The sequence below is a fragment of the Streptopelia decaocto genome (genome assembly GCF_964273445.1).
Source record: "Streptopelia decaocto genome assembly, chromosome: 2".
NCBI lineage: Eukaryota > Metazoa > Chordata > Aves > Columbiformes > Columbidae > Streptopelia > Streptopelia decaocto.
The window spans coordinates 150,254,433-150,326,521 of NC_138655.1; the positions used below are offsets into that span (position 1 = coordinate 150,254,433).

Genomic DNA, 72,089 nt, shown 5'->3' on the forward strand with positions numbered 1-72,089 from the left:
CAAATCAGTTCATTCATTGGAATACTAAAGGTTTTTTTTTTTTTTTAAGTTAATGATGCAACTCTTTTCCCTCATTTTCTCCGTTTCAAGTAAACCTCAAAAACTGATAACTGCAGAACAAGGAGCAATTGTGTGCAAAGAGGCCACAGTTCAATGTAGGGAATGCCAAATGTGTTGACAGAATGAGAAAAAGAACATTTATATAGTTTGCACAATGAAATAGAGGCTTTAAACCAGAAAAATCTGAAGGCACCTCTATGTACACTTGGACTTAACTTCTAAATAACATCTGCATCTTGTACAAAATATTTTTAAATGTGATGTTAAAATGGTCAATTGGCTGGAAGATAAGAGATTTGTCAGACATTTCTAGGAAACAGGAACTATTTGTGTAAATGTTTTCATTTTCTTTTTTATTTATAGTCATAGAATCATAGAATCCTTTAGGTTGGAAAAGACCTTTAAGATCATCAACTGCAACCATTAACCGAACACTGCCAAGTCCACCACTAAACCATGTCTTCAAGCACCACATCTACATGCCTTTTATTTGAACTATCATCTACCTCACATTTGATAATACTATCAAAAAATGGCCCCAGATGTACTACAATTGACAAATTTTAAAAAGGAGAAAGTAATCTTAGAATACAGAAAGAATTGTTCCTTTAAGACCCATGTGTTTGTTGACTCTGAAGTTCACATTTCTCTAATGCTCTCTCTCTTTCTGCTTTTAAATTTTTTATTAATGGTCCGACTTCAGGGACACTAAATAGTTATTTATCTCCATTTCTCATCTATAATTTCGTACGAAAGGAGAAAAAAGAAAAAAAGAAAAAATATGGATGAAGTAGAAAGATAAAAAAGGAGCAACACCCTATGTGTTCTCAGGACATTTACATTTTAGTCAGTTATCCTTTTATTTTCTAATAAAGGCCTTTTCACTGGAATAGCTGTTGTGTGTCTTTTACCAGGCAAATGGCCTTACAGCAAACACAAAATCACGTTTCTCTTCCTGTTCTTTAGTTAGGTCTTAAGCTGAGATAAATATGATCTGTGGCAGATGGCGGTACAGCTAACGAAGCCCAGGTCAGTGTGGGACCAAGTGAGAATTGCCACCAGACAAGGTCAGTGAGCCTGGCCCCAATTCAGCTAATAGCAGTGTTGAGCTCTGCTGCTGTTCTGGCACAGCGGCAAAACTTCGCCTTCAGCTCAGCCCCATATGTTGGGAAGAGCTTTCTTCACCTGAGCTCTTTTAATAACCCTCCATCACTATGAAATATCTGACCACTGGGGACTTGCCTGGCAAGTCTAACAAATTAGGGCTGCCGTTACGAGTAAACAGCTATGCCTGCCAGTTATCTCCATCTGCCCGGCACTGCCAGGTTCATTATGAGCATCAGGAGATGGAGTTAAACAGATGGCAGGAAATGTGCTTGGCCCTTGCACTCAGGAAAGGAGGACAAGAGGCAATTGCTTTGCATAACATCCCTTTCCCTTCATTACTTCACATTATAATATGTAAATAGAGTCACCCCAGGAGCAATTTAAAAATCACTTAGCATTGAAATATAAGGGTGCTACATGGAGGGAGAGAGAAAGGAAGGGATGAAGTTTCAGCTGTTTGCAAACCAGTGTTTGCTCCCCCGCCCTGCATCCCCGAAGAGATTTCAAGGGCTGCTTTTATTTCTGACACACTAAATGAAACTCTTTCTGAACATGTCTCTCCCATTCTCTTTCCCTGGCTGTCTCCAAAGATTGCAGGAACCTGTCAGTCAGACAGCTTGCAAGAGGGCCTGTGGTGTGCATATGGGAGCATGAGGGGTGCACAGCATTAAACAGCCAGGCTTTGCTCAAAGACCACCCCCTGCCCTTTTATTTTTTTGGGGTTGACATTGGAAATGCAGCAAATCTGCAAGCTGGTAGGGAGACATCATTAAACACTGCCCCACAGGGGACTAAAGAATATCATATGATTTTCATACAGAAATTATAACATCCTTGGAATAAAGCGAGGACACAAATAACACTGCATAGGACTAAAGTCTCAAAGTAGGAAACTTATTTCTATGTTGTGCCCTGACACTGACCTGTCAGAAGATGCTGGGTATTTCACTTTCTGCTGCTGAGCCTAAATAAAGACAAATATAACTTAAAACCAAACACATTAAATCACTGGACATGAGGACTTTCATGGGATTTAGGCTGTGTGAAGATGGATCCAAACTTTCTGGAAGAGTGGCAGTCTTTTTCATGCATTTCTGTTATGCATAACATACTGAAAGTGTCAGCTGAAGACTGCAATTGCTGCTGTAAAACAAGGAACAAAAAGAAAGAGGTGAGAGGAGAAGGCTGACACATAGGAGAGGTGAGACAGCCTGGCTTCAGTGGACTGATACCAGTCTGAATCTGATGATCTGACCCTTTAAGTTATATCTCTTCATTACATATTAAGGGAAAAGATTACACAACAAAAAAACAACCAGTAAGGCAAGATACAGTGGCAATAGACTGTCAAACCAGATTTTCCTCTTCATTGAAACATCTGGAGTTTGCATAACAACTGGAAAACACATGATATTCAGTAGGATTTAGCCAGCTAGAAATGAAGTCTGGGCAGCTTGTCAGAGGCAGGGCACTGCAGAGTCTAATCACACTGGGCCCAGAACAAGTCTAAGTCATATTTTGAATCTTGGACAGATACTGGAGGATAAAGAAGTCTGTGAATATGATGCATGTAAACACACAAGTCAAGAGGCTACCAAGGAACAGCTGGCAGTACACTTTCTCCGAAAGGGAATTATATACCTCCATTATGTGCCCAGTAGTAGCAGTCTGGTGTCCCCTCTGCTCCAGCTGAGAGCAGCTGTTCAGAAGTCAGCAATGAGTGCTGTGTTTTAAAATAATTGTGAGAAAAACTCTCACATACAGAAGAAAAGAAAAAAAATGTTTCACACTTGCCAGCTTTCTGGGTCTTGACAGTAGAGTGCTAGATTTTGGGATGGCTAGCAGCCTGCGCTACCAGATATTCAAAAATCCCAGACAAATGACCATGGTGCCCATAAAGAGCAGTTCTGCTGCTCACCAAGGGGAAAGCTGTTCTGCTTTGCACAGTCCAGACTTGCCTGTGATACTGCAGGCTTGTCACGTAGGTGCAGATCTACTGAGTGTGTGTGACAGGTCCAAAAATGAGACACATAAAACCTACTGCCTGTGGACTTGCCAGCTTTGACAGGTCTGAGTCTGGAAGCAGCACACGGAGTGAAAAGCCTCCTCTGTGCTGGTAGTCGCAGACGGTGGTACATCCAAACTTTGAGTCTCAAACCTTCCATGACTTCTTGCTAACAAAATTCAGAAAACAGGAGTTTTTCCTCTTGATCATCTTTATCACCTTAAATAAAACCAAACTCCACATCCTGTCATGAAAACATGGTGTCAGTGTATTTTCCATAAACATTTTCTCCCCTCTGTCTCAGTTACCACCCTCATTAACCAATTCCCTACGTATGGGTCAAATAATTAATCAAAATGAACTTCTGTATTTAACAAATATGATTTTTTTTTCTTTCTGATGGCCTAATTATTTTCTTCTACTTTTTTTTTTTTTAAAGGATTTAACTTGTTTTCTACTATATTTTACCAAACCACATTTTGAGCTTTTGAAGCATTTCTGCCCAATGGCTCAGGCACCCTGCACATCATTGCTATTAAGAACAGCAGTGAATTCTTTCACAGTTTCCTCCTTCCAGGGTTAGATGTGGTTTTTGAGGGTCTCTTATTCCTGTACAGGAATTGCCTCCAAACAAAATACAAGGATCAGCTGATATTCTTGCTTCTAATTAGAGTAAGTTTTCTCTGGACCTTCTAGGACATTCTCTTTTACACAGTCTAATATCATGATTAATTTTGGCATATACTGCTCTCATTGTCAAATTCAATTATACTGTGGCCACTATTACTTAGGGATTTGATGGCAGTTCATAAAGCAATTTTTTATTTGGGACTAGCTTGATCTGAGATTACACTCTTCTGCTCTAGTTTGGAGCTGGTGATTGCTTTCCTGCAGCTGTTTTTTTTTGTGCATTTTTTCTTATCCTTCTGGCAACACACTGGTGCATGGAGTTATTGGATTTCAGGCTCAAGTGGAAAGGAGTATCCAGATTCATTCTCCAGCCATCCTGAGGGTGTGCTCCGGATACGTGATCCTAGATAGGGGGGCTGGGAAGGTGAAATGCCACCAAATAAACTACTCTTGCTCTTAGTACATTGCATTAGTGTTTACTCCTTGCCATAAAGAGCTTTACAGGCATATTTAGCTCAGTCAGGCTAAAAAAGGGTCTGTGCCTACAGTTTCAAAATGAGATCTATCTGAAATGATCCCGTGGTTACTATTTGCTTTCTCTTCCAGTGCCCTGTGCACCTTTGCTCATTGCCTGTCTCTGATGCAACCTTATATCTTAACAACATCTCACGTTAGGGACATGTCTGCATGCCTGTTTAAAGATATACAGATAAACACCTTGAAAGATACAGACAGATACATGTAAAGCAGACTATTAAATCTGTGATACGTATGTGAAGAGATTGCTTAAAAACCTTATAGTGCACCAACCAGATATGCAAATACCATGCGAATTTTAAACCACATATAATGCCTAATGAAACACCATTCAGTCAGGCTCTATGAAAAACAATATATATAATATTTTCTCCAACTGTCTCTTTTATAGACAAATGGCAAGAGTTCCCCCAAGTGCGTAATATCATCCAGGCACTTTGGACTAGTGAATAATCCAATACCTTTTTTCCAGTTGGAAGGGAGCTGTTTGCTTCTCGGTCCTTGACAGATCACAGATTACTGATTTGGCTTTACCAAGTAACCTGTGGGATCACCTGAGTCGTCTTTGCTCTGCTATTGTCTCTACAATATCTACAATCACAGCATCTTCAGCAAAATCCTTCATCTGTATTGTCTCTCACTACAGATAGTTTCACACTTTATTTCACATTAGGAACTCAATGAGGAAAGTGAAGGAAATGAGGATTTGAAGCAGGGATCAGAGCATATGTCCACTGTTTCCTGAAATGTAGAAAACTTTTGCAAGCTCCACCATGTTTTTAAATTCTGATTCCACCCTTGACTTCCTAGTTAAAAAAATACTTGCATTTAATCAATGGTTAAACTGATCTGATGTGATTGATCTCATGTAGCTGGAAGTGGCAATATTTATTCACATGAAGCAATTTGGTAAAGGCAGAAGTCAAGAACATTGAAAATACAGTTTCTACATATTTTATATTAACTCTGGGCATTGCAGTTTGTTTGTATAGAAATTTTTAAAAGTATAGATCATGGTTCTTTAGTAGTCATAAAGAGGCAGCAGACTTTTTTTTTTTTTTTTTTCCCATTTTGACTACTTCTGCAGGTTTATGGAGCATGTCAACCTTGTCTGCCATGCCTCATCATCAGCAAGCTGAAACACCTTCTGTTTACAGGAGCTTAGCCACTCTGGACAGAGAAGGTTTTGCTGTATCCCCCTCTGTCTGCTGAGACAGCTGTAATGGCTACGTGCACCTGTGGCACAATCACCACCAGCAGCCAGCTAATATTGTTTCTTGCTAATGAGGCATGTAATTACTGCAGTTAATCCAGCTTCTGTGGTTACGAGGTAGATGGAAGAAAACAGCAGTGAAACTGGATAGGGTAACAGAGTGAGCAGGGTGTCTCCAGCATTTAATTTAGCTCTAACAAGGCAGTTAGTGTTAGATCTCAACTGATTGTTAAAGAGCACTTGCTGATGTTAATAAGCATAATAATCAACTATAACTAGCATAAATTAATTCAACATTACAATACAGAAGTAATAAAATGGGTAATCATTATGCTCTTATAATTATATTAATGTGCACATTCAACCATATCAAATGGTTTAACTGTTCACCAATATAGCAATAGTAAATTAATTTGAAAGAAATGCAATACAGCAAACAAACCCTAATTGCCATTTAATAAGTATGGTAATTTCTATTTAATTTGTCTCCACTGTCCTGTTGAAAGGCAAAAAAAAAAAATATTATATAGAGTTAGGAAAAAATATTCTTAAGTAGTTCAACATGACTAATTGAAAAAACCTCTGCAGTTCTGCAGGCTCATTTCTCTAGGTTTGGTTCTCTCCATACTACAGACTCCTTCAGCCCTTCGAAGTCTGTCTTGCTCCAGATTTGCCTTTGATATTGATCCAGCCAACAAGCAGCTGGTTGTGAGTCCCCAAATGTCTCAAGACAATATTTACTGAATGTGCCCAAGTGTTTCATTAATAGATGAAGGGACAGGAAAAAACACAGACATACCCTATACATCCCCTCCACCAATGAGTCTCGAAACAGCAATACAAATCTTTTTAAGAAACTACTTTGGAAGGAAGTTAAAATTTTTATGTATCTAAAGTACGCAGTACTCCCAGCCAAACAAAGGTCAAGGTAAGCAGAAAATAGATTTCTGCCTTCATTTAATGCTGAAGTTGCAACACAATTATTTTAAAGCTGGGAGATATTAATTAAAAAGCCAAAGTAAAGAATCTACAGCTGCTCCTGCTGCAGTCCCAGAAGAAGTCTGGATGCTGCTAATTTTTTGTATCAATAAATACAAGGTTTCCTTATGCTAATACATGTACCTCAGATAAGGTTTATTTCCTTACTTGTGTGTTTCATTCAAGATGTAGGTGGCAATTATTTGTCTGTAATTTTGTTCTATTTTGTTTCCAAAGTGTCACACATTTCACGTGTCACTGTAATGCTTTCCTGGCCCTCTCCACATTTCGGTGCTTGAATCAATGCAGGATCTGTTGTTATTATAGAGAAGAAAGATGTTTAAGGTAAATGGTATACAGGAACAAAACAGGTGAGAGGTTGGAGCACTGATCTGTTCATGGGGAGAGAGTGGCAAAACCCTGAACTTTCTGTCTCTGTAATCTATTCCTGCCATCAATATAAAGCCTGGGATCCAGTTGAACTGTGAACTTGTTGTTGCAATAAATGCAAACTCTTTGAAATAATTTGGCATCAGCCAATTAAAAAGACATGAAGGAAACAAGAGACCTGCCATGTAAATCTTCAAAAAGAACGGACTACACCATCTCTTATTTGCATCTACTGTTTTCAACTGACTGGACAACAATTTTTGAGAAGTCTGTGCACAGAAAACTTGAAATTTCTTCTTGATTGCAGCTGTGCTTGTTTCTGCTGCTAACCCACAAGATGCTTATGAGATTTGAAGCTGCTGATTTTAAGTGGTTTAGGGGAAACTGCTAAATACCAGCCATTTGGCAAAATGCTTTAACAGTCAGGCAGTTGTCCCTCTAAGCTTTCTCCAAACAGCCCCCAGGAACAAAAATCAGAGGGGATTCTCTTTCCGTCAACAGGACTAGCTGAACTCAGCTATATCTCTTGGGAGAGAGGTGGAGGGAAATGTGTATAAAATCAGTCAGTTTTGGAGGCAGTTAATCTGCCTCTTCTCTACGTGGGACTTAGGAAGCTGGAATTGTCATTATGTTGTCATTTTATATATTTGGTAAAATATGTCTTAATTCCCAGTGCAAGAATCAGTATTCTCAACAGATTCTTTTGATAAGAAGACCTGCCTTTTATGAGTTGAATGAGATTTTTCTTCAGAAAGATGGCAGCATGTAAACATTTCAGAATTAGAATGAGTTCATATTACTTCTGGCAGGAAAAATAAGCTTAATATTATAATTTAGTATCTCCCATAGCTACTTTACCTGATGTCAAAGCAAAGCACAGCTGCACTGGGGTCTACTTGCTTCTCTTCCTGTTTGTCTGAGTCTGTCCATAAATACCAGACCATGACACACTTATGTATGTGATATAGTTGGTGTAGTAAATCTGTTTCACCTTGTGAAACCATTTTGTTTAATTTATGTGGAGCTCTTTCTGTTATTGGCACCTTGTGCTGGGTCATAGGAAAGGAACTGTGGCCTTCACACTGTGATCCATCATGGGAACGTTCTCACACACCTGGCAAAAACCACTTGCCAGGGCTGTCTCCTTAAGAGCTCTTCTATTTACCCTGAGAGAAACCAACACATTGTTCTATATTTTCACATGAATTTCTCCTTCCAAATCATCCTTAAGGAGTGATCACACCAAGCTGTATCAGAAGGTTCAGGAAACAAAAATTTGGAGAGATTCATAGTTACGTTTGCTCAGAAATAATTTCTTCTTTATTAGCCAGGGCGGAAGAAGCTGCTATTTCCAAGAAGTGCCTTTTAGTTATAATCACTTTCCTCCTAGTTTACATGTAGGTTGGAGTATTAGCCTTGTGTGTATCATATACTAATTTCTTTATATAACAGTACATTCTGACAAAGGGTTTCTTGAAGTTTGATCAGTTTGAAACTGCTGAACTTCATTAATCTCAGTGAGGCAAGATTGAAAGGAAAGAAATAATAAATGAGAACATCACTGTGACAGAAGACTATTTCATACCAACATCACAAACAACTTCAGTCCTTTCTCCAGAGGAAGGAGAGTATGAGCAGATGCTTGTTGCACAGCTGGCTGTATTGATAGGTATTTTGTGCCATCTAGTGGTTTTCGAAATGTAGAGTTTCTAAATGTATAGTTTCTACAATCAGTAATTGTAGCTGTATGTGAAGGGTAAAGTATCATGGGATCTTTACAATAAGAATCATAAAAATATGTTCCTTATCACTTTGAATGCTTCTTTTGAGTATAGCACTTGATTCTGCCTTATCAACACACTTTGAAATGTGATAATGTTCAGAAAGCTGTTTATCTTGGTATGTGACTTTGCACAACTCCTGAAAAATAATACCTTTCAGGCCCTATACTCTTTATTTATGGTGAAGTAATAGCTTCAAAAGTAAACCTGTTAATTTTAGAAATTACTAAAGAGAACATGAGAGTTTGACCAGTGTTTGAATCAATCATCAAAACCAAAAAGTATTTCGCCACTTGTTTTTATTTTTGCTACACCTAATGTAATCACCACCATTTCATCCACACCAAACAAGTCTGCTTCTGTTTGTCACCATTATCCCACTAATTCTGAATTAAGTTGACATATTGCCTAGATAATATTTTTGTCCCACTATTAGTGTGGCTGCTTTCCTCAGAAAATATTCCTTATTTATATGAAAGCTGATTAAGGAACTTCAGAGGAACAGGAACTAGTCACAGAGACCACTTGAGTTAAAACCTTCTTTCTGTGACAAACTGTGATAGAGGCAAGATAGCGCCTGTATACACTGGATACCTCCCAAAGAGGTTTTTGTGACTAATTATCTGTTGGTCACCATTTGCACTTGGATAGTACAAGCATTTTCCCAGCTGCCTGGGGTGCACTCCCATTAAGATCTGACTAAATCTATGACGCAAGTAAGTAAATGGTTTGTGGATACAGCAGATTTTGCTGTTTTGCCTGCCTCTTCCTAAAATATGAGATACACTGGACAAAACCTTATGGCTAGGAATCAGTGATAGGGAGCAATACACATATTTATGGACTATTGCAATTAAGTATGTTTGAAATCTAGAGGCTGAGAGATGACCAATCCTTCATAGTAGAAGATTATCACTATTTTATCCCTCGTCATTTGTGCATGGTCACAGATGCTGATTCAGAGCACTTGTAACATCTCAATAAACAGTGAACACTATTAGCAGTGTATCGAGTTGTTTTCTGTGTTATTTGCTGAAAAAATTTGTTCCCTACAGTTAATTCCCTGTAGCAGTTGGGTTATGGCTATCTTGACTAAGTTTTTGGAACTTTGATATAGTAACTCTAATTCATACTACACAAAAATAAGCAAACAAGGTAAAAATGTAGAACTATTTCACTTCATATATCTGGCTTAGAATTAAAGTCCTTCACATCCTACAGAAGCAGAAGAGAGAGGATGATCAGAGTTTGGCAACTGGACTTTTTCTTATGAAGTTTCAAGATTTTTTCCCTTCTGTGTACCAGATAGTGTTTTTCTCATTTCAGTGTCAGTGAAAATAGTTCTACTTTTGGACCAAAACATCTATTTTCAGTTTTTCTCTCTATTTCTCACAGAAAATCAAAAATCCCAGTGGAAATGTTTGTAAGGAATATTTTGTATTATTCAATCATACTGGCCTAGCCTTATTTTTAAAGGCACTTAGATAATTCTTCTGCTTACCATATTACAATGTCTAAGTCTTATAGCAGTAAAAAGCCTCATTAGCCCTTTCTCAAAGCTTAAAACACTTCTATATGACCTCTTATACTAACAAAAAATGCTAGAATTCATAACAGTACCTATGTCCTAATATGTTCTCTGTGGCAAAATAAAATAAGAACTAGACAATACTGAGCATATTAGGCCCTTTTTACATCACTTGGAGACTCAGGAAATTTCCTACATTTAATTTTAAACCATCTATCGTTCCCCCTTCCCCCTCTCCCTCCAACCTTCACACACTATTAAAGCAGAATGAAGCCTGTGGCAAATCCCAGAAGTCTGTGTTTTAGGATCATGTATACAACACTGAATTATAAATAAATATGATGTTTTTTAAAAGACAATGCTCCAAGCACTGTATTTAAATTCTGCAGGCACTCATGGAATGAAAAACTACATCAAAATTATTTCAATTATTTCCACTTAGTGTACTATCAAATGTCAACTGGAAAACCAACAAAAGTAAAAATAAAGTGAACTCCTGCTTTTCATGGAAATAAACATCTTTTTATTGCATGTGTAGATTCTTTTTATTTTTTTTTTTTTTAGTGTTTATTTCTGATTACACAACAGAAAAGCATGTAAGTAGATTATCTGCAAAAATAGTGCAATATATGAATTTCTTTATACTAATTTCTACTTACCATAACCTGATTTCCTACATGGCAAGCCCTAGAATCTCCCTATGATCTTCATGAATTCTTTAAATTCATTGTTTTATAACTGACCCTATAAAGAATTTATCCTATCCTTTCTAATCTATAAGCCAACCTTTTACAAGTCTATTGATCTTGGGTTTAGAGGCGGAAATCCTACATTTCCACAATCTTTCTTATGTAATATAAAGCTGAAGCTCTAAAGCCAATAGTTCTACTTATGTTAAAAAGGAGAGGGAATGCTGCAAAGTTACACCTAGGGATATTTCTGTTAAATACATTAGATATTAACTTTCAGATAACTAATGTGAAACCTTGTCTGACTGTTCCCTGGACTTCCTTCCTCTCTTCCATAAACAATTTAAGTACTCTAGAAATAAAGTGCTCTGTTCAGGTACAAAGAATAAGGGAACAGGCTTTGCAAGTCAGCCTCTTCCCTGTAAATGCACAGATACCCACAGAGCAGTAAAGCCCAAAACAACAGCAGTAACATGAATGTAGATGTCTGAGGAAGAGCAGGAATGGCCGTACTTGGAAACATTAAACATGTGGCCTGCCACTTCAGATTATTTCCCCTCTGCCAACTAAAGCAATTAGGATAAAGGAAAATATTATACACTTTATAGGTGAGAGGCAAAATGTAAAAGAGGCAGGTCTACCTTCAGACTTCATCAAAGTAGGCTTGTATGAAATTAGGTCTCTCCTGAGAGGTGTCACTCTCAGGTTCAAGAGTTCTCCCAAGAGAGTCCATTAGCTCTCACAACAGCATCTTCAGCTTTTCCACTGACCTCCATTATTACAGTACTTCCAGTCTGAGACTCATGAATCTGATTCCTTTGTCATCTCATATGATTGGCATGATGAGTTAACTGCAGAACAATGATCCTAGACCATCTTTACAGGACAGGGGGAAAAACAGAAACCTTCCCCACTATTCATTAATTTACTGTCTTGAACATAGTACTCTGCAGGCCAAGGCAAAATTCGCATGTCTTTGTCATCTCCTCCAGCACTTAGGTCTGTCTGTAAGCTACCTACCAAAGGAAGACATTATCTGGTGGAGAAAACTGATCTTGGTCACTTTGCCAAGATAGATCCATCTTACTTGTCTTAGAAAAAAAGTGGTATGCCTTATATACCTGCTGCTTAGGTGATACTCTATACTAGCCACATTCCAGTTTACGTGCTTCTTTCCTGGGCTGGTTTTCTGCCCCTGCTCACTCATACTCTTGTGAGTAGCTTTAATGGTCTGGGCTGTAGATATAGGACACCTTTATCTCACACGCATGCTGAAAAAGTATTTTAAGAATTAGCAGATTTTAAGACAAGTTCTGAGAGCTGAGAAATTTAATATGGAGATATCCAGCTTTCATTAAGTCTCAAGAAAATGTCTCTGTGTTTGCTTAGTCTGATGTTGTTCCCAACATTATTATGTACAGAAGAGTCTCTCTGGGAAGCCATCTGGTATGTTATAGCACAGTATGTACTAACTTTCCTTGTTGCCAAATACATGCATTCAATTAATGATAATCATCTGCTACTTCTAGGCAGTGATACTTTTTTTTTTTTCCCTTTCCTGAGTAGTGTTAGCCAAGCTTCGCATAATCACCTTAGGAAACCTTGGTGCTGAAAATTTGATTTCCTTCCCAGATAGCAGCATACCAGTGGGGTCTGACACAGCCCTCGCTTGTTGATGGGGAGGAAGTGGAAACACAATAGCATTGCTTTCTCTCACACGTTCACAGCTGGGCTCCCAGACCCAGTCAGCAAAAAAAGAAATATTACATAGCCTGCAGAAATGTCATCAGCACTTGAGAGGTGCTGATCTAGGAGTAACAATTGCTCTAAGAACAGCTGTTGTCATCCGTAGAGATTTAGCAGTTCCACCAGAGAAAGACTTTAGCCAGTTTTCTTCACTATCATGGAAAAACTCATTTTAGATGTGGTTGTGGATGAAGGCAGAAACAACTACCCCAGTGCTAAAGAAGATGCACAGAAAAACAAAATTCCATTCAGGACTGCACAAAGATGGAAACAATCCCTCGTTCATGATTATATTACATCTCAAATAAAAAATCGAACAGAATAAATTTAAAAGGGAGAAAATTTAACTAAGCACACTTGATACATGTTTATCTTTGTCAGCACCTTTTCTTTCATATTTTATAATAAAGAGAAATTTTGACCTAAGTGGGTCTGTATTGGAAACTGCATCTAAATTCCTCACTCCTCTGGCTGAGGTCAGGACCACATCAGGTGAAGACACAGTGGGACTTTAGATCAGCAGTACCAGAGAACACCTTTGCTGGCCACACACCAGAAGCCAGAGACCATTCCAACACTTGCAGGCAAATGCAGGCTTTCAGTAAAAAAAGAAATAAATCAAACTCTCACATAAACCATAGCATATCTAAGAAAGCCAGATGGAGACATGAGTTTTGCCAGTGTTCTATATCCCTGAAGTGGTATGGTTGAGCCTGGCTAGTACAGCATCGGTTCTGCTAGATCCTCCCAGGCAGTCAGTGGGAAATAGAGTGAGAAAAATGGTCTTTTGAAGCCTGCAAGACTAATGTCTTCCCCTCTCTCCTCCTGTCTTTGCCTGGTCTGTGGAGGCTCCTGGTATGCCCGAGGCAATATTACATACATGTCTCATACGTTGCTTTCTCATTTCTCTTGCTACCATCTCTGGCACCAGCCTGACTGCTGTATCCCTGTGTCGCTTTGTGAACACCACCAGGAATTTAACCAGCTGACGACCTGCTTGCTTGTGTGGCACAGTGGGCTGTAGGGAAATAGTGTGAAGATGCCAGTGGTGCTGGGCTGGTGGGACTGACCCCAGTGCTGCTACACTGAGAATCAGTCTTTGTAGGGAGCTTCAGTCTCAGAAACCAAAAAGATCCCGGTTGAGCCCCCTCCTACCTTTTCCAAACCCTTTGGGGAATCACTTGGTAGAGCTGGATGTAGATCTTGATGGTCACTACAGAAAATGTTATTCCAAAACACTTTTAGATTACAAAATTCAGTTTACTTCTTCTACTGAGAGGTCTGAAAATGTAATTAACATATTCAGGGAGGCAAAACACAGAAACCATTAAACCATTTGAAAACTTAAAACCCCCCTGAATTAATAGAAAGAGTAGGAAGATGATCCTGTCTTTACTGCAGAATGAGGATCCATAGCTGCTAATTCTATGGTTAGATGGACCACGAAAATAGTCAGCTTTATCAAATTCATGGTATGTCTCCTAACATTCAGTTGTTATATAGGTTGCATTGTGATAATGTTTCAGTACAGAGAAACCAAAAGCTTTCCAATGTAGTAGCACACAAAATGTGACTTTATGCAGACAGACAAGAAATCTGTTCTTTTCAAGCTGATGCTAAACTTGAATTAAAAAGTCTGTACATGTTCAAGCTGCTGATCTCACTGTATAAAAACAGAACAGAGAGGAAAATTCAACTGAATAATTAATACACCTAGGTTTCTGAAGTCTCATCAGAGTACTGATTGATGTTTTAAGCCAGGTAGCACTGAAAACCCCTGAAATCCATCTTCCACTTCTGCCTGTGCCACCTTTGCTGCTCACTGCATGCAGGACTCTGCTCATACAGGGGTTTGCATTTTTATTAACTTGAAATTTCTTAAGTAACTCTTTACTCCCTCTTGTGGCTTCTTAGCAAAGTATGTTCCTTCTACTTGTAATCCAGTTAGATGTCATTTTTCATTGCATATATTTGATGTTCCATAAATTGATAATGAGTTCTATTCATTAAATATATTTCCTTCCAAAATACAGTAGATTACTGAAACATTTCTGTCCAAATATATCTATGCATCTATTTAGTATTTCAGTAGTCATATGAAGTAACTTGAAAAATATTTCAACATAATTTTTCCAGCAAGCATAAATGAAAAGTTGTGGGTTTTTTTTAAAAAAAAAACCTTTCAAGAGCATTTTAAGTACCCTCCAAATAACATTTTTTATACAAGTGTACGAGAACAAAAACATCTTTAATATATTGAATTTTTTTTGTATAATCAAATTTTCAGGCAGCAAACTAAATCTCTGGTCTGACCACACCAGATACAAATTGTATTGTTTTACTAATTATGTGCAATGAGTATGGGTATCTACCCTGTGAATGCAGAGAGAATAGGAATGAGCCATAGCACTTGTACAACTAGGAGAGTGACAGAATTCATTATTCCTATGGCACGTCAGTCATCACATTCCTTTACTGTTGGGTGTCACACTGCATACATCTCCCCCAGATGCAGAATACTGATAGGAGACACTCTCTTTTCAGCTTTATTTCTTTTTCTGTTTACATAACACATTCCCAGTGGGTAAAACCAAAATAATCTCAACAACATCAAAACTGTCTTTTTCCCATATTGTTCCATTAAATTATGCTAAACTTTTTTCTATTTGTTATTTGAAACACTTATCAAGAAATTCGGGTGCAGATCAGGAATGAAAGGGCAGAGGCTTTGCAGAGTGTGTGGGTGACAGCTGAGCCCCTGTAACTCGACATATACACACTTACAGTTGCAGCAAATACGCAAAGGTAATTCAACCCTCTTTCACTGAAAATGACCCTAGGTCATGCCTTTTCACAATTGCCACCAGCTAAGGATGTGCACATGAGCAGTTACTTTGGCTCTGTTAATACCATTTTAAACCTCTGTTACCTGATGTGAGTCTGAGTTTTAGGTCATTCAGCCAGCTGTCTCCAGAGATTAAGCTCTTATCAGTTTTGACCTACTGTATACCCAGTATGTTCAGATCACTTAGCTGAAACCTAATGTTTTCCTTCTCCAGATTTCTTCTCTGGTTCTTAATTTCACAATCAAACGTTCTGGGCATGGCCATGCATATGATGGCAACACACAAGATAGTTATTTTGTGCTTCAGATTCTTGGCTATGATGCCTTTAAAAACAAAGGAGAAGCACTGATTAGAAGGTATTTGATTTACACTTGCGTTGGTTTAAACTGAAATAAATATATACTCTATTTTTGGTTATTGAGTAAATTGATTTTTCTTCCTGCCTAAGATAAGAGCTCTGGAGAAAGGAGAGATCTCTGCTACAAGCAGTCTGGGCAGTAAGCTTGAAATTTGGCAGCTCCTTCTCTCTGCTTCTGCTGCAGAGATATTTCTTTGAATCGAGTGCTGAAAACCAGGCCAGATTACAAGGTCTTAGTGAATCAGCAGTGCAGTCTATAAAGCCTGACTCCTGCTGAAATACCAAGTCTGTGAAACTTCCAGGACCTGACAGTATTCATTTTGAGATAAAACTAGCTCAGTTCTGATTTCCAGCTGTGAACAATGCACTGAGGAACAAGAATCAAAGGTCTGTTTGCTTGCTCATATCTTGGTGATGACTAGTTACACAGGACAGAAAGCAGGGAATGAGATAAAACCTTGAAGCAAATTTGCTTAGAGCCTTAAAAAGGGGGGGAAAAAAAAAAACAAAAACCAAAAACCAAACAAATCCAAGCACTCCAATTTGTCTTAACAAGTTTGAAACTTTGAAGGGAAACTCAGCTAGCACAGAGTGGATTGTATTGTGGGCATAAGGAGAGTGTTTCTTGTGTTTGCAAAGAGTGACTCGGCATTCACTTTCCAGTCTGCCAGGAGTGAGGTTTTGTAGTAATTTTATTTTCGAGGCTCACACCAACTAACTGACTTTACTGTAATAAATCATTTAACATGGAGCTATTCTTCCAGAGCTCCTTTGCTGTCATGTTTCTTAGGCCAGCACCGCACGTTTCAGAGCAACCATACCACCAGCATGGCAGACTGTAGTATCCCTTGGGTTATTCAGTAGAGGAATAGTGTGGGACAGTAAAGGTAGTTGTACATGAAGATGCTGAAATATTCAGGAAAGATTTTTCCTTAGGGAATCCCTAGATACACTTTTCTGAAAAGGCAGGCACATAGCCACTGAGTTATTTATTAGACAGCACATACATGAAGAACTACAGTCAAGATTTATCTTTAATTTGCAGTATTCTTTCAATGTGACAATTCCATTGGGAAACAATGACTTCTCTGAATTGATTTAGCTAAAACAAATTAGCAGTTAACATGTGTAGGAAACCTTATAATAATTCTGAAAGCAGCAATACAGTCTCAGTGATCACTATAGACAAGGGACAGGAATGCAACTAGGATTAATGCAGAAAGGAGCATCCTTTTCTAGCTTACATGCTTTGCATGAGTGGGAACTGCTGCAAGGAGTTGAGGTGAAAAGTAGTAGTATCTTATTCCTTCTGTTCATTGCCATGTATGGATATATGTACAGGAACTGAATAGGTTTGCATAGAAAATAACGGCATAGCAACAGCTACTGTGGGGCAGTAAGGGAAGGACTAAGCAGTGCACTACCTATCTTTGTACTCTTAAATTGTGGTAAAGTGTTATTAACACTCTGTCACTTGAACTTCAGCAAATGCACAGTTAGATCTATGATGATAACTTTTGGTCCTTTTCCCACCTAAAAGTAAAAAAAAGAAAGTAAAAGCAAAATTAAGGACAACTTTAAGTCATGGTGGACTATATGATGTTCTACTATTGAATTCGATGTTGTGCTCTGTGGCCTTTTCCCTGCTCAATGACATGTGACAAACATATCAACAAAATGTTGCCCAAAGAAAGATATGATTGAAGTCTGTAACATGTAAGAAAGGGTGAAGAGCGTGAATGCTCAGTGTGACTTCTAATGTAAAAACTAGGACATTCCCACCATGAGGCAGATTCAAGAAAGCCAGTGGAGAAGGTTATTCAATGTACTGTTAAGCTGTATAACGTCTTGCCATAGGATGCAAAGGGTGCTAAGCATTTACAGGATTAGGTAAGTTGATTAAGACAGATCCTGGTGCACTGCAGCACATCTCATGAAGGGCCACCAAGACAGTTTTGAGGCTGGAGCACATGGTGTGCAAGGAGAGGCTGAGCCGCTTGGATTTGTTCACCCTGGAGAAAACTAAGAAGGGACTACGAATCTTGCACTTGTATACTAAATGGTTGGAAATAGATCCAAAAGATAAAGGTATGGACAGCCAGAGGATAAAGAGTGACAGTTACAGGTTGCAGAAAGAAAAATCTTAGTTACAAGGGAAATTATTTCACAACATGGGCGACCAAACTGGCACAGGCTCCTGGGAGAGGCTGTGCAACCTCCTAGTTTTGGACATACTAAAAACCTACATGGCAAAGGTCCTGGGCACCCCAGTCTAGCATTAGCCTTGATTTAATCCTATAATGCTGTGAAAGGGAAATCTACTGGAGATGCTAAATATACAGGTAATCACTTTTGACTCAGGAGGTCTCTGAGCTACAGACTGCTGGAGGCTAAACATGTTTCAGGGAAATGTCACCAGTCCTGCCTCCCCTGCTCCAGTCATCCCTATGTGTTCCTTTACTGGCCATGGACAGAAGCAGGTTGCTGGGCTGAGTGAACATATTATCTCCTTCTTCATGTCCCTATTAAGACGTCCATGGAGATTTTTTGGGTGTGCATCATTCAAACTATGCTGCCTTCTTTTCACCACAGGTATACTCACTAAACGTGTGTCATGTTCACACTGTGTTTTTATAAGGCTATGTGTTGCATCCAAGTGCTGAAAGAAGATACCAAATGCTACAGCTTCTGAGTAGATTTTATTCAGTTCTTATTGTGTATGACATTTGGACTGTTGAGAATATAAATACTTAATAAATGGGGAAAAAAGGAAAAGGAAAGCTGGACTTGTAAAGCAGGGGAAGTGGGAGAAGAGCTGGAGAATGTAAAACAGACATCTTTCCTTTTGTATCATGCAAATAAGAGCTACAGAAAACTTGCTCCATTAAATTAGAAAAGCTTATAGATTACCGGAATAACTGAAGCAGGTCTATGAGCAAATATAGACTGGTGTGGACTGGCTGCTCTCTTTACCTTTGTAGTCTTTGGCTAAAAGCACAACATACTTTCTCTTCACAGTCATCTGAACACACAGCAAACTTAATTTCAGGGGATGATGGGTGCTCTAGATTAAGAAGATACTTTTCATTTTGCTGTTGTGCTAGCAATCTCTTTCCCCATGTGCTCATGCACATGTAGCTTTTACTATTGAATGGGACTTACCATAAGGCTCAATAACAATGTTTTGCAAATTTTGTTCCCCATGCACCTCTTTCTGTCATATTTGTTACAGTCATAACAGATATAAGTAAAAAAAAGTGTGCGCTTTCTTACAGCAGTGTTTATGACCAAAAAAGACCTCTCAAGTTACTAACACTGTCCCTGAGCTCTTGTAGACATTCTTCTTTTTTCTATTTGTTTGCTGGTTTTTTTTGTTTGGTTTGTCTTGTTTTTTCCCACTACTACAGCTACTTTTGGCAGAACACATACTAATAAGCCTAATACAGTTACTTCACACTTGTTATTTCAAAACATTTGCTCTGGTGTAAAATAAACATGCCACAAATGTTTCCTTATCAAGGCCCTTTTTTAACTTTGGTTGACAAGATGGAAATTACAGGCTGCAGCAAACCCTGTGAGAAGTTTCATTCATCTTTGTGGTTTAATATTTTTAACCTGTTTTTCCTTGATGTCATGATGGGCATTCTGCTTCTACTGGCACTTATTTAAATAAAGGTTGTTTTTCTAAAACCCATTTAAAAACCAAAACAATACAAAACATACAGGTATGTTTCTTTCACTTTAGTTCCTCCTTTCTTCCATACCTTGCCAGTACTTCCATAGGCATTATTGTTTAAGACACAGTCCTAAAGGCTGGATATTTTACCACTGGGTCCCATGGAATCTGAACTGGTTTATGCTAGTCTCACAAGAATACTTTTAGACTACTACTTATACTATTAATACAGTGTGTTCCAAAAAGATGGACCCCGTTGCAGAGACATAGTGATTTCAAATTGGGTCCATCTTTTGAAACACCTTGTGGTATTAAACAAGAAAGAAAATTCAGAATAATGTAATTAACTTGCTTCTTTTCCAACTTGTGCTTAAATTCTTTGTGTATAATATATCCAAATCAATCACACTGAGAAAACCTAAAGAAGGCAAAAAAAAAGAAAAAAAAAGAAAAAGAAAAAGAAAGAAAAAAGAAAAAGAAAAAGAAAAAGAAAAAGAAAAAGAAAAAGAAAAAGAAAAAGAAAAAGAAAAGGAAAAAGAAAAAGAAAAAGAAAAAGAAAAAGAAAAAGAAAAAGAAAAAGAAAAAAGGAAAAGAGAAAAAGAAAAAGAAAGAAAGAAACAGTTTTGATGTGAGAGGCAATAGTTGCTTAAACATATTAAGGTCTTTTCAATTTCCTTCTTAGATCCTGGCCCCATTGAGCTATCTGGATGCAAATTTTTTTTATTCAACCTGTAAAGAAAAGTCTTCGGGTGAAATACCTATCTTCTTTACAAATCCTCAACTGAACCCTTAGTAGTATTTTTTAATTATGCCTTCTCTTTCCTGCTTATCCCCAAAGCACATTTTGTTCTCTTGTGTGGATTTTCTTTTGGTTCATCATTTTTATTTTGTGATTGAGGGCTGACACTTTCTGTGGAAAGATGTGAGTGAAGGAATGTAACAACCATTTTAATCCAAATACAGTTTGTTCAAAATGAACTAATCTTGGCATCTGTTTTTGACCCATTCTGTCTCCAACTGACCTGTCATGTAAGTCTTATTTGAACTTATGTAGCTGTTTCAGCCTTGGGAGATATGTTTCAGTACTTTGGATTAAAACGTAAGTTTCAAAATATTGAGCCAAACAATACTGAACTTATCCTTGAATTATTCACACTTCTACTGACAACAGCCAGAAATCTGAGGAGTGCACAGACATTTGGCAATGGTAATTTATGAGTAAGAGCTACTTTGGGAACTAAGGGCTCCACTTGCCCCGTGGTTGCATTTTCTTTGTGTGACATCTTTTTTTCAGGTGCCGTTTTTTTGGTCCTTTCACACTGAGTAACAGTATCTGACAGCATGAAAATCCTGGAATCTGCCTATTTACTTTTTTAATTAGTGGGTTCTAGATACTGTTGGTAGAGCAGTTGAAGGTTTTTTACTATGAGAAGAGAGATTAACAAATATAGCACACACAGAAAAATTGTGCTGGTTACAAAGAAAGGGTGGGGGATATTTTATTTGGATCATGCTGCTTCCATTATTTTTTAAATGTCTCAAAAGCCCCTATGAGAGACAGAATGGCCAGTGGGTGTAAATAGGATTTTGACAGGAAGGCCAAGTTCTATTGACTTTAAAGCCAGCTGTTCATAGCAAGAATGTCATTGTCTGAGGAATCTGAATTGCACATTTTCAGATTTCCTTGAATTCACTGACCAATTTCCCACTTGGAAACTAAGATTGCTTTATCTTGTCTTTGCTTTGGTTATAACCTGCAATAACCACTGCTATCTCTAATATAATATCATCTACTTAGCTAATGTCACCACAGACCTTGGAGGTATTTGCCCTTTTGGTTTTTATGTCTCTATTCAGAACTTGGCATGCAATCACAAAAACTTTCATTTCTGTTTCTCATTTTTACAGAACTACTCAAAACAGGTACAATTTACAAGTAATTTGTCCTACATTATGAATTTGTTATGAAAGCTTTAGCTAAGTTTGATGCGACTGACGGTCCATGAAATTTTGGAAGGTTTTGTGAATATTTTATTAATGCAGACAAATGTTAACCATATGCTGGCCTACTTAAATGCCCTGTGGTGACACTACTCAAATGTGATTGAGATTGATTATATCTTGCCAGTGGAGTTATATCAGCAGGAAATTATTTGTAAAGACCCACTCTTCATTACTTCAATTTCCACCCCAAACTGAACTAGCTGTAACAGCCTTTATAAGCAAGGATAGAAAAGTATGCAATTACTTTGAGAAGATACCTTTCAAAGGCTTTCATCTCTAAATTTCCTCAGTAAACTCCTTATATTTTATATTCTAGCACGTGAGTTCTAGAACAAACAAACAAGTTAGTATCTTTATTCATAAGAAATGGTTCTTTCTTTGTGTATTAAGATCTCCCAAATATTCTTCGGAAGAAAATCTTCTTGAGATATTGTTCCTATTTATTATCCTACTATGTTTGTCTATGCCAGGATATTTCAAAAAACTTATGGTTGTTGTCAATATATGACATTATTTGCCATATTTGCCAGTGACCCTAACTTCTGAGCAGCTTCTCTTTCCCATCTTTTATTTTTCTAAAGTTTATTGAAGTCAGAAAGATTTCAGTAGCAATGATACTGCTTCGTTTTGAAAAGCTCATGTAGTTGCATTCAATTGTCAGGACTGGACACACCAATAGTCACACTTGCTGAAACAAACCAAGATATTTGAATTGCTGCTGGTGTGCTAGAATAAGGAAGAAGTTGCACACCTTCTGTGACCAAAAACATTTGTAGCAACATAAATAAGCTAAATTACCAGCCAGCTAAATTAGAGCTGGCTAATTAATTCTTTTGTATACTTTTATTTGAAAACACTCTTATAATAATATAATATATTCAGCATTCCCAAATATACAGAGTTTTTTTCTAGATTTGAAGGTAAAGTTGTTAGCCACAGGTTGGAAAAAATCACTGTACCACTGGAATATTGATTTGTTCTGTGTGATGCTTCTTTTGAAAACAGTAAGAAGAACTTTAAGTATTTCCTGATGTGACTGCTCTGGGAATGGGATTGAAACTATCTGTTTGTTCTACATATATTGATGAGTATCCACCATGATATCAGGTCACTACTACTATTAGTCTAGAGATGATAGAGAGGTCTTAGAGATGAGAAGTTTTGTTTCTCTTTGTCACCAAACTAATCTGCTTTAAAACAAGTTGAAATTCCAGCATTAATACCAGAGTTTAGCAAAGCACATTAGTAGAGACCTAAGAAATTCTTAGCAATTTCAACAGGAAGGTTAATATCTACTGACTTCAGCAAGCCTTACACGTGTGTGCTTGCTGGGTAGGAAAGCTGCACTGGACGAAGGCTTGCACGACATGTTGAGTTATGTATGGGAGTTACGTGTACATCTGAAGGATTGCTGAATCGTGGCCAATTTATGTTTTCATTCCATTTGAGGTTTTAGGTTTTGTTAAGGCTTTGGATAGACATATGAGCAACACTGGGACATCAGCCAGCTGAGCACAGAAGTATGACAAACTATTGTACATGTTTATGAAATTAAGAGGGATAGTCCAGGTGCTCCTCAGTAGGAAGGAGGGTCACATATTATAATAAAAATCTCACACTTTCAGAAAACACAAACCAGATAAAGACTATCAGATAAAAATATAAACTGAAAAACATCATTAAAATATTGTGTTAAAATAAAATACACTATTGGGATGCAATTTTTTAGTATTCTTTGAAGTAATGCTTGTGTAATTTGAACTTGGAGATATTTTAGATAGACATTTTCATTGGTTTGTATAAGAGCAAGGTATAACTGACATTTGCAATACTTTCCATCTTGCTCTTTCTACATAAACAGGAGGTCTAGGTCTATAAATATTTCTTATTATATAAACTATCCTTTCCATAAACTTAGTGGCTCTGGAGTATTTATATAATTCAGTCAGTTTCCTAATATGGTCAACTTTCAGTTATCCCAGTTGCATCGTATTTCCTTATTATACCCGTATGTCTTCAGTGCTGTGTGTTACGATGCCTGTGATTTCTGTGGAAAAAGCTGGTAGCTTTCTTTCAATTTACTTCCACTTCCATTTTCATCTTTCCATCTTTGAATGTCATTTTGAGTATTTTGAAATTTTACTACCAACAGTTCCTCCTGGTTTTTCATCACTGAGAAGTTTGGAACTTTATCCACTTCTGCCACTCCATTAAAATAATACTTCCATTTGTTTTACAAACAGGTCTGGCATGCTTCCTCGTGTCCTACTCAGTGTGGTTCCTCTGGCTTCACACTGCTGCTTTTGCCAAAGTACCCATAATAATTTCCATGCTATAATATATAGTGTAGCCATAGAGACTTTTTAGCTTTGATACGTTGCAGCAGAGTTGACAATCTACCCAATGCACGAATATGTATCCAACACTACACTTCTTGATGTGCAGTAAAGAAGTTTTGCAGATTTGTAAGGACCCTGAAATGTTTCTTGGCCATTTTCCCAGCTCTGACACAGAGGACACTTGTAGCTCTCATGTCGAGTTATGTATTTGTAAGGAGAAGTAAGCATATTTGACTCTTTGTAGGATTGCTTTTCACAGTGTGGATGTTTACAGGAACCTGGAGGTGAGACCTGAAGCCTTGACACGTAAGCAATCTACTCAAAGAAGTTCTTAGCAGTTAGACCAGAATGGCAGGATTACATGACCTAAGGAAATGAATTCTAAAGATTGATTAGAAATACACTAAGTTGCACAATACAGATGTTACACTACTCAAATCAATTGTATTTTAAGCAAATAAGTACACATGATATGCCAGGACAAACATCCTTACAGATGTAAAAATTAGTAACATGAAAACTAGTAAATTAGGGTGTGAAAATTCATAGATGTTTGCATATAAAAAATGTTATTTAAACACTTTTGCTGACCTGTAAGTCCAAATATCAAGATCAAAGCTGTCAGAAAAAAATAATAAAAATTGAATGTTGTCTGGAAGGTAATAGAAAGGAAAATGAGCAATGTTCTAAAAGTCTAAGAAAAATCCAAACATCACTAATAAGAACTGGTGGGTGCAGAAAGTTTACAAACAGTATGCACATAAAACAGAGCTGAGTAAAATTTGAAAATGAGACCTGCAGTAACTTTTATAATCTTTTATTGTGTACAAGGTAACTTATGAGCTCAGACACAACTGGACTGACTCAGGTTGCAATCTCTGTCTTCTGAGACTGCTGCAGATCAATGTAATTGGGTGGCAACCGTCTTCCGCTCCAATAGGATGATCCTGAAATGACAGGATTCAGCATTTAGTAATCTCCAGAACCTTCATTATCTGGAGGAAATAGGGAAATGAGAGTCTCTCTGTATGTGGATTGAGTCTTTCTTATTATGAGTAGAGAATTTTAGTTTTGTTCATTTTTGAATGTGAGGAACAGTGGTCTCTAAAAGATTTAACTGGTGACTTTAAATGACCTTAATTAAACCAGATTTCTTTATATAATATACCTTAGACTTTAGTTCCTCAGAATTGCATTATTTTCTGTAAATGCCATGTAAATAATACGACTGTAAATTGTCTTGGTGGGCCCACATTGCCAAGGTCTGGGTACCTTAGGTGATTCAGGTAGGCTTGTCCGGATCTAATTTGCTCACACAACACTATATTCATGTTGCCTTTCTGACTTGATTGAAAAAGTGAAGAACTAAAACCTGTTGTCATGGAAGTAAGCTACAAAAACCTAACAACAGTCTCAAAATTTCGCTTGTGTTATAAAGTATTATTGAACTGGAGCATCAAAACATGACCCAAAGTAAACATACATTAATAGAATATGTCTAGACTAAAAAAATGGCCAAGGAGAATACTACATTTCCATTTTATTTTATTTTATTTTATTTTATTTTATTTTATTTTATTTTATTTTATTTTATTTTATTTTATTTTATTTTATTTTATTTTATTATTATTTCTGTAAAAGGGTATGGAAAACACCGTGAAGAAAACAAAAATAATGGGGAAAATGTTTTATTCTGTATGTTTGAAGAATTTGGAACACAGAAGCAACAGAAAGGAATCGCTGAACTCACCACATCATCATAAGTCACCCTTCCCCTCTGACTGCACAGCAACATCACTGTCAACACTAGAAAATTGAAGTTGCATGCTTAAGAAAGCTTTATTTTCTGATAACTGTGCAGTCAATTTGGTGTGTCAGCACTGTGGACTTTTTCCTGTTTTTCCAGTCACTGACAGATGTGTACCACAAGCTAACAAAAGTATTGAAATAATATCCACTTAGTGGCACTATACCCTTGTGAAATCATGTGTAGTACAACTTCTGTTTAATGACATCAGATTTATCCATGTTAATATTTGTACTGTTGCTTTTTAGGATTTTTTTCAGAAATTTACTTTAGGATGCTTTCTTTGTCTTTAGAGCTTGGCACAGATTTGTGTAAAGTGTGAAAAATTTCATTGAAATGCGACTGAATGATTTGGTAACAGTCAAAAAGGAAGTGCACATGTATTGATTAATTCAGACCATTAGAAGAGAACTGCTGTAAGAAGAGTTAATTATAGTTTTGCAGAATCATTTTATTGTGTGACCCACAAATAGATAGGTTTGTAACAATTGTTATTTAAGTTTTATAGGAAGGCTACATATTGAGCAATGGCTTTATGATTTACCATCAGCACTAAAGACAGAAAGTAATTATTTGAAATGGGTTTGCCTCCAAAAAGGAGAGGCCTGAGAAGCATCATGTGATCCATCAAAAGATGTCACATTTAACAGTGGAAATATATATCCAAATACATCTGCTACTTTAAAGTTTTGCAGAGCAGGTGTTGACTAGTGCTTGATCTTTGCTTCTTGCCCGTTTTTGTGCATCTGGCTATTGGCATCTATGCGAAGGCTGCTCAGCTGCCCATTTCAGCCCTGATTCTGTTACCTGCCACTACCTTTAAGCACGGTTATCCTATGTCCTAAGTTATAACTACCTCGGTAGAAAATTTTTAATTATTAAATTTCTTGGGTGATAAATTGCTCTTGCTGTTAAAAAAATGAGCTTTTTTTTTTCATGCTAAACATACTGAGTTTCAGGTTTCAATCATTGGTTCATATTTTGTCTTTATTGTCTAATGAATCCTCTGAAATCATTCTGGGCCTTGGGAAGGTACTGTTGGCAAGCACCAAAGGAAACATACATCTCCAAAAAGGGATTTCAGGCAAATGAGGAACCAACAGTTTGTGATCTGAAAAATTCATGCAGTCTTCATCTTGAGATTCAGCCTGAAACTGACTGCAATGGGAACATTCAAGCTATTATATAAACCCATAACAGTCTTGAAATACCTATTACTATGCTTTATTTTCAAGTTCCTTGGACTCCAAGGAAAAAAATCCAGAAAAACTCTGTAGGTGTTCCTGTGACAGGGTCAGGAAGAGAACTTTGGCTCTGTCACATAGCCAAGATGATGAACATAGCCAAGGTCACAGCAATTCTGGCCCTGTGCTTCAGAAAGTCTTCAGAAAGCTCTCTGGGAGGACTTGAGATATTTACAAAATTTTTAAAAGATTTTCATTAATCATTATCATGGACTTAACTACTTAAAGTCTGTAACCAGAAAAAAAAAAAAAAAAAGACACTTACTCACTGTGATCTAGTCTTTCCTTCACATTCCCTTGGATGAATTTCAGACAGAGTTTCTAAAATTCTTTCCTTGTCATCGTTTACACCTTCTGTTTATTATTCTTCTGCTCTGAACTACTTTAAATACAGGTGCCTTTTTGAACATTATATGGTACTAAATAAAAAAGTAAAATGTTTACATCATATCCTGTTCATATGGTCCAAGAATAACATTGGGAGCTGCTGTTTTACCAAGTTTAACTAAGTTAACTCCAATACATTTTTTTTTTAATAGTTTTTCTCCAGTCTTTCTTTTTCCTACCATGAATGTTTCACTTATCTTCCTTACTCGTATGCAGCAATATCAAAAAACAACCCAGAAAAACGACCAATTCATAGGGGAGCACAATATTTTCAATGTATGTTTTCACTAGGCTAGTAATAATGCTTTTACTGAAACAGTTAAACTTTTGAATCCAGTGAAAATTACAAGAAGTTTTATTGAAATATGGTTGAAATCCTGTTAACTTTTTTTTCTGCAGAATCCAGTAGGTTTGGATTAAGGACCTGGTAGAGAATATTAAAGCGTACGCAAATTAAAGAAAATCACTTTCCCTTTACTTCAAAGAAAGAAATATAAAACCAAACATTCCTATAAACAGGAATTAATTCAGTAACAGCTTATGTCCTATTTTATGCAAAAGGTTTAACTAGAATTTCCTAGTGATTCTCATCGGTGTCATAATATACAATTATATGTGTTGGAATATGGAAAGAACAAAAAAAACTTAGGCTTATTTTCTTTAAAGACATAAATTAATTCCTATTTTGTGAATTCAGATTTTATTTTTTACTGTAGTTGTAACAGATGTTTGAGATACGAGGATGAATACAGAAAAAAAAAAGGAGACATCTAACTACATACTGTGGATTGTAAAAGGCAGAATATTTTGTGTAGTCTAGGACTAGTGTATGTAATGTGGATAAAACTAGCAAGCACACAATTTAACTGTGAATCATTGTTTTTTATTGAACTAATCTGCTTACCCTTTACTGTATAACTTTATTCTATTATTCCTTTTGAAGAAATACAAATGTAACAATTATCTTCTTGGTTATTTAAATATACCCAGACAATTAAATGAGTCTCTCTTAAATGAGTACATGTATTTTACTTTTCAGCCTAGAAAATCCTTCACTGTCTCCTCTACTATCTCCTGTCTCCAAGCTATTACTAGTGTCATATAGCTATGTCTATGGAAGTTAAAGAATCAGTATCTTACTTAATTAGATTGCTTTACACAGGCAGCAACTCTCAATATTTATATTCCCAGCCAGCTCCGTTTCAAAATCAGTCTACTCTTCTGTGAGCCAGAGGTTTAAAATATACATGCAATTGCTGAAGGTTGTCTAGAATTGGTAGTGGAATAAAAGAAAAACCTTAGATCAAACATGAAGCAATTGAATCATTATATCCATGAATGTATTTCCTGTTCAAATCTGTAACTTCTCTGAGTTCTTGTAATCCCTTGTATTATGACTTCTGCCAGTGTGAGTTGTTACATCTCTTGTTCTGCTGGCATCTGATGGCATATTTAACATGCATTAGCCTGCTTACTTGATGACCCATAAGAGACCAAGGTCTTTGGGTAAAGTCCTCAGTAGGTTGTCTCTACGATTTCCTTTTCTAAATACTGCTTTCTTGACTACTTCTATTGCTGACTTTTTTCTCCTGTCACAATTGTAGGAATTGGGAGAAATCTTTAGGTCAGAGGAGTTACATCGATGTGCAAATCATATAATCAACTAGAACATCTTTCCCTTCATGTTGTCTTTGACAGGCCAGCCCCAGCACTTTTGAGACCATGTTGTGGTTCACAGTGATGCAGCCATAGTGACCGTCCATTTTTGTGCTGAGCATATGCACAAGAAGAGCATTGCATCCTCCTCCCTCACTCTCTGCCATCACAGGGGTAGCCTGAGTTGAAAGATTGGATAGATAATGAAAGAGGTGTTTTCATTGATAATGTCTTTCCTTCTTTTGCATTGCACTTTAGGGAAAATATGTTATATAGACCATTTAAATTTATTTTCAGATCCATTCCAGCTATGCTCCTGTGACCACCTGAACACTAAACACACTGTAGTTTCATTTGTATTGTACAGTGATGCTGTCTGACTTTTATAAAATCTAATTTTTTTAATATAATGTTGATTTGGCAAAATCCACAGCTGGTCTTGGTCTTGCATTCTGCTGAATATTGGAAGCAAAAAATGAAAGTTTACTCTAAATTAACTACTTCCTATTCCTTCCCTAATCCATTCTAAATCAAAATTGGAAACCCTACAAACATTTCACTCCTGGGCCAAATGAGAAATGACAGGCACTTCTGGGGTTAAATGCTTCTTTCTAGCTGTAAATATTACATTTGTAAATATTTTTGACAAGATTTCACTCAAATCTATCTCTAAGGAGCAGCACTAGATGTTTTCAAGTGTTATTATTTCCATCCAGTATTTCTATTATAACGTAAAATGTTCAAAAGTCTACAACTCAATGTGATCTTCACTGCACAGACAACATAAAACTCATCCCTTCAGAAAAAAAGAAAGACTGAATGCTTCTATTTGTGCTTCTGATTCTTTATGAATACTAATGCTCACAACCACAGATTAAATTAATCTCAGCTGCCTCAGTCACACTTGGTAAATGAATCATAAAATAGTTTCATCCTGATATGGTAGGTTGTCCTTGACAGCAAATTAAAATCTTAGTAAGTGCCCTATTCAGAAAACATACACATATTCTTCATTTGTACAAAGCATGGTCAGAATGCAGATTCGTAGTTTTTTGTTTAAAGAAATCTGAGGATAATTCTGTGTTATTTCTTCAAGACCTTGTTATGGTATATCAGGAATTTTCAAACTTATAGTAAAACATTTCTGCCTGAGCATTTTTATAGGGAAAACCTTAATAACGTATTAAAAGAAAAAGTAATGCAACACTTCTATTTTTAGATGGTGTTTAAACCGATTGTTTGTTGTTTTTTTTTTTTTTTTTTCCTCAAATGCACTGTAAGTTTTTTTTTTTTCTTTTAAGGGAAGTTGACATCCTCATCTTGAACTAAAATTTGGCTTTCGTAAAGCTCTGTAGACAAAGGGGATGCCTTGTCTGTTATTGGCAAACAGGGACGACAGTTCTCACTACTCAAACCTAGTTATCTTATGTCTGTGTAGTTGCTGTGAGAAAGGAGGAATTAGAAAAAAAAGAGTTTTTCATTTGTTTTAGAAAGGTGGGTGAATGAACTGCCAGAACTGTGGGTGATGCCAGTCAAAGAAGTTGTAATGACTTCCATGATTTACATGTGTTTAGGACTGAGTTAAACATAGTGGACCAGAGTATGGTATTTCAAAAGCCATAAATGACTTCTTGCTCTTTTACAACAGTAAAAAATTGTACAATATGTATAGCAAACCTTCTAGTGAAATACATTAAAAATAATTCTATATGTGAGTATTTTGAAATTCAAGGTGGATTTTCATAACTGTAAAGATAATTTATCTATTTTCTTTATTCATCACCAAAAACAATGTACATTTTAACACAAGCTAGAATTCCTTGCTAAGAAGCTTCCCCTATTTTGATGACAGCAGGTGTTTGAGCAGCTTTCTTTTTTGGCAGAACTCTTTAATCCATCCATATATGCATTATATTTCAACAGTTAATTTAGAGCTTTTAGCCTGCAACATTCTAATGTCCATGCAGTACCCTATACAGAGACTTTAATTATACAGTGTAAGTCTGCAGATAGAATAGTGCTTATGAATTTCTAACAAAAAGTAATTACGGCACATGTGCAGATTATACTTTTCTACATGAAATAATCCTAGACTTTCTAATTCATTTTGTCAAACAACTAGCTCACATTCTGGACTAATGATCTGTAAAATTTCATTTGTAGTGTAAAATAACTCTACAGATGAGATCTTTTAAAATCTTTGTGGAAGAGTTACATGTATATATTTCTATCACAGTATCTGCACTTTATAATGGAAACAGTGACAGTCCTTTTCAATTAAAGAGCAGCAGCTGAATAGACAAGGGCAACCAAAGAAAAATGGTTTATCATGCGATATGCATCATTGTTCAGACTCAGTACAGTGTTGCCACACTTAAAGCAAGCTGTAATCAAAAAGTATCAAGATTTTGTTAAAACAAATGAAAATGACAATTGGTTAGTAACCTCATCTGAGGTTGGGGCAACTCTAAGTCTTAGAAGGCATAAATCTATATGTATATGAAGCTTTAATTTTCTTAAGGACGTCCTAATGCAGTTCAATAAAGATGATCTTCTGCTCTTGGGTAGCTATAACTCTGTGACCATTTTCATATTTTTCTGAATAGAACCCGAGACACAGAACGATCCATTACCCCAGGCATTCTTTGGGTTTACTTATTATAGCTTTGAGTCCTCTGTGAAAGACAGTGAATGAAATGTCACCTCTATGATATACATGGTCATTGAGGCAGATAAAGATGAGAAATAAAAAAAAAAAAGAGTATTAATTGCCATCAGTAACTATTATCAAAAGCACTATTAACTATTAATGACTATCACTACTGAGAACCTTTTCAAGCTGCCAGTTTGAGTTCCTCTTCAGATTTTCTGGTCATTCTTTTTAAACGTGGGTTTCCATTTTTGAGCTCTCTGCCTTTATAGTCAACAGAAGAAAATAAAGTGCATACTTAAGGCCTAATTAATTCAGCAAATTTTAGACAGCTTCTTTAGAATGGCATTAACTGTGTCCTACACTCCTTTGTTTATATTGACTAGATCTCTGTTAACTGTGGAGGCAAGCTACTTTATGGGCATCTCTGTTTAGTATGATTAATCACATTTTTACATCCAGTTAAATTGTAGACTCAGTAATGTACATGTCTTCACACAGAGATTTAATAGCACAATAGCTAACCCTTTGGGGTTACACTTTTGTGACTTGACTGTGGAACCCAGGTCTCTTCTTGAATTCACTCATCAACACATATTACAACTTCTGAAGCAAATAAAGCTGAAGTTTTACAGGCAGTGGTGTTGTACAGCTTGTCACCTCTCTGAAGGATGTGGCACAGCAGCAATGCCCAAGCCAGGAAGTAGGTATCACGGCAGAGGTTTTAAGAGGCTGCAGTCAGGACACATGGACAATCCTTACTATTCTGCTTTATGTCAAAGATTGAAAATTGTCAGTCTAGTATGAGCTGTTAATAAAGCACCTGATTAAAAAACTGAGATTTCCCAAATTTTAGAGATTGAGAAGAGAGAAGGAGTCAAAAATATTTGCAAATCTTTCTAAACTCATAAAATTTAGTTCTTCAAAAGAACAGACTTTATAAAATTCAATCATCATTTTCAATGTTTAATGAGACTCATTCTAAATCTATCTGTAAGAATAATGGAAGTTTAGAATCAAATGTTGTTTCTGTGAATTTCCTCCAAGTCTGGACAAGGCTGTTTTCTTTTAAGTTTTTCTTCTGTAGCATAACTGGGCTATTACTTGTCTTACTTCCCTCTTAAACTTTGTTTTCCACAGGACAGGCAAATCTGTTAGCCTGATGCCACAGTCATTCTCAGATGCTACTTACATGGGACAGCATCTGACAGGAATACATAAATCCTTTCTTTACTACCAAGAAGAAAAAAGATAATATCATCAAATGTTTTGTTTGTGAAGTGTTCAAGGCATGTGCACTTAACAGTCCTGCAAAACAGGTCTCTTTCTTCAGTGTGTATGTACATTTGCACAGTGAGGAAAACATTTCATTCTTGATTGATGCACACTAAAGCAATTCAGAGAGGAAATAGGCAGATATTTTAAAAGAAATTTTTAAATTTTGTTTTTCCTTCAGATGGGACAATCTCCCAATGTACCATGCAGGTATGCATTTATATGTCTCTTAATTGGTGGAAAACACATTTGCAAAAACAGATTTCCTGATCCGGTGTAGTTTTCATTCTGCATGAGCTGTGACTGTAACAGGCAGTATCTTGTGTTTAAGGAAGAGAACTCTCCTTTTGAATTTAGTCAGCAATCATCACCTATATCTGCAAACATTTCTACCATTGGAAATCTGATCTTAATGGAAACTGCTGGCAGACTTGATATATTTTATTACTAACCTGCTGTCTGCTTTCTCCTGGCAAGAAATCCTGAGATCAGGAACTGACAGTTATCCATTGCCTGTGCTGACTAATATTTCCTGTGCTCTGTTCTGCAGCATGCTCTCTATGATTAAGTGACCACATATAACTATATTTGTTAATGAGTTCATAGTATTTTCCTTAGTCAGTTAGCTAAACAAATACTCTGTATCTCTGAAGGCAGGGATACACTTTATTGCTTCCACATATGGGTCTAAAAGGATGTGATACAGAGGAACACAATGTGCCTAAGCCAACAGGAAACTTAAAAAAAGAAACATGTACAAAGGCTCTAACAAATTTGTTTTTCTTCCCATTGAGTTTCTTGCATTATTCACTACAGAAAAAAGAAAAACAAGCCAAAAATTTAACACCAAAAAAGGAGGCCAGGGGGTGGGGGGAAGTAAAAATATCAGAAGAAAATGTAACAATATAAATTACAAAGATCTTACAGACCAAACTGTCCTGCTTTGAATTTTGATCAAAATCAAAGAGAATTTTTTGGAAATGTTTAAGCTTTTAAGAGAAGACTGAGTACTTCGTAGTTTAGACAGCGAGGCATGAAAGCCCCATGCTTGTAGACACTGCTGGTTTTTCTGATAAAATATAGAGCTAGATTCTGCACCAAGGATGAATTAGACCAAAATGCTTTGATTTGCTATACTTGATCAGAAGGGATCCTCTACACAGATATCACTCCTGTGAGTAAGAATCAAGCATCTTCACAGCATTTCTGCAGCCATCCCTTCCTTACAAAAACTTCGCCCTCCCCTGAGCTGTGCTGTGAATCGCTGCGGGACAGAGATTCACCTTCAGGGAGTCTCTGAGTGTGTGAGAAAGACTGGAGTGGAAAGACGTTTCCTCATCTTGTGTGTCTTCTTTTTTTTTACTGTTAAATACAGTTTTTTCATGCAGTAGTTTATTCCTAAGGAAAAATATTATTTCTTCATTGTCTTTGGCTTAAAACCATTGGGAGTAGGATGGGTAAACCAGAGTCACAGGCTTTGACTTTTGTCTTTGCTGCAGATCTGCAGAGTACTGACGCCAGCGAGGGGAAGGAACCCAGGAAAAGTTGCTGGGTAGGAAACCTGATTCACGTCAACACTGTCAGGTAATTTTATTGGTCATGTGTGCAGGGCAATGAGGGGAAATAAGAAACATAGAGCCAGAAAAACAGCTTCTATGCACCAGGATCTCTGTGCAGTGGAAAGCAGGGCACTACACTGGAGTAATTATCACAGAATAGTCCCATTTTATTTTTTGCAGGCTGGGAGGGTAGATTTTCTCCATACACTTCCAGGTGCCTCCTTTGATTTTCCTAGCTGCCAGCTGAGTCACTGGGGTTTGGTGCAGTGCCAAAGATCCTGGCTTTAATTAGTTCTTGTCTAATCTTGAATCCTGGTACTTGAGCTATTCTGATATAGTATTTTATTTATTAATTGTTCCTGTCTATTAAGTGTTTGCTGTTCTATCCAATATGAAAATCTTATAAATTTCTGTGTAAAAAAGTGAATGTTATATTTTTATTCTGCTCTACAATGATGCTAAAACAGTTTTCCTTGGAATTCTGACTCATTATACACTGATTCTAATGGAAAACTTTGCTGCAGTTTATCACACTTAAAATAACATCAAGTCAAATTGTGCTATTAGAAACATTATATATTAAGTATCACTTTTGACCATGTCTTTTCATTGCACTACATTCTGTATAACTGTAATTATTAATAACTTGTTTCTGAACTCCCGTGCTAAATCCAGATTAGCCTTTTGTAGGGAATCATATGCAAAAAAACCCTGATCTTCTTGTGGGTTGCAAAGCAGTTTAAGACACCGCAGTGTGCGAACAGGAGTCTCCCTGGCTCTAGCATATTCTAGGTACAATTATACTGTTTAGGTATGCTTACATTTAGAAAGTGCATGTGTCCAAAATTGCTGCCCTCTGAAGCTGTAGGAGGAAATGAGCAGGAAATGAGCAGAGAAAAGACACTCTCTTTTGCAGAGTATTTTAAGATTTTTTTTTTTTTTTTTTTTTTAAATGACCTGAGAAAAGAATGCCAAGTTTCAAAACTCTCACTGATAGCGAAAAAATTCAGTTCAGGCAAAATTTGTTAACAAAGTTAAAGATTTAGTTATTTTATATTATGGCATAATAACAGTAAGTTCATAAAGACAAAGGAAAAGAATTTAACCTGATTTTTTAAAAGGAGTTAGAAATTGAATGTTACATTATATACAGTTTTTCTTTTCCTCAGACACAACAGCAATGCTGAAACACATTACAGAATGTTTTGTTTTTTGAAGAAAATTTTCAATGAATATTCTAACAGAAGACTATTCCGTAAAAAATTTCAAAACTTACAGTAGACATGCTAAATAGCTCATAAAACATCCAGAATATTTTTTTCTTATCCTGAGAGGAACATCCAAGGTAAATTTTTATCCATATGCAGAGCCACTTACATCAGCTCAGTCACAAAAAAAAGGTCATAAACGATGCATGAATATTACTTTGATACTTAAATCAGAGTGGATCCTACCCCAAAAGAGCTTGAAATTTTTACCAGTGTCCATGATGGATTTCACTTTCTTTGAAGTTGCTGTCAGAACCATCAGCAGATGGTGCCTTGGGCAAACATTCATAGCTAAATGGAAGCAGAACACACTTTTTAGAAACATACTCAAACAAATCTGCTAATCTCCACTTCTTAATATTTGAGAAGATGATGATGATGAATTAATTGTTATTTACTAATAAAAACACAAGTACGTAGTAGAAGGTAACAAACCCATGAGTCTTTAAATAGCGATATCAAGCCATGCCAAAATATCTGTTTTATTTATCTGGTAGAATACCAAAATATAACATTAAGAAAATGGGGTATATGTGCAAGAACATTCACTGAGTTTCATCACCTCTAAGTGAAGATAATGACACTTGGGAAATTAATTGGTGATAAATCTAGAATGGATGAACATGTATGGAAGAACAAGGGAGAAAATAGCCGTAGAAACTGGCTGTAGACTCAGCCATTTTTGTACATCTTTTTCAGAAATGTTGTTTGTGGAGTCCAGTGGCAGCCTGCTTCCTCAGTGAAGTTCACACAACTACCCCTTGCAAATTTATCCCCTGAAATGTGTTCATTAATACAGCACTCAAACACATGCTGTTCCATACACACACAGAAACTAGTGGTGCTCAGAGCTCGTAGAAATTATTAGACAGAAGTTAAAAAAGAATCAGGGCAAACATCAGTGCCACCTTCATAAGAACTATTTTTGCATTTTGTAAGAAGATCTAGCTGAGAATAATTCTTTCACTGATGAAAGCTCAAACAACAGACATCAAGAAAAAAACCCTTGCTACAACTAGGAGAAGGGCTTTAGAAACAAACAGAACAGGAAGAAAAATACTTTTCTAAAACCGCTGTTTGAACCTCTATGCAATCTTATACAGGATACAAGATTACAGAGATGTCTATATACAAGCAGCTATACTGCCTTCAAAAAATGTTTACATAACTATTTTAAGTGCAGGTTTAACTTATTAAGTTTCTTTTAGCAACATTCAATTTTAATTAGCAACAGATGTATGTGCATCACCAGAAGTGAAATCTGAACAAAGAAGAAACATGTTACAAAGATATTTCATACTGGTGGTTGGTTAAACAAACAAACAAACAAGTGCTTACTGGAGAGGCTACATTTCAACTGTAGATAAAATGATCTCTGTATCCATATCCAATTTTAATGAGTGTTGCAAGGTTTGATCAGTATTTGCTCAGTTCTGAAAGAGCTCTGCAATAAGTGGGACATATATGGAAATACTCATTTCTATTCTTATCAAGCTACACCATTTGAAAGCAAACTATTTGTCCAATCTATTAAACTTGTGAAACAAGTCTGGAATAGACATAGTGAATTCCACTAGAACCATATTTTAGAGATAAACATGTCGTAAGGACTGTGTCTATTCCTTGTGGCATAGAAAATCTGCTTGTTTTTTTAATATATGACATCTTCTGTTCTGGCAGTTTCTGAAAAAACTTCTTAGTCCAGACTCATTCTGATGCAGTAGCTTTTAGCCTCTAAGCTTGCAATACAAAATATAGGCAGCTTTAAGCAAAAGTGTGTTATTTATGAACTGCAAGCAACAGTTCAATAATTCAAGTCCATTACTCATTTACTCATATCAACTTTACATCCATCCAAGACAGATTTATGAATACAATTCATAACAAACAGTAGTCACTTTTCACTTCCTCAATCTGCTTAACATTTGTAAAAGTTGAAAAAAATGCAAGTATATGTACTGAGGTCTTGACATCTTTATGTCTTCTATGTGAATGTCAGAGTTAGGAAACCACATCTAAAAATAAAAGATCTATAATAAGTTGCTACGCAAGGTACTTCAAAAAAAATCTGAAGACTTTAAATTATAGAAAAAAAAAAGTGGGAAAAAGTGTTTTGTTTATTTTTTTCTTTGTGGTTCTGTTTCTTATAACAAATATTCCTAGGGTGGTGTAAATTTATTAGCATCATTAGACCTTCTTGTGATTTTTAGTGAAGAATGAAGCTATTTTAGGATTTAAGGTGTTTGCATTGTATTATTTTTACTTCCAACCATTCAGCATTTTTTAGATGTTCAAGAATATCAGTCTATAATTAGTCCAATTATAGTGACTAAAGGCAATAGTGATTAGTAAGGATGACTTCTGGCCACTCAAGCAGTTAAAATGATCAATGGATCTCCAGTTTGAACATAGTGTTTTAATAGCTAATGAGGAATTCCAAAAGTCTGGAAGCAGAATATAAGAGCAGCAAGATAATATGGTTGGAAGGTATTACTAAAGCTGACATCATGTCTCTTACAGCCAGACATGTACAACAGTGCCATATCATACATGCCAGATTTGAACAGTGTTTGGAAAGGTATTGGCATCATTACAAATTTGAAAAGAAAAATATCTTACTAATCATGGAATAATATTTAATGGAAAGGAAGAAAGCCCTAGTATTCTGGTTTTGTTGGACTCTTCCAATTCTTGCCAGTTCCAGGAAAGGATGGTTCCCAGTAGTAGGAAACCACAATCGGTTCCTGAGAATTCCCATCCCACTAGCTTGTAGGTACAGGAGAATATCTGTCTCAAATTTTATTGGATTTTAAAATATATAAAACAAATAAAACAGCAGTCACCTGAAGAAGTAGCTCTGTAGAGCACTGAAATGCTTGTCATAACACAAGCTCCCTAATGTCTCCATATTCTTCTTCCCAACAACTGGAGGAATTGGTATCAAGCTCAAAAGGGAGTTAGAGCATATTTTAAGCACACACCTAATTCCACTGCTACTATATGAGTACACTCATAAAAGCCTTTTTGGACTGAGATATAGAGGGGGCTCTCTGGGCTCTAGTCCATGCACTGTGTAGCACTGACTGATGCATGAATTAATCAGGAAAGGAAAAAGACTGAAAGGAAGAAAAGAAATTCTAGACTGGAGTTAGGATGGTTTACATAATCAAATGAGCATGAAGAAAGTTTAGAGTCCTTACTTCAGAGTTGTTAGCAATCTTAAATGACTATGATAATATGGAACCAGGAGAACCATCAAGACCTCTACCTTTATTTATTATGCTCACTTCATTATTCTTTTATAAGCAAACATAATACATAAATATTACAATAGTTAACTTATACAACAATTCTTATAATTCCCTTCCCCCTGAAAATTGTGAATAAAACCAGGAGAAATAATGATACAAGAAACAAAACATAATTTCATAGTCAACTTTGAAATAAAGATAACATCGTACAGAAATAACTTATAATTAAAAAACTGAATGCTACCATTACAAACCCATATTAATTTAAGTACTGCCAGTCTATCTTAGAGTTCTGCAAAGTTGCAAGACAAGGCACTAAGGCTCTAATAACTGTATTGGTACAAGTGCTGCTTTCATTGATGAATATCTCAGAAAACCAGAAATGTTGGTACTCCTATTCATTCTTTTAGCTGGCAGTCTACCAGGACAAGTTGCAAAGAGAAGACCACTGGAGGAAGATTACTTTTCGTGAATTGTTGAGGTTAATATGCTAAAAATAAATATTGCAGTTCATTAAGAACACCTGGGAATATGTGACAATTCACTTCAACTGGTAAGCAGATTACAGATATAAAAAAATTACAAAAATAAACATGGAGAAAGGATGAAGTTTAATGATATTAAGGTGTAATAGCTGTCACATAGTACCCTGTGTGTTACAGTTCCATAATTTTCCTTTCATTTTGATTGATAAAGTCTTCTAAGCCAGGAAAAGTCCAAGAATAATGAACCTTTCAGTAGTTCTCCTGTTAATTTTGTCACTGATTTTTCCATGCTACAGGTTCTTCCCCATACACCTCTGCTATTGATTACAATGTGCTGCATTTTGTGATGGAGAGATTATTGCAAACTTCAGGACCAGACTGAATTTTGAAAACAAATTTTAGTTGAGTTTCCTTAAATTTTGGATTTATTTTCAAAAGCACTCAAGTGAGCACAGTAACCAACTACTCCCAGCAAGTTACTTCTGAAGAGCTGATTGATGCGACTGGATTTGCTTTTAATATTACACTGGATAAATTATAAGAATGGCTTCCTGTGATTATTATCGTGGTTTTCTGGAAGCCCTGGAAAGTACTGATTAGTAAATATAAAATTACCTTGGATGGATGAACAGCAAAAGGAAGCCTGCAATCCTTTCTTTCCATCTCTTTATTCAGTTTGTTTTTAGATCAGAGCTTAGAAAGTCACTGTATACTAAGAGGCCACAAATTGCCAAGTCAGCAGTGGGCTGATAAAATGAAAAAAACCAGCAGGTAAGGGAAAGAGATGTGTGCTTTAAGAAGGCTTTTTAAAGCTGCAACTACATTTTTGCAAAATTGCTTACAACGAGAAGTATTTTACTGTACCTCTGTTCTTTAGCACCCTGCAATCACCAGCTGTCTCACAGCTGGGGGATGAGCTGCAATGTAAAAGGTTTTGAGTGACGTTGTATGAAAACGTGTGCCAAATTAATCGTAAAAGCTTGCGTTAACCAAGAGCCTCTCTGCTCTTTTAACAGAAGTGTACGTTCTGTGCCTCCTGTCTGGGAGCTGACAAGCAGCTCCTGATTGCCAGTCATCTGTCACTGGCATGAATGGACAGTGAAAACCTACCATCCAGCTCTGGGTTTAAAGATGGGGTTGGCTTATGCATTTATGGAGAACAGCTCTGCTGCCAATAAGAAATGATTCTGAAAAATTTACCATCTCAGATCTCTTCATCTGAGAAAAGGCTGGCTGCTTTGAAAGGGAAATATCTCCAAGAGTGATATGACTCTCACAGTGGCTGTGAGCACTTGAATGGAAGATTTATGCTTAAATTTATAGACTGCAAATCGAGGCTAGGTTTGCAATGCAGAAAAAGTACAAGGGAAATATATTTTCCCTTCCAAAAACCAGTCCAGCAGAGATGCTGGTGCTGGGGCAGCAGCTCAGCAAGGAGGAAGCCAGCACAGGTAAGGAGGTGCCTGGGCAAGATCTGCCATATTTGCTCACGCTGTTTTGCAGTACATTGAGTAGGGGCCAGAAACAAAGACTGCTATGTGGCCAGCAAATCTGAACCCCATCCCTGTAAGGCTCTGAGGACTGTTCTATCAAGCTGGACCAAATGTTGGTTTACTGCAGTAACCAGCCTAAGAAGATGCTACTGCTGATCACAGCAGCATCTACATAAAAGTAATTTTGCCTATGTAGACATATTTGGGCCAAGTTTTGTCCAGTTTCTAACAAGGTGCAGAGGGATAAGGAAGAAACATGGAAACTGAAGAGCCATATGAATCGCGAGAGTAACTCACCATTCCTGCTGGTATGGTAACTTCAGAAATGAATGGAAAACCTTCAGATTCTCCGTCTCTGCAGGCATTCAAGACCGACCTGGACACATTCCTGTGCAATCTACTCTACGTGCACCTGCTTTAGGAGGTGCGTTGGACTAGATGATTTCCAGAGGTCCCTTTCAACCCCAACCACTCTGTGATTCTGTGATCTGCTTTTACTGCATGTCCAGTAGGGCCATCAAGTTCTCATCCCCACTGCTTGCTTTGGAAAGGCCAAAGTACCAGGGTGCTAAGTGACGCCTGGAGCTCACATTGAACCTTCACAATCTCTGACTACCTGAGTCTGGACTGCCAAACTTTTGATCACACCGGAAATTTTTAGTTTGTTTGCATGGAACATATGACCTGAAATACTCCGCTGTTGCTGTACGTGAACACAACGGTTCACAAATGTAAAACACTGTTCAAAAGTAGTCCATATTCTTCTGCCCTATGTCTATGTTTGAACCCAAGATTGTGTATATATTTATTCATTGATGGTAAACTGATCAACTGTCAGGTTTTTCAGTATGGAAAAAACATTTATTTTTTAAATCAGTATCTATCTGATGAAATTCCCAAGATATGACAAGTGGTTTCCAAATACATATTTAGAGGAACAGGTATTAAATTTCATAAAGCAGCTACATTATATGCTGTAGTTTCCCTTTATAATCAGTGTGATTTCCTACTCTCTGGGAGGAGACATTACTAATACATCATCAAGTAAGACTTAAACTAATTATTAATAGCAATGTTATTAGTTATTAGTAGCAATGATGTTTGATGCTAAAGATGAGTAAAGATAATGTCACAAATCAATCTACATCTTCTGGAGCAAGACAGTCTGCTGATATTCTGTTTCTGTTTGACAATTAGGGATAAACCAGATCCACCAAGTTGTCAGAGGTAAAGCTGGGGCACCAAAGGGTCTGGAGGAAGCAGAAAGCAGATTTTGGTCACACAGACAAATGTGTAACTGTAACCTGTTAAGGAGATTTAGATCCTCAACAAATACAAATGAGGATGATTGTATTAGTATCACTGACATTCAGCTGAGCTTGATCTTAATGAAATTTCTCATTGTTTCTGTGTCCATACATTCAATCATTAAATAGCTTACAATTTGGGATAGAAGTATAATATAAGATTATGCTATTAAATTCACATTATGGTATCTACAACCTCAAAGGAAAATCAATGTCAAGATTGTTTCACTTACAGGAGTCATATAGCAGTTCGAGAATTGTGGAGCAGCATAAAATCATTGATCAAAACAAATTCCAAATGTTAAAGCACAATGCTTACATTTCTCCGGTCTTATAAACAAAAAAAACCCCTAATTGCCTGTGTAGTGTTCTATAAAAAGAGAAATAAATAAATAAACCCCCACGTGCTGGCAAGCCAAATGAGCTATTACCAGAAGATGGCAGTGATGTCTTTTTACAGCTGTAGTCACCATGCCATTTACAAGAATAACCTAATTGCTGTATAGTTGTATCATAGTAAAAAAGGGACATTGGTATAGTCAAGCCAATTACCTCCTGGTATGTTCAGCAGTCTCTCTAATGTGGTACAATTTTTCAGTATTTTTAAGTAGTGTTACTTTTCCTCTATTTTTTTTGACTATGATTGTTTTGGAAATTAGCCAGGCTGTAACAACATAAATAACATTTTAGCTGTAGCATTAGCAAACAGTTTGACACACGTTAAGTTTGATTATTTACAAATTAGAAGAATCCGGTTGGAGGCCATTTTCCTGTCACTCATGAGTACATTATTTGCTTCATTTTTTTGTTAATTTAAAGGTTCTGAGCAATAATAGTAGGAAATGTAGTGCAGGTAAATTTAACATAAACAAGAACATTTATTTTATTATATCCACCTCATAGCTGTATATGTAGGTTCCCAGATGCTAGACCACAATGTGTTTCATTCCAGGGGAATTCCCTAACCTCAGCAGAATGATGCTACTCTTGCAAAATGTCTTTAATTTCATGTAGTGATGAAAGCTTGACAGCAATTCTCTATCCCAGACGATGCAAGGAGCTATAAAGAGAAAATCAAGGTTTCTGCTTTTAATTTCATAGGTCACAGAATTATACCATCCAGAACTAGACAAATGAGTGATTTGTGGAAAGTATGCGATGCCTTTTGCCATAAAGCCTGTCACCCTTACACACTTCATTGTCTCATCAGGAATGAGCATGTCTGCTATTGCCTGTACTGCTGTGAACCGAAAACCTTTCAGATCAAAGGTGATGCTGCTTATCAACAATTCAGCAATAATAATATGATCTACTCATTTATTTTTTCTTAGAAGAATAAAAGCTTTTCATTTGAATTGTACAAATGAACTTAAACACTGTTATTGGTAATAATACTAACAGTATTTTTCTCTGCTGGTTACAGATTCCCTAAGCTCCTTATTGCTGTGCAAATGTGAAAAACCCAAACCTTAGCAATGGATTGGAAGCACTGATTCTCCTAAAGTCCCCTAAGCAAACTGAACACTGAGCTGCCATGTCAAGCCTGTTAAGTCATTTGAAGGAATTTGGGAAGTCAGCACACTTGGGGTAATTTCCTGGCAATTCATCTATAATGTCTACTGCCTGTTCCAATTTCTGACACACAGATATATTATACCCAATTGTGACCAGCCTGCATAAACAGTAAGCTCTCTTGAAAATACCGAATGTGAAGACATAAGCTTTCTTAGTACTTTTAGAAAGGTAGATAAATCATATTGAACTTGAAATAACAGATGATCACATCTTCAATGGGTGAATACATGTGTATAATTTTATCTAAGAACTGAATGTAAAACATGACAATAATATAACTACTAATTTTTAAAATTATTTCAGAGTGCTTGCCAAATACTTAAACACCTGAAGCAATCCTACAGCATATGATTAATTTTCATGTTTGTCTAACATAAGCTTCTCCCATTTATTTGTAGAAAATTACTTGACTTCTTTCCAAAGTGTGTTTGATTTCACTTGAATTTACCAGGCTGCCAGTGCATATTTCAAATTATGCAGTTTTCTGAAAGAGATTGATATGTCATAGGAATTTTGGTGGAGTTTTATTATAAAAGGAATTGAAAGCTTTCAAAAGATCAAGGGCAATAATGCAAGGATGTAGGTCAGCTGAAATTTAAAGTTCATGGAGCACTCTGAAGGCTTTTAAATACCTCTCAGCAGGAAATCTGTGAGTAGAACTGCAGATCCTTGCCATGTGGAAATGCCTTTTCCTTATGAAGTTGTAGTTCTGAACTCCAGAACACTCATATAGTCCCAAATCTTTTCTCTTTCATTAGTGTCTGAAGATGCAAAGTTCTGGTGGGCTTTTTATGAGAAAAATGACAGAAACAAGACATGGCCAAGGAAATATACAATTATTTTATATGTTTTGATCCACTAAATTGTGAAATTAAGAAAACTCTGTGTGGATATCTTTTTTTAAAGGTGAACAGAATAGTTTGGTGGATGAAGGAAGGCTGGTTTAGAAACCAAGATGTGTCCACTGTATTTTAAAAGAGAAGTATTTCCTTTACAAATGTTAATAGATGACACACTTCCTCAGCCTATTGAAATGAATATATTTTTTATCATAACTAACATATTTCAGATCCCACTTCAAACCCTTCTTTTTCCTACAGCATGGTACAACGTTAATTGAAACCACACAGGTTCCCTTTTTGCAGCCCAAAGTCTGGTGATGAAGTCTTAAGAACCAGTTCCCTTTTTGTTCTCTCAGTCCTTTAGTTTTCATCCTATTTCCAAAGTTCAGGCTATTTCTCTTTCTGGATAGAACGAAAATTTTTCACTTTTTGTTCCTTTTTTTTTTTTTTTGAGTAAAAGTAATAAAAAAATCTACAGAAAACAAATGTTTCTTTATATCTCTTATTCACTGAGATAATCAGAACTAATCAGAACACCTCATTCTGGGTAATGCTTTTCATAGTAGTTTTGGTTTGGTTTGGTTTGGTTTTTTTGTTGTTAATGAACTGTACTCAGCCTACTCTGTTTGCAACTGTCAGTGATGTCATCCTGAAGGAAGAAAACTTAAATATTTTGGTGGTTGTGTATATATTAAAATCAGATCAAAATACCTCCTGGGTAGGATAATTTATACTAGTCTGTATTGTGACTTTGTCTAACAAAACAGTCAAATGCAAAGTTCACTTTCTGATGACTGAGGAACTGGATTGTGCAGAAAATAAAAAACTGGCAGAGCAAAACATCTCAGCTGTAGGCTACAAAGGAAAAAGGAACATAGAAAAGGTCTTTGTTAAAAAGAAAAACAGTGAGTAAAGAATCATTTCTACATTCTGGAGAACTCTTTTGAAAAATTATGACCCTGGTAACCAGGCAGACAAAGAACAAACTATTAGTGAATGTTAGCTTCAGGACTGCAGCCAAGGGACAGATATTAGAAAATGAATAAAGCACTAAAAATCTCTTTCTCTTTCAAGATTGTGGAAATATAATGACAAATTAATTAAGAGGAACCGTACAATCATGTACTACGATCTCGTCAATTCACAAGCTAAGAAAGGTTATTTGAGGTCAACATTTGGATGCAACCCCCTTTTGGGAGCACCCAAATCAGCAAAGTCCAAACTTCTTAGACTAAAGGTCAAACACATCATTCAATAGTATCAAAAGGACAATATCCTCTTTTTGGGCAGATTCTATTCTCTGCTCTTTAGGTAGCTTAAATGAAGAGCGGAGAGTTGAAAGCATAAGCCAGGTTTTCTAGTAGAAATTCATGTGCACTGCAGGAAAATAATTACTTGTTATAGTAAGAGAGGGTGTAAAGAACGAATAACAGGCCAAAAGCTGAAAATGATAAATTCTCAACAGTGACTGAATACTTCACTAGATTACAGTAGAGAGTCACAAGGTAAATGGTGAGGTAGGCTTTTCAATGTAAAACTGCTCTGCATAAATAAAATTAACTTAAAACTACAGAAATAACTACAAAAGGTAGATTTAGAAAGAAATAATTAGAAAGGATAGAATTGTATTGACTTATGCTTTGGTTAGAATTTATCTCACCTAAATAATCCTCTAAAATCTGACCCTCTTTGGGCCTGTTTTCTAGATTCCCCAATAACCAGCGGGACAAGAGAGGAGTACTTCTAAAGAGAGAGTCTGCTATTTGTATTTTTAGTCACTGTCTGTGGACTTGCCTTCCAGATGTGCCTGTTTGTCTCCACAGAGTTTAGAAAAATCTTGACCAACATTTTAGGCTAGAGGTGTAACTGCATTCGCTCTGAAAACGTGGGTGATAGCAGGACAACATTGCAGCAGCTCTGACTGCAATAGGGAAACTATAGGTGGATCCAAACATTGCTAAGACCCGTGGAAATGTGTCGATTGAGAATGATACAATAGGAATCTGGAGGGAAACTTAGAATAGTATAATTTAATCATGTTTTTCATATCCGTATTCTACTATAGTCCAAAAAGTCAGACTTCATGCACAAAATAACTGAAACTGCTATTTCAAAAGCAGCCATAGGTCTGTCATTATAACTGTCATTTTGTAGAAGTCATTTGTGTGGCAGCTTTCACTACCACAGGAGTGATAGAAATGCTATAGTAACCAGAATGATTTGATATATACGGTGCTGTAACTTTTCTGTAGGCTTTCTAAAAGGTATTTCTTCTTCCCGCAAACCTTATTTTAGTTACACCTTTTAAATTCGAAAACACTGACCAGTGGCATGAAGAATAATGGTTAAGACAGGGTATTTTTTGACTGAGTCCACCACTTGGTTTAATGAGAAAGACTGTTATTGTCTGAATTGTTACAAATCACTTTGACAGTTGACAAAAAGCGGAGGACAAATTCAGTTGGTGGCTCTTCAGTTCGCTCTCTGAAGTATTTTAACCAGAGTTACAATAGTATCCTGTTTCCCTGACCTGTATAAGGAATGTGGGTTCAGTTACTTTTCTGTTTTAGAAGTCAGAGATTCCAGCTGGTAACAGCAGCTTTTCTACCCTTTGAAGTACAGATAACAGATAATATTAGATTTACAAAAGCCCAGCAACATTTATTAAATTTTAGAAGCCTTCCTTCTAAATACACAATATCCTTTAAAAACTTGATCTAAGGGGGATTATGAAAGATAGAGAGCAGTAATAGAAGAGAGACTGCTGCCTGGTATAGTTCAGAAGCAATAGAGAGCACACGCCAGAGAATTTTGTTCTTCAAGTGATTTTCATTTACTGCTTTATTAGTCATTTTTAGATACACTGTATAGTTTGAAACTGAGAACAATTCTAATGTGACAAGATATATGCATCTGGTACAATTGATCTAGTAACTCGTGGTATTCACTAAGTTGGTGCCCCAGCTATCTGCATAGTGAGATTTTTCCTCTTGTGGAAGAGATGATAAGGAAGACACAAAGGGTCACTCCAAGAGGCAGGAAGGATAGTCTCTCCTGAACAGGCAGGCAAACTACATCCTTACAGAGGAAAATCAATGGTAATATTTCTTTTCTCATTTATGCATGTAACTGAGGTTAAAAAAAATTGATTCACATCACTTTTCAGAGGGGCAAAAAGTGCAAAAGTAAAAATATATCTGCATTGATGATAACCAATAGGAACAGTGCTTAGGTGGGTACTATTCTTCTAGTGAGATTAAGGACTAGCAATAATTAGCAACGTAGACCTCTTCTAATGTATTCTGTCAATTTATATAATGGTAATAGTTAAATAATTTGAGTTATTTTGAATCTAAGTAATTAGAGTTATTTTGAATCTTCAGAGCCTTCCCCTTATAGGGAGAACACACAAACAAGCTCACTACGTACTGAAACTTTAGAAGGTTGAAGAAGATTTTTTCCTGTTCACTCCTTACTTCTCAGGGAAAGTTCTGCTCTTGCAGCAGGAAGATTAAGAGGCTGAAGCCAAAGCTGTGTGCAGCCGAGGAAGGTATGGCATGGACGTTTCATCCCTGCTCTTCTCATGCAGAAGAAACACACAAAAATGTGTGGGCAGGAAATTACACAAAGTGTTCCCCTCACACAATTGCTCAACTGCCTACAAAATATGGAATTAAATATTCAATTTTATTTGATTTTTAAATATTCAAGTAAAGTTTTATTTCAATTTATGTCAAAGGTATGCCTTTGGTAGTCCTGTAAGTATTCAGGGTGAAAACTTTTTTCTTAATAAAATAACAAAGATCTTTCCTTAAACAATCAAACCAATCAACAATTCAGCTTCAATTCAGATGTGCTCTTGCTTTTTCTTTTTTTTTTTTTTTTGTTAAGAAAGAATCTCTGGACAATTTGGAAAATATTCCACTCAGATCTACTAAATTACAATGATGGAAAATGTGCACTAACACTTTTACTAAGTGTGTTAACTAAGGCAGCAGTTGCAAGATAATTGACTGATGTAAAGTTCCTGCAGAATATGACTTTCAGAACACTCCAGTTTCAGATGAACCAGATGTCTGCTGCATATGTGGAATTCCCTAGGTGACCTGTTTATGAATAGTTGACACCAACAAATACATAGCAAAATATGTGAATGTAGCACATTCATTGTACCTGTAAGCCTTCTACTGCATGTGTTCATCTTTAGGGAACTAGCTGGAAATTTAGAGCAGTTGACATTTTTTGCTCCATCTCTGCCTCATCAGTCAGTAAAGTAAGGATTTCTAATGTTTTACTGGTGTGCCCCTGAAATCTGTGTAAAGTTCTGTCATTAGGCAGCTATAGCTGTGGTTTCTGGCCAGCTCTAGGAACATGTTTTTCCTGGGTATTTTTTTCCACGGAAGAACCCTTTGCCTCTTTCAACTCAGCCTCACTTAAATGGAAATTTGAATGGTACATTAGGTGCTTGGCTGAGCAATGGGATATCTGCCAATTTGTCATACCAAATGATCAAATTCAGCACAACAAAAAGGGTAGTAAGTAATAGATTATGGCCTAGTCACAGCACGTTAAAGTTTGACATACACAATGCTACTCCAAATTCAAGTTTCCTTTTGCTATTATAATTTCAGAAATCAGCAGTTATGCGAGCTTTGTGCTTAAATTACTCTTTAGCCTCCAACTTACATCAGGTTCACAGGAAGTGAACTGAACAGAAGATTGCTGCAGTTGCAGCAACTTTAGCATGTCTGAATGACTGACCACTGTTAACAAATCTGGTTTACACTTTACACCAGCTACATTTCATCTATTGGTCATAGATCAGCATAGGCAATTAGACATGGAGCTGTAAGACTTCCTGATTTATTGTCTCACAATTCCCCTTTTTACTCTACCCTTGCCTTGAAAATAAATATCTTTTAATGTAATTTGTAGTAAACTTGGCATCTTTTGCATGAATTCCTCAGCTTTCAATAGATGCAAAGAATTGGAAAGTTCTTGAACATTTATAACTGCTAGTATTACACTGTGTGATAGCTTTATTTAGAACTAAAGTTATTTGAACTTTGAAGTTCCTAAACCGGAGTTTCAAAAAATAAATCAAGTGTGAAGTATGAATCTATGTGCAATTTTCTTGGGTGTTCTGCTTTTGTCAGTATAGTCAACACAGCTGTTCCTTTCCTCCACTCTAGAATTACACAAAGGCTTTTTCCAAAACAGGTGTCCATTTTGTCTTCTAACTAAACAAAGCCTAAAAATAGGCCATGAACCAGAATATAAAGCTTAGCATTTTCCTCTTTAAATCTTTTATTTTGTAGAAAGTTGTGAGCAGATTTCCTTTGCAGTTTGCTATATACCTGTTTCTAGTAGTCATGACCTATGATGCTGAACTAACAATGCACAGCATGAATATTAACCTACATCAGCATCCTATGTATAAGGATTTTTAGTTAGATATTGTATCTACTCAAAATTTGTGTATATATGGTAAATCATAGATAATTTTAGAAGTGCACAGTAAGATTATCAATCAGAAGTCTGGACAGTTTCCTCACGAGAAACAATGGAAAACTTAAATACAGCCTTTTTTGCTGCAACTAGTACATTCTTCTAGAATGTATTTTTTAATAATTCATCAGATCATATATGTCATTCATATGTATTTAATGTATTCACCTGTGAACTCAAAGCTACAGCTACCTCATCATGACCTGTTATCCAAGTTCGATATTTTATAGTTTTTGTTAACTGATTTGATTGTCTAAGCTTTACAGAAATGTTAGGAAACTAGGCGGCAAAGGAACCAAAAAACATTTTAAAATTAAATATTATTTGCTGAAACTTTCTTAATTTTCAAGTTTTCTGAGGATAAAGAGGATATATTTCTTCATTAAAATGTCCCTTTTTTCCCAGCTTTGTTCATATGTTTTCCTTATCCTTTTATCCCTTTTCCTTAAGCATATGAAGCAAACTGAAGTAGGCTATACATGTAGACTTACCTCCCACTAGATCAGCCTTTTCTGTCTGGCCTACTCCTTCACACAACTATTTATGCAAAAAATGGCACTCACTGCATGACACTGCAGATCCTTGATTTCCTCAGCCTCACAGCCCAGGCCTTCTTTCTGACAACTGATGTTCCCATTTCTAAGCACAAATATCAAAATACAATATCTCAACTCCATCTTTCTGGAAACTCTTATACAAAGAGACACAAATGTGGACTAATTTAATCAGTGTTAGCAAACATGCTCATGAATACATTTTTTCCCTCATTCAACCACCTCTTTCAGATATGTTTGGATAAGATTAAGAAAAGAATGTATGTATGTTGTCTACTGAAAATAATTCTATATCTGTCATTTTATGTAATACAAACACAAGCTGAACATCAGGGGAAATTTCCTGGGGTGGAGATTGGCACTGAAACAGTTTCCCAATGAAAATTGAGTAGGAAGCCTTAAGAGATTTAAAGCTAGACAAGATAAAATAAAAGACTGTAGGGGAAAACATTGCAATGACAGAGACTGAGACTATGTTTATAAGGTCTTTTTCCATCTCTCTTCTCTGTGCTTTCATGATTATTTTTTTCTGTCTAATAAATTTTAAAAGGTTTCTTTTTGATAAACAGAATGATTTTGTTCTCTAAAGATATATGATTTTAGATGATGGATAGCTCAAGAGCTTTGAGTTAGTGCTCTTGAGGTAGCACTCAAGTGATGTTAGAACAAAACAGAGTAGCAATTAAATGTATTTTAAGGATAATTACAAAAAAGTGTGATTTTAATTTAAAATACGTTGATGCCATTCTGCCAAAGCATATTAATTCTGAAGAGCATGGTCTACTAGTTCATTTCTTAGAAACAGCAGACTTAAAACAAACTAAACATATATTGTTGACTTCTCTTTGTCGCCCCTTCTGTTGAAATTTTGGGAGATGACAGTCTTGTTCTTTATTTGAACAACATCTAACATAGTTGAGTTTACTCCATCACTCAGTACTATGACTACAAATGCACAGGAAATAATGACCAAAACTACCTTGTTGATAGCAAATTCAGGAAAGTAAGACATATATTTAAAAACATTTGGTTTTTAAAACAAACAAAACAGAGGTCTATCCACAGGTGCAGGGAGAACTGGTGTAATAATCAACATGAAGTGTTGTCCCTCAGAAGAAACAGGACTGCCATTTATTTATTTATGGATAAGAAATTACAGGTCTGAATATGAAGTGATTAAAGTATTAGTAATTTTTAGGACCTAGATAATTCTCCAAAGAGATTCTTCTCCTGCCATGTGAAGTTAAAAACAGAGAAACAATCAGTACTGAAGACCAATAAATATATAAAAATGCTCTAATTTTTTACTCTAGCTTCATCTCTATTCAAAAATCCTACTAATTTTATTAAGCTGATATAAGTGTAGTCAAATCTATGCAAACTCAGCACCTGTAGCAGTGTAGCTCTTTTTCAAATTGGTCACCAAGTTATGTGAAATTTATTTAAGCAAAGGTTTATCTGTTTTACATGTACCTCATGTACAATTTGTGTAACTTCTCTAGGACAGACAAGGTTTGAAATGCAAGCTGTAAGAGGGGTGATCTCCATTTAAGAAGAGATACTAACTATTTCCTTGGTTCATGAGCACTGGATTTACTAAACAGGCTTTAACTAACTAGGAGGAAAGAACAGTGAGTTAACCTGAAATCAAATGATTTCAAATGCACTTCTGATGTGCAAAAGATAATTATTCTGCAAAGAAGGATAGAGGACCAAAGAAGAAACAGTGGGAAACCAAGAAGAAAATGATTGAAGGTAAACAGTAAGAAGAACAAAGAGTAGGATCATTGCCAGCATAAGGACAAGGAAAAAGGCTTTTGAAATGTGAGAAGACTAAAGTAGTATTAGAGAAAATCAGTTTAGTAATGCACTGGGGGAACGATACTAATTACAATTCTGAAAGAAGTGATAACCATTTCTTTTTCCTGTTAACTTGTCGATACCAGGAACATAATAAAGAAACAGAGACCAGGACAACCAGATAAACTCTTTAAATATTTTTTTATTACTGAAGTTAGATTAACTTTAGGATGCTATTAATTAGGATAAATTAGTATGAGGTCCTTGACTTTAATGAAACTACACTGGTATCCATTTGCTGAGGGTTTGGTAACTCATACATAGGTATGTGAATATCCTAACTTTAATAAAATGCTTCTTGTTTGATACCTCTTTCTGTGATTTCTTTGTCTAGTTTCAAGATCTGACTTGTTCTGTAATTGTGTACAGACAGCTTCCTAGAGCTGTCTTTACAGCAGTTCTGATTTCTTTTCTCACTTCTGTACCAAATTTGGGGAATTATTTTACTTATTTAAACTGAATTTATCCTGTCTAGATGAGCATCTTATAAAACTCTGATAGTTAAATGGATGAGGATCCTTTAAAAACTAGGAGTTCAATAAATAAAATGATCTTTAATTTTGTTGTTGCATCTTCTATTGGTTGAAAATTTCAGGAGAATTGACTTTGGGGTGTGTTTTTTCTTTTACTTGTATTAGTTTAGACCATTACTTCAATCACAGGCCAGCTACTCCATGCATTTGCAAGAATGACCCCTTTCTTTCCAGTAAGTGGTGTGGAAATGTGTTGTGATTCTGAAGATAAGTAAAAACTCATGAGTAATGCTCATCTACTAACAATTAAGTATCATGTTTTTCTCTCTCAAAAGATATTATAAGTAGATGGTGGAATTATTACTAAACAAGATCAGAAGGATATCACTGCAATCCCTTGACAGAAGGACTGATATAAACCAGGGCCATTGAGAGTGCTATAAAAAAGTAAAATATCCCTCCTCCCTACTCTGCTGTAATGGTATCTGTACTGGAGCAATGTAGCTCTTAACAGTAATTGCACAAGATGTTACTGTATTAATGCTGCACTGAATAAGGGAGATTACATTTTTAAAAGTCTTTAAAATAGCATATTTTCCTGATAATCTCTGATAATAGTTTTGCTTCACCATCTGTCTAGCTAACTCCTGATTCTTTGTTAAAGGGGAGGAATGTAAACAGATGCAGATGGCATCAGAATCCAGGATATCTACAAAGATTTACATGAGCAGAACAGGCAGCACATGGATAAGGTTACCACAGAGTGGATTTGCATACCAAATAGGAAAATAAAATAGGAAGAAAGAAGAGGCTGTACTATGTATGTGTTATACGCTGTGATCACACTAGGCTATGTTGTTTCATTTGCTATTAGGCCATGTATATCACATCAAATATTAAATGCTTATAGAAACAACAGAAGGTACTAAAAGATACCTTTGTTTCCTGGAGTTCTTTAGATGCCCTAAGGGGTTAGGAGAACACTGGAAATCTGTTACACTGCTAGCACTATCAGAAAACAAAGTTAATACATCAGTTGTTTAAGAAATGTATTATATTTACAGAATTTTACCCAGTAGGACTTCAAGATTTTACAGCTGTATTAAAATTAGTGTTATGTGAATTGAAAAAATAGTGGTCTAATAAATAATAATTGACTAACTAAATACTCCAGTCTATTAGATTGGTTCCATTATACAGCTATATATAAACTAAGAACTTGATTTCATACTAATACTTTCTGATTGTTTTTCTTGTTGTTCAAATGAGAAAATAAATTCTAGCTTTTTATATTCCTGAGAACTATAGGCTTCTAGAGCAATGCAACAAAAGATCACACTTGCTCCTGGACCCCATTCTCCCAAGAAACGAGAAATTATTTCAATCCCAGAATGAAAAAAAAAGGGCAAAACCTCCATCTGAATAATCTGATAATGTTACAAAGAAAAAAAATGTTTTATATCCAAAACAACAATGATTTTAAGTTTTTTTTCTAAGCTGTTTTTCTGTCATGATGTATCAAAACTTTTCTTTTTAAGGAATAGATTCAAATCAGCCCTACTCAAAAGAAAATTTCTAGAAGAAATTTCTCTCTTTTAGCAGAGCTCAGTTCTGACTAGATATTTCCCTTTTCCAGGATACTTTCTGAATAGAGCTCTCTATATTATTCAATGGTAATACAAAAATATTGCTAGGACACATAGTCTTAAACCACTGGTATCCCTTGAGAGATTTCTGTTACTGAGGGTTTAAATTTTACTTCACCTGCTGGTTTTAACTTTCCTTTGACTGCTGGTCTTGTGCCGAATGCCTTGTTGACCAAGTGCCATTTATATTATTATTTATCTTATTTATATTATATTTATATTCTATTTTTCTACTTGCTTAGAACAAATGCTTAATTCATAATTAGGCCAAGTGGTATTTTCTGATTCTTATTCAGATCTTCCACTGAGATGGCAAGATTTTTTGGTATTTGGTAGCCTATAACAAGTCCTCTTGGATTTCTAACTGTGTACCTATCAGAGTTATCCAAACTATGCACTAGTGTCTTAGAAGAGGTTCTGAAGAGATGTTTTTTCCTAATACACAAATTTTTTACTTAAGTGGTAACAGCTCATTCCTGTAACCTACTTCCAAATAAATTAAGAAGCCTTCACTTCTTGCCCTTTCACTGTTTTTTATTTCCTGTTATTTTATTACACTTGCACATGCAAGTCCATTGCTGCATCCATCCCACAAGCATTCTCTTTCCATGTTTAATAGACATGAAAGAGTTAAGTTGCCTCCTCTGTAACAGAGTGGCAGGCATTACCATCCCAACATTGTGTACCACCAGAATGTACCGTGTTGAGGCAGTTCAGATTGATGTGAACTTTGAATGTTTATCAGATCATAAGCACTTGACCCTGTTGTGACACTTCTGGCCTGCTTTTCAACCTCATTTTCCTCTACAGTGATATATGCCAGCATCCGAATCAATAGTATCTTTTTAGTTGAATAGAAATGTATGGTTCTATTTGCTGTGTTTTCACCAAAGCACTTTAACATCTTAATAAAGTTGTTATGGAACAGCTTAAAAAGCAGCTATTTTCAACATGTTTCATAAGATATATGCAAACCAAATATTCAAAGTAGAGCTGTGCATTTTTTCCTTCTTTGAAGATCCAAAGCTATGCTGCATGGATATCTATAAACACCTTTCATTCTGATAAAAGCAATTTTTGCATAGACCTTCTGATCTGTTTTAGGCATTCCAGTCTTGGTTAAATTGCGCTTTGAAGCATATCTTTCCCAATAATGATATCAATAACAGCATTACTAAACACATATATGCCATGACATTCAAAGTTGAAATTCTGGTGTGAAGACCTATCCTCTTAACCTCTGATCTGACAGCATTTGTGTCAGTTGCAGATTCCCATGAGATCTGGAGCCTTCAATGGGACAGTTGATGGCTCTTTTAGCACCTTAGTGGGACCCTGAGTCAGTTGACAGTCGTTAGCAGAGGAGGTGTCCAGGGTAGCTGCAAAGCTTCTGGACCATGTCGTAATGCTCACAGCCAGATCTGATCAGAGTATAAAACAGGGTTCCTGCTGAAGGCCCCCTTGGAGTGGTCTTCTCAGAGCAGCAGGTCTGTGAACTGGACCCCTCTCCTTAGACTGGGACGCCATCTAAGGAGACTTCCTGGGATTCAGAGAGCCTCAGCTCCTCATTTGGGTGAGTGGTTATTTACTGGATATATTGTTGAATGAGTTCTTGCCTAACCCAGGCAAGTGTGAGTCCTTGCCTAACCCAGGTGAGTGATTATTTCTTGTGGGTACTCTGGAGTCAGAGGGCTCTGGTTTTGTTTCTTGTGTGTGCATGCATGCTGTGGATCCTCATTATTCTTATTTGCTCTACCCCAATAATCTCCTCAACTGATATCCGAACCTGTATTTTCTGTTGTCAGAGTGCTAACTAATTGTATAAACCCTGTTTCTGGTTGGCTGATTTGCTGCACTTTTCTGGCTAGAATAAAGTCTGTTTTGGAACTTGTTGTTTGCCTAAAACTGACTTCAGGGTGCCTCCGTGGCAGTATTTAAATGAACAGGACACGCATATCAGTCTTCATTTGATGCAGGTCCACTGAGTTCAGGAGAGCTACTTTATTTTACACCTGTTCATTATTTGTCCCTTGGACAAAAATAGATTCAAGAGAAATAATAGATATAAAAGTGAAAACAATGTCAGATAAAGCTGATTCTCTTCCCTTATATCTCCCTGTTCAAGATTAATTGTGCCACTATTTCTTCTTGTCTCTCTTTTGTGAAAATTTCTAACGATCTCACCCATCACTACCCATATAACTGTGGTTTATATTCTATTCTGGTGTGGAAATCCCAGCTTCAGGAACATCAAGTAATATACGAAGAATAGACAAAGTCTATTTTCTGTTCTGAAAATGGGTTCTAGTACCTTGAATGTTGTGAAGAATACATGTAGAAATAGTATCTACTTTTCTTTTCAAAACCAATAGGTTACCATGAGTTCAGCTCTGACTTCTGAGAGGGTGACTCTCCTTGTATTCATCTTCGTGTTATCATCCCATAGGAGGCAGCTTCTACAAGCACAGATGTTATAATTGTCCCATTCCCAAGGAGAGAAAGGCTCTCTCTAACTTTTTCCCATTTCCTATTCACAAAAAGGCAGCTACATATTTAGCTTTGCCATGATCCCTCAGCTCGAAGGAAAGAGGATGTGGCTGGCTGTAACAGGGTTACTGTTCATTTACTCTGTATTTAAATTACATTAATCCCACACTCTGGGGCTTCCAGCATGCTCTAATGAGTGAGGGCAGGAAGGGAAGAGGTGACTCCTACTTTTATGGCTTTTGTGCTTTCCTGTAGGGCAAAGAGATCTACCAAAGCTAAAATGGCCGTGAGGCAAGGTGTTTACAGACAACTAGGAGAATTTCAGTTTCTCAGGACATACGTAACTTATTTTCCTCACACACTCAAAATTAAACTGAGCACAAGACTAGGGGTAGGAAGTGAATTTTTCCTCAGGTCGGTTGGGTTCTCCACTGGACCATGGGTGATCTTAACAGTTTTTCTTGGACCAGTAACCTTTTTTATTTATCAAACTTTGCTACATCTCATAACTAGCATATTGTTCTTTCCTGTTCTGTTTCTATGAGAAATTACAATTCTTCTTTTTGATTTTGAATTTCATTACAGGTCTTATATTTTAAAATGGATGTTGGAAAGGATTTTTTTAGGCTACAGTGTGTGGAGACATGCACTGCAGAAATTGTTCAGATCCTCTGAAATCAGTCATCAAGCACATTATTTCCTGTGATTTCAAAGGAATTAATATAAAGGTCCTCATGGTCTTGTCCAGTTCTACTTTCTTTCTGTAAAAGAACTTCTGGATTCACTGTGGAACAAGAAAAATTTCAGACCAGAAGATTAAATTTGTCAGAGCACTTACAGAGACATAAGGAAGGGAAAGTAAAAAAGGGTACTGCAGTCTTATGTTAAAATAAGTAATGTTTATTGAACTTCTAAAGCCTTCTCATAGCTCCTTTGCCAACAAAAAGAAAATTTAAAATCAACGCAATAATTATCTTAGTAATTAACTTAAGCATCAAAATTACATCAAAGATACAGGCAGGGAAAAGACCAGTGGGAGCCAGTGGTAGATTTTGTGTGTCATTGTTTGCAGGCATAGGCTTCTACAGTCCAGTAATTTGTCTCCTAGACAAGATATATATTTGGCCAAAAACTAATACACTTTCCAGCCCCTGGCCCACTACAGTATCACCTAGTAAAATAAAATACTTTCTGTTCCAAGTAATTTTCATTTTCTTTCTGCCTTTAATTGTAGATTACCTGAGAAAAATTAACTATATGACATACAAAAAAACCCCAACTTTGTCACACATTTTTCTTTATTTCTTACTTGTTGCATTACAGGTTGAAAGACTTTATAACTTAGTGTCAGATCAAGAAAACAGACTGAAGATGGGATTGTGCAGTAGCACAGCCCAATTTTGCATTTCTGTTATTATTCATTTACCTCATGTGGTCATGTTCAAGGAACTGCAAGTAAGTGGTTTAAATGAGATAGCACATCAAGGAAAAAATTTACACCCATGCTACTCAGAAAGAGGTAAACAAATCCATACAATCTGCAAAACATCACCGTACTGCAGACATGTTTAGCTAAGCACAAGAAATTTAAATAGTCCATATGTATGCATTGCCATCCCATTCCTCAGCACAGATGTTTTCAGAGAAAGAATACAGAATGACTTAACTGGGAAATCAGCTAACCCCTTGACTGTCATCCAAAGTCTTTAGCAGGTGACTTGCTAGGCCTACTGTGACTTAAATTTCCTTCCCCTTAATCTTTTTCTCTAGTAGGTTGCAGCTGCAGATATGATGGAAGACTTATATTTGAATGGGATATCAGATCTTATCAGCTCAGATACTTCATCTAAAGAAATAAAATCAAGCCTGTGCTGGTTTGTTGCTGTGCATTCACCATCCTTTTTCTTAGTATTTCATGGAAAAATATGCATTTAGAAAGTAAATACTATACAGACTTTCTCAGCAATCCCTACTGTGTGTTCTGCAAGGATAATTTTGTGCTTGAAAAACTAAAAATCTCAACATTTCTAGGGCAGTGACAGTAACTGAATTACATCTTCTGAAGTTTAGTGTTCTGCCACATGAGATATTTAGTCAGATCTGAAACTCTCTGAACATTAAACTCTAACTGGCTACTCATAGAGAATTTTTCCAGTTATACATAATTTACATCAACTTCCTTTCTTTTCTCCAAGGGGGCTGATGTTAACTGATTATCTAGGAACACTTGGGAAAGCCTAACTGATTTTCAGAAAGGACAACAAGGAGCGGGAGATATCAGCCAACATAACATCTGGATATGGTAGGTAGCACAAAGCATTTATGATTGGACTTGTTAATAGAGGGAAATCTAAGAAGCAGAATGCAAACTTCAAACACAATGCACCTGGACTTAGTATGCTCTAGCATCCTTTTGCATTCTGTGCTTTTTCAAGTATCAACTAAATCTTCACAGCATTTAAAACTTTCCAAACTGCAATAGTGCTGATGGGAATCTGTGCACACTAAGGCCCTCCCACGATGTCTTCTGTCCCTTTCTCTGGGGATAGCAAAAAATGATCTGATTGGGAAAGGATCCTCCCAGGCCTATGGGACCACTCTCCAGCTGCCTTCCTTGGCATCTCTTCTCTTCCATCTGTGAGTTTTCAGATTCCTTACCTGGTGTTCTGGGTCTTCTTTTCCAACTAGACCAGAGCTAGTGGAAAAAAAAAAAGGTGCTTGAAAGAACATTTGGGGAAACCTATTGGTAGCATTTCAACATTTTTATTCTTTCATTTATTCCTTACTTTTTAGCAGTAAGAATAGTGAGAAAAGAAACAAGATTGAAATAACAGATTAGTTCTCTACTCTGCAGCTCAAGCTCTGATCTGTGATTTTAAGGATAAGAAACTAAAGCAATCGTTCCCTGTGACTTGCACCTAATTACAACAGTGTCTTCAAGTGGAAGGAAATAAAATGTGTGCTGGCTTTGACCACAGAGGCCCAGCATGAGGCAATATAAAAGAGTGGGAGCTCTGTGATCTATAGTATATCTCAGCAACACAAGCAAATCACAGCCATTTTCCAATAATTGTATTATTAAGGGAGGAATGCAAACAGAATTGCTGAAACAAACATTCAGCCAGCTGGACTTATGTCGGTAGACATAGGGTGTTTTTGGCTGCTTGTGACTTTTATTACTTATTTGAAGTGGAACAGAATAGATAAAGCAAATTATAAAGCTTTATTTTAAATTGAATCATTTAATGTGTCTTTGCGATGTAGTGACAAATGAAAATTAAAAACATTATAACCCCTCTCTGCAATGGTGCTGATGGGACATGAAATGTCAAAAAGTCTCAGATGCATTCAGCTATCTGGATTAAACCTGCAGTGGCAGTTATTTTTCCAAATATGTGGTTACACTCTTTGAATGTGCTTCTGAGGAAAACAAGGATGCTGACACCCAGACCTCACATTTCACAATAAGCCTGGTCCTGCTTCCTTTGAGGCCTTTGACAAAGCTCCCATTGACTCCAGAGACACAGCATTATACCCAGTACAGGCAGACATTATTTCTGAAGAGCAATGTTTTTGGAACCGGTAGATATTTGCATGCCTGAGATACACAGCCAAAACAAATGATCTATTTACATCTGATTTGTCTCAGTGTATGTGAAGAAGATTCTATTTGTATTCTCTACACAGTGGAAACTTTAATCTTTCAATGATTCTCTGACAAATTTGATGGACAATATTCTGTTTCACAGAAGACAAAGATCTGCAGTATCAAGCTATATTTCCTGGACAGATCTCTCTCTCTTGTTACAGTCCAATAATTCACCTAAGGTAGGCCAAGACCTTTGTTAAGCTGTAGTTCTTAAGACCCAACCCTTTCCTCTACTTACAGTCTGGTATCTTTCCAACTTTTCTTTGCACCTCTCCAAAACTGATAGTATACATATAAATTTCATCTTATCTTCAAAAAACAGCTTGTGGAAAAACATTAGTTTTCTACTTATCATGATATCTGTATCAACACTGAGAATAATTCATGTGTTGACAATAATTCAATGGACAGACATTCTTACATGATGGAAATCTGAGAATGGAATATAGAGTAAATAAAAGGCAGATTAGGTTACAGAGGGAATAAAAATATCATACTTTAGACCAAGTGATATTCTAACAAACTTTAAAGCATGAACTTAATATATATATAAAATATATATATACGCTTTATATATATTATATATATATATATATAAACTTTAGCATATATAATATATGCTAAAATTTATTTCTGAAGCTAGTCTGAAACTATATTTTATTTGCAAAATTAGGCATCTTTTTGCAGGATGTGCACATGTTTTAATGATTGTCCTTCAGATACAATCTATTACAAATACTTCCACGTATCAGACTTTTGACTTCCATAGTCATAGAGGAAGAAACTTCAGAAAAACTAAAGACCTATGACACTGTATAGCATTAAGTAATATGTGTTCTTACTTCATATCATCCACTTTTTAATAAGTTCTGTGTCATTTTTTCATAAGCAGGAAAAATAATAAGTGTAAGCCAGATGGACAATGACTCAAAAATACACATTATCAGTATTTCCTGCAAAACTAGCAGAAGAATTTGAGACCCTTCTATATGCCTGTCCCATAATATTAGGGGAGAGTAGGCAGCTCTGTAAGGAAACAAGACCCCAGAACCAAGAGTAAAAGCAAAGCACGCCAGACAGTGTCTTCACCAACAAAGATCCCATGAGAAACAGAGGCCAGTGGTTGCCAGAGAAGTTTGTAGTGACGAGGTAGAACCAAGGTTAAGCCAGGACTGTGCAAAAAGAAGCAATGGATACAAGTTACAACCACACAAACTCCAGTTAGATATTTGGGAAATAAAAATCCCCAGTAAAGGTAGCCATACATTGAAAGAGGATCCCAGAAAGGCTGGTAATTTCTCCATTTTTTGAGATATTTGAAACTCAAATAAGAAATGTCTGGAAAACATGACCTAAGCTGACCATGCTTTAAGCCAGGTGACCTCCAGAGATCACTTCCACCATGAATTATTCTGTGATAAATCATTTTGTTTATCGTCTAGCTCCAAGGTAGAATTATATCTACCTTTCAGACACAGTGAGTCACAGAGTATGGTAGTTCTTAAGCTAAAGATGAATTTAAAAGTAGCTGTTGTTGTGAAGAAAGTAAATTTCAGCTTGGGATGGAATCAGGAGAATTATTTCACTCTACTTCATGCTAATGAGATCTCAATTCAGGAATGGTGTCCAGTTTTTGCAGTCCCATTAAAATGTAGCTTTACAAGACACATAACCCAGAGAAAGTCTAGAAGACAGCAGTAAGAAGTAAATGTTATTTCAAAATCTTAACTCATGTGGAATGGTTCACATAAGAAAAGAGAAATGAAGAAAAAGATTACAAAATTCTGACGATAGATAAAAGGTATAGTTAGAAGATAGTGACCAGCTATTTTTCAAATCACTCTTGAATGTATTAAAAAAAAAAGAACAAGAAAGTGAATTTCTTAGTAGCAAATAAGGCTCAGCTTAGGCATAAGGAAAAACATTCTAATTCTGTTCTTTATTGTGAACATAATTTGCACAAGCTGACTGGAGAGGCTGCAGATTCTGCTTCTCAGGAATTTTTTCAGAGCAGGTTTAGACATACATCTGCCAGGGAAGTTTTCCCACTCTTCTGTGACTGCACTGAGGAAAGGGAGTGACAAACTAAAGACTCTACAGAGAAACTTGAAATGAAGAAAGGAGGAAAACAGAGTAGGGGGAAATGGAGGTTAAGGTATACTTTGGAGTAAAAAATGATGATGCATGAAGCAGATTGAGCTGGTGCGATTTGCTGGGGGAAGATGTTCACTGTTTTATGTTCTATACTTAACAGTGAAATTTTCTGCTGGTCCCTTACTAATAAAAATACTTCACAGTTCTATAGTGTCTTCAACTTAGGATTTCAAAGAACTGTAATGAATTAAACCTTGGAGTTTTCTTCCAAGCAAGATAGATAGGGTTCAAGCGCTTCGTATGTTGGTATGGCTACCTACTTTTGAATGTCATCATTTTCCAATGGAATGAGGAAATGTGAGTAATGTGGGAATGAATATCTTTCAAACTGACTACATGAAAGCATAGTTCTCACAAAGGCAGTTTTCCCATCCTGACACTTAATGCAAACACAGTGACCCACATACATTCAGAACGGGACTGACAAAAATTGTGTTAACTGCTTGATTTAAAATCAACAGCTGACTTCAAAAGAAAAGAAGTGACACAAACATTTTTTTCTAATAAGGGAGTATTGCTATATTTTCTCATTAATATGATAAATAGTCATATTGTGCACATTTTAACACATGACTACTTTGAAGTCAGGCTTCAAAGTAGACAAGTAGAGCTACATGTTTTTGCTCTATACTTCAGAGCAGGGAGCATTCTGCACTTCTGTTTCTTCATCTGCTGGTCTCCTGAGCTATCAATCTTTTAAAAGCAAACTATCCCTCACCATAATGCCACTAACTCACAGAATGTAGGTATGTTTATTATTACTAAAAAAATGTGAAAACGAATGAATGTTCCATTATGAATAAATACAGGCAGATGGAAGAGGTACTAAAAATAGATCACCCCAGCAGATCTTTTTCATTAAGATGATTCCATGTGACTATAACAAGTCAAATGTTACATTCAGGGATACATGGGATATTTTGATATTTTTAAAAGTTTTCAGTCTGAGTTGGTATGTAAATGGTAAAATCCTGGTATTTTCTATAGAAAAAGAATTAAAATAAGTTTTTATTTAAGAGAAGTTTGATTTCTTTCTCTTTCTTTCCTGTTCCGCCTCTCCCTTCTTCAGAAAGCAAAAACGCCTGAAAGGTCTGAAGAGCTGTCTGAGAAACGTGGGCTCCAAAACAACTCTGAGAGCCTCCTGGAGCTCAAATCATCATCTAATGAGTGTCAGGAGAGGAGTAGCCCTGGGGGTTTTGTGGTGAGATTGGAATAAACCACTTCTATGTCACAAACCCTCCTCAAACCCCACAGGGTATGAGCTGCCCCTCCCAGCTCCCTGCTCCAGGAGCACAGCCTGGGAAGGAGATAGTCCTTGGCCTCTGGAAATCAGTTCTGTGGCTTGTTCTTGTAACTCAGGTCATTGGAAAGGAGTGGCTTCTTGGCTAAAGGAAATCTGCTTGGCAGACCTGATTTGGAAATGTAAGCTCATGATGTCCCAGCGGCCTGGCAAGACAGCAGGCAGAGTTATATTGGAAACCAGCTGGTGTTCTGTTAAGAGGCCATCAAAACCAAAATATCAATGTAAAATAAAATGTGGCTTTGGGCTCATTTTCCCTAAAATTTGTGTTGCTGGACATATACTATGGGTCCCTAGCATATTATGGCTCAGATATATTCCTGGTATTCCTGACCAGCTATAACTATAATAACAAGCGTCACATATACCACAAGTGTACACTGCTTTATGACCCATGTGTTAAACCTGGATCTCTTTTTTGTTTCCAGTAACTTTAATTCTTCCTTCCTTCCCTCTATTTATGCTATGTATCTAGCTGGTATCCCATTGGCATTTTTGGCTGGCACTGAATGAGCTCAGCATTTATTTGAATATTGTTGATATACTGGTAATGCTAATGTCAGCATGCTAAGCTGGAATGAACATGCAGCTCTACCAGAAAACTCCACCCTATGAATCATTAATAGGACTTGTGGTAGTTTGCCCTTGAGGATGACAAGCATTCATGTGTGCTGTGTGAATCATCTTCTTAATATGATGCCTGCCACTGAAAGCCTCATCAGGTTATTTAACAGCTACCAGAGTCTACTATATTATTATTAACATTAACATTAACACTAACAACATTAACATTAACATTAACAACCCTTATTATTGTTATTGTAGTTATTACTGTTGTTGTTGTTATTTTTATTATTTTTCCATACAAGAAATTTACCCAGACAGTTTGAGGCTCGTTATTCCTGTCAGATCATTTCACTTAGCAGGAGACATAAGGAAGAAAGGAAGATCAGAAATCCTCATCTCATCATATTGGAGGTCTCATACTTATGCCGCCATATTCAATAGGACTATTTGTGACAGGAAACTTGGGCTTGTATCTCCCTCAAAAAGAGCCAATTACATAGCTCTCAATGTATTATTTGTTTAACAGGTGATGATCATAAAAAGTACAGAACTCTAGTTTAGCTGCTTGAAAAGCTGGCATCAAGAATGGAGCTGAGAGGTATCTGATGAGATCAGTACTTCAGGCCTCTCATTATTTTTGTCTCCAAAATCTATTTAATGCAATATTTACTTATGAAAGAAGAAAAAGGGGTACCTAAAATGATTGTACACATTGGTGCTTTAAGGGATTGATTTGCTTGAGATTTATACATCAGAATGTCATATATTAAAAAAGGCTCTGATGTTTTATACAACAAGGAAGCACCACTGTATGAATGCATAAATAGCTCTGTTCAGCTTATATTACACGAAGACGGTGCACAGAATGTGCCATGAGGTTTTACTTTGCTTTGAAGCTTTGCATCTTTAGTGCAGTGCTAACAGCCACAAGATTGAAGTTAGCCACACCCTGCACCTTCAAATTAAACAGATTAAACAGTGCTCACCCTAACTTTCAGCCTGCCCCAAATGTAGCACACACTAATAATGCAGGCCTGTCACATCCTTGTGGAAGAAGTATTGCCATTAACTGCCTCTGCCTCAGCTGCATTAATGTGCACAGGCAAACAAAATGGACAAGACAGATAAAGTATGTGACAGCCAAAAACAGATAAGAAAAATGAGAATTGTCTAGCTGAAAATGGGACAGTTGGCGTGTACGAAGGTAGAGATGGAGAGTATTGTTATAGAAGTGCAGTGCAGTAATGAAAACACCAGTTAGTCATAGAGAAAATTCAGTGCTTTTGATCATGCTGAGTCTGCGCACCACAAGATTTCAGTAAAAAGGTTATAAGCTATTTCTTCATCATTTGACCCAGTCATTATAGTTTTTTCCTGCTGGTTCTGCAAGAATAATGTTGAGGAAGTGGCACAGCTAAAGAAAAGGAGGAAATCAACATGTCCTTTAGATGTGCCACAGGAATGGTATATTCTGTTAAGTAAATAACCTTTTTTTTTTTTTTTTTCATTTGGAACCTGTTAATTTGGTGAGGCTGTGAGTGAAAGAATCTCTCCTGCTGTGTTGTCCAGTTTTCTTTACATTTGAAAAGGTGTAGACTACATCAAAGCCTTAAGTTATGGCACTTCAATTACAGCAGTAGTTTGCAGAAAAGGATTCGACTGTCTGCTGTAAAAGATGTATTTCTGATTATTGCAAGCATATGGGGTAAGAACATGCATGGGCCTAAGGGAAACAGTGAGGTGATGAGTAGCATTGACTCAGTTCCCCTTGTAGCTACTTGTTAATTAAGATGCTCATGGGAGGCTGTCCATTTGAAGGAAAATGCTAAGCTAGCCAAATCTGTTCAAATAGGCCAACTCCAATGTCTTTTTGTTTTTACAGGAGAAAGAGGGGTGAAAAGGTGAGTGCAGATTGCTATAAATCTAGAACAATTCCTTGTGGTATTGTAAGGCTCTAGAGGGTTAATCTAAATAGTTCAGGTTTTGGTTCAAATCTAACTGGTTTCAGGACTTGGAAGGAAAACACTTTTGTTTCAGAGGACTGCAGAGGACTGCAGTGAGCAGTCAGTAATGTACTCTGAGAAGAGAGCAAATATCGAAAACACTTGGGAGAGCAAACTCGGTAGTACCTGCGAGCCCCAGCGATGCTGTCACTCTTCCTGATAGCTGCAGTGTGAGGGACTGGGTTGTTATTTCACATCCCTGCAGCTTACTTATCCAAATCAACCTGTCAAAAAAAGAAAACAAACCCTCTGCAATTAACTTGGAATTAATATTTTAATTCCACAGGAAGATCTGGATCTTTTGTTCATACAGATTGGGATGTAGAGGGGCTACAAAAACAGAAGGGCACTTTTGCCAAATTAGACATTTGTAGGAGGACCTTGCCCTTATCATCCCCACACATTAACTTTCCACCCACTAACTGTGTGTACATTTCTCACATTATAGCTGCAGAGTGCAAACTTTAAAACATTACATGAGATACTAAGCTTACTGTGTAGCATAAGAAGACAGCATGCTGTGTCAATTACAGCCACCTGCTTAATATATGAAACTCTAAGGGTCTTCTTATCCTGCTTAATGTAAAAATATCTTTTATATGGAATCTAGAATATTGGCATAGACTTGGTTTGGCATGTAATGGAAGATTAACAAAACCCAGAACTGCTTCATGGTAATCCAATATGTACTGTTTAAGAAAACCATGTGAGTTTAGAGTAAATCACAAAATACTGAAGCATCATGGACTGATGGTACTGACATGGTATTCATGTGAGGTAACTCATTTTTTCACTGTGTGCATAGATGGCTACAAGTGAGCAGGGTGCTTTTCATCTGCCTCTAGTGAAAGAACCCAGGCACCCAAAGTATCAGGTTTAAAATAGGCACAAGGCAACACTTTTTACATACATGATTAAAATGTGGAATTTATCTCCACAGGAATTTACTGATGTCAAAAGTTTATGTAGGTTGGAAAATCAATCAAAAAATGTCAGGAAAAAAAAATGCGGTGGAGCATATGAAGTGCAATTATGCCATCTGTGACTCAGCAGGTCTCTAAGGTACAGAATGGAAGATGTTTTGGGAGTGTTCTGCTCTCCTTCCTCAAGTGTCTGCTAATGGCTGCTACCAAAGGCAAGACAGTTGGTTACCTGGACCTTCTCAACTGTGTGTGATATCAATCACCCAAAACCAAGCTTATGCTGTATATAGGAGCCAGATGGCTTTTATACTGATGGGCTAAGCAGCAGAATTTAGTTCTTGAAGTTTTTGACATTTTTATAAGTAATTTTAAAATATTAATAATAAAATATAAATATATAATTAATTTAATTTTAATTTAACATGACCTTGAACAAATAGATTTAGTGAAAGTTATGCCTCTGTGCATTTTTCACTACTTGTGTCTGTGGAAGGTTCTGACAAATCACATATGGAGGTGTAGCTAAGTGATTTTATCAACATTAAATTGTTATTGCTTTGGGAAGGAGGGAAACTCTTCCCTTTTGAGTGGAAAGGTTTGCTTTCTGTGTTTACATTAAATTATAGTACCTGCTTCTGCTATGAAAAACATTAGAGAAAATTAAAGTGAATTAGAGTTCTCGGTCAGTGAGGAAAGAACTGCTTTGTCTTCACAGAAGAAATTAGACGAGTCTATGCATCACCAATCTGAGAGGCAAAGATTTTGAATTGTCAATTTTTAAGCTTTTTTTTTTTCCTTTTTGTCTTTTTGAATTTCCTCCAATTCCCAATAGCAAGACATGTGGCTTATTACATCTGGAACAAGTTTCTGGAAAACAGCTTGTTGGATAACATGAAGGAGCTGGTTATTTGAGGCAGAATCATGTGAAGAGAGACAAGGAAGTATTTTTTCCAAACTTTATTCAACACAGTGCTGGGTCATGGTGACTTTGGCTTGAGTTCACTACAATCTCACATTTTTCCATATCACGTCATCTAAAGGATTCTACATGGAGCATAGCCTACACAAATTGTAAATGTCATTGCACAGTTTTCTGATGCCTTGTTTTGCAGAAAAATTACTCATCGAGAAAACACTTCCCTCTGGGAACTCTTAATATCTCACCTTTTTTTCCAGATCCTGTGACAAAAGAAGTCTCACATCTGAGCAAGCTGGAGATTGCTTGTAATGTGACTAAAATAGGACCTGTCTGAGGGAATTACAACTGACATCCTAAACCAGACTTTCTGTATGGAGAAATCCATACAGCTAGAGGGAATTAGAAGATAATGATGATACTGATTTAGAGAATTGTTATGATGACTAGAGTGGCTTCAGTTAAATGAGTGTTTTGAGCCTAGATGTTCTCTGAGTCTATTTTGTATGAATTAGGCTTGTGGATCACAGACTGGGCAAAACATTCTCAAGAAAAATGCAAGTGTGATAATGTTATACTAGAAAATTAGGAGCAAACGTTAAGGTAAATTAAAAACCTGTTCAGCTTTTAAAATCTGTTTTTGATGCAATTTTATTTGTCCCAGTACCTTTTCCTTTTTCCTCTTGCTGACCTGTGGAAGATCTTTTAGCCAACAAGATTATTACTGAGATGGAAACAGATGCTATGGTAAGAAGCTATGTTACTTGCATGTCAGAGAACTGATTACCGTACAGATGTCAAGAATTTTTAATACAGTCTGCTGCTCTTTTCCTTTCTAGCAGAAAATGAACACTGTTCATTTTTTAAATGTTACTTTAGAATCTCACAGTAAAGCAGTCTGATTACTGTTATTCAAAGCTGCGTTTTATCTAATTTTCTCTTAATTTAGCAATTGGATCAGCTCACATGAAAATACATATCAATGGTCACCATGAAAGATAATAAGCAATAAAACAACTGGACTGCTTAGCACAGTAATATTTGGGAACAGATTTCAATTTACTAAGCAATCTAAGTTGGGGCTTGTTTTTTATTTTGAATGACAAATATCTTACATGCTATTTTTACAGTATGCTTCAATTTAAAGATAACAGGCATTTTCATGAATCCAAACAACTTAGAACAATGTAATTTAAAATAAGATGAAAACACTGTAGAGTTGGTTGGTGGACTTTCAGGCGTGATTTACATGATCTCAGTTTAATTTTTACAGTGTTTTCTTGGTGAGCCTACTGTATCAGTAGAGTCTCTTCCTGGATTTCCAACAGATGAGACAAGACTGAAGGACAATGAAGACTATCGTAAAACTTCCAGTAGAGATGTCTTATATATCAGTTTAGCTAAATATTTAGCATATCAGCAAAAAACTTTCTTTCCATTTAAGAGTTTTTTGTGATGATTCCAGAGACTTTCATCATGCAAATTCATTCACTGCTACATGGTATGTGGGATCATCTCCATTGCAGCCATGAGAAATGTAATTTCTGGAAAGAATAATGTGAAAATGAAAATATTCTACCACTGTTCTGACTTGCATTGCTGACTATGCCAGCATCTTTCTGGTATATCAACTGCCATTCAGTCCTCCCCATACACCTTTTGCAAATAAGTCCTCCAACAAGAGTTACGGTATGAGAGAAACTGCAGAGAAGAGAAAGGAGGAGGAGGAGTTGAGTCAAAGATAGATTCTATATCAGTAAATTGTGGCAGGCAAAGTGAATTATTTTTCTTCTAAAATTAAAATTAAAAAAAAAGAATGATTAAGATGGCCTTTTAAAACTCAAATATTACACAACAGGTTTTGTACGAAGATTAGGATATGACTAAAAACCATGAAAATAAGAATTGAGCAAAGAAAAAGGAGCTAATTCAACTTGGCCAAAAAATATTGTAAAAAACACTAAAAGATTTACTAAATTTTTTAGGGTTTTGAAAAATTTATAATAGCTCCCTGTACATTTTGCAGGTACAGACATGGAAAAAAAGAGGCTTGAAATGTTGCTGTAGAATAAGGAATTTAAACACTAAAGTGTTTGCATTTCCAGTATTAATCAACTGATTGTACCTTACATGTCTGTCACAGTTAGTTTTAGCTAGCTCGAGTACATACCAAGTAGCAGGTGTAATGATATGAAAATCTGTGAAGTGGTCTATTGTCTTCTATAGAAACAGCACAAAAACACATATCCGACACAAAAAATTCCATTGTTCTCTAGAGAACATTGCAAAAAAGTAATTTTGATTACTGAATTTGACACTAGGTGACAGTTTCTTTTCCATAAATATTTGAATACTTTGTATTATCAAAAAAGCGTAAAAAAGCCAATGAGTACGCATGCAAGTATCAAACAGTATCACAAATGGAAATAAACTATGTTATTGCTTTTGTTTAAAAACTTTTCCAGAGCTGTTTAGGTCAAACCTGTACTGAGTTACATGTAAGCAAAATGCCGTGTGTAAAAATATCTCTTCTTTCAAGTTAAGAATTAATATGTATATTTCTGCCTGTAAATAAGAACAAGAATAATAAATTTATCTTTAAAGTAACGCCTAAACTTTCACTCTGTCAGTGAATATCTGGTTTAAGACTCTTATCACTTCTAAGAAACTGGAATTTAGTTGCTTTTGCAGATAGTTCCATTGTCTTAAATATGCCATATGATCAGCAGGACTGGGAGGATCACCTTTCCTGAGACTTAGGTTTTTTGTTTTTTCTTTTCCCCACTTGTTAAAATTTCTGTTATCCTTAAAAAGAGATAAAGATCCCTTTAAGCTTGTTTTCTATTTCTAAATGTAGCGTGGGTCTGGAGAAACCCTAATAAAATTGTGTTTCTGCTACTATTCCTAACAATGGAATATGTTAACATTTTGTACGCACTGAGGTATCGATCACCTGCCTGAAGAAATGGCTCAAAGTCCATTGCATTTGGAATGATTCTTCTTTGATCCCTGACACTAAGGAGAAGATGGAGCAGGTTTCAACTGCTTCTGGGAATTACTGCAAAATACATTGCATTTTCATACCTTTCTACACTCAATCTGGCAATCTTCTGTCTGTAAGACTCTCTAAGTTTCAAAATACCATTTTGGTGGAAAGAGTAATGAAAGCAGTTCTAAACCAGCATTTCCTAGCTTGGAAAGATCAAACATGTTTCAGAATCTTCCTTTATTTCTGCAGTATAACTGTTTGGAAATGATTAATGTGATAATTATGGTTTATTTTCCAGCACATTTTAGCAGGAAAGTATTGAAGCTGGTTAATTTTCCCATTTCTGCTATTAAAAGAGAAAAAACAAAACAAAA

At 36.3% G+C, this 72,089-nt stretch overlaps 2 long non-coding RNA genes across 2 annotated transcripts; one reads left to right on the forward strand and one right to left on the reverse strand.

Moving 5' to 3' along the window:
• Window positions 1-24,743: 24,743 nt before the first annotated feature.
• LOC309436239 lies at window positions 24,744-50,790 on the reverse strand. The gene is made up of 3 exons (XR_014183313.1): window positions 50,686-50,790; window positions 35,944-36,024; window positions 24,744-24,834 (listed from the first exon to the last, which is right to left on the reverse strand). It is a non-coding gene; the product is annotated as an uncharacterized lncRNA (long non-coding RNA).
• On the forward strand, window positions 33,797-48,437 carry LOC309436238. Its single transcript, XR_014183312.1, has 5 exons — window positions 33,797-34,080; window positions 34,406-34,490; window positions 40,486-43,538; window positions 43,693-43,856; window positions 48,070-48,437. It is a non-coding gene; the product is annotated as an uncharacterized lncRNA (long non-coding RNA).
• Window positions 50,791-72,089: the final 21,299 nt, after the last annotated feature.